At 39.1% G+C, this 72,089-nt stretch overlaps 3 protein-coding genes across 7 annotated transcripts in view; 2 read left to right on the top strand and 1 right to left on the bottom strand.

Moving 5' to 3' along the window:
- LOC110923109 overlaps positions 1–2,064 on the top strand; it is a 2,429-nt gene extending 365 nt beyond the window's left edge. Inside the window, exons 2-4 of one of the 5 annotated variants that reach the window (XM_035986857.1) lie at positions 819–931; positions 1,230–1,531; positions 1,626–2,064. In XM_035986857.1, the coding sequence (XP_035842750.1) occupies positions 853–931; positions 1,230–1,531; positions 1,626–1,637 (393 nt within the window). In that variant the 5' untranslated portion in view covers positions 819–852 and the 3' untranslated portion in view covers positions 1,638–2,064. Of the gene's footprint in view, positions 1–760; positions 932–1,229; positions 1,532–1,625 lie in introns of all 5 variants that reach the window. The other 4 variants (XM_022167283.2, XM_022167281.2, XM_022167284.2 and 1 more) reach the window with 4 other exon arrangements.
- Positions 2,065–16,389: 14,325 nt separating this feature from the next.
- On the bottom strand, positions 16,390–20,594 carry LOC110926070. The gene is made up of 5 exons (XM_022169830.2): positions 19,800–20,594; positions 18,550–18,699; positions 18,061–18,156; positions 17,835–17,987; positions 16,390–16,768 (listed from the first exon to the last, which is right to left on the bottom strand). The coding sequence occupies exons 1-5, from the start codon at positions 20,346–20,348 to the stop codon at positions 16,634–16,636; spliced, it is 1,083 nt and encodes a 360-aa protein (XP_022025522.1). The 5' UTR covers positions 20,349–20,594; the 3' UTR covers positions 16,390–16,633.
- A 6,281-nt stretch (positions 20,595–26,875) lies between these two features.
- Positions 26,876–27,922, top strand: LOC110924849. The gene has a single exon (XM_022168834.1). It carries the CDS (start codon positions 26,876–26,878, stop codon positions 27,920–27,922), a length of 1,047 nt encoding a protein of 348 aa, XP_022024526.1.
- Positions 27,923–72,089: the final 44,167 nt, after the last annotated feature.

The following is a 72,089-nucleotide window of genomic DNA, read 5'->3' as shown; positions in this document are numbered from 1 at the left end:
ACTGAATACAATTATGTGGCTGAATGGATGGCTTTCCATTGTCTAGGATTTAGGTTTTTTCACTTCTGAATTAATGGCTTCCATCATTTCAAATTTAGGATTTTTTTTATTCGATTTCGCATTTAGGTTTGTTGTGTTTGCAATTTTCTATCAAACGGGTTTTCTAAGTTTTTTCAGAAATTCTATTTAGTATTACGGAACTATAAATTAAAGAGGTAGTACCTTCATGTGTTATAGCTTCATGTCAGCATTGGCTGATTTAACACATACGGAGGGTGGGCATAGGCCTACATACGGTTCAAATGCCTAATGTAAAACTTATATATTGGAACTTTTTGACCCAATTATGAATGAAAAGGGGGCATTTAAGACTGTTGACAACAAATTATAATTTCTTTTTAAACTCTGGTCCAAGTCTCCAACTATCAACACATATGGGTTTCTATTTAGTTTTGTCAACTATCTGATTGCTCAAAATTCTTATACATATAATAAGCATCACACACAAATGTTAGTTTGTAATTGGAAACCAGGAGACCATGGCCCTATAGTTTTATTTGGGTATTTCCATTGGGTAAGGGGTTAACAAAAGTTATTCTTTCTTTTATGAACTAAGCCATCTGTGCAAATTGAGAATGCAAGGTAAAATCAACAACTACATTTTTTTTATCATCTAATAAGCAGTTGATTTGTTTATTTTTGGTTCAAAACATTGGTTGTGTAATGTATATATCGTTTTGTTATGTTAATTGACTATCAGTTTCCTTGAGTACAATGTGAATCTTTATGTTAATGATGATGGTCCTTACAAGAGCTAGGCCTGAAGAAGATTCCCGAGCACCTACAAATCCGATGGTGGCCGAGGGAAGCGCATCTGCTAGAGTACCGAGAAAGAACCGTAGACGCAAGTCTAAAGACATTACAACTATCGGTAAATATCATAAACCCTTGATTATTTAAATTTTGTAATGTTTGTTGATTATTTAAATAGCAAGTGTAAATACATTATATATATAGTTTCTTTGAATCTTTGACCCAATCTCGTTTTAACCTGAACCTTTCTAACCTGAACCAAATAACTCTTCTTATGATCTAACCCGACCCGTCTGTTTTGCTAGGTATGTAATACTATGATTTGACTTTTTTTGTTGACTTTTTACATGTACATAACTATAAATTTTGATTACAACTAATAAATATATGACATATTTATGAATAATTCTCTTTAGATTCACCTGCAGAACCATATGTAGATCAACATGTAGAACAATCTGCAGAAGAATATGCAAATCCCCCAAAGAGGCGTGGTCCAAGTATAAATCACAACGTTACAAGGTATTTACAGAATATGCCAGAGGGTTTCAAAATTACTTTGACACTAGATAAGGCCACAAAAGCCTTCGTTGGGACTTCAGCAACCGATTTTGCAACCGAGTTAGGAATAATTGTTCGCGATGTTTTGCCGATGAGATTTCACAAATGGGATTCGGTACCGGAAGATGTGAAAACTTTGATGTATGAGAAATTAGAAGTAAGTTGTGTATATCATTCTTTTAATCATTGAGAAGCTATTATGACCTTATGTTTTCATTTCTATTACTAACATATATATTCAATACAATCAGCATGGGAGGTAGGTGTTGGTCCTGTGTTAAGGAAAAAAGATAACTGGATGAAATCGTCAGTCGAATCATCTCAACGAGATTCAACTGAGAACGAAGATTTGAGAAATCAGGTTACTGAACTCAAGGAGGAATTGAAACAGAGTAACGAAAAATACGAAAGAGTGACAGAGTTCTTGAGTAGAAAATATCCAGATTTTGAGAGCACAATATCTACAAATGATGCTAGTGAAGATGATGGTTTGAATGCACTACACAATGAAAGTGACAACACTATCTAGGCAGTTAGTTAAGACGTTTATTACTTTTTTTTTCTCTAATACTCTTCTAAATTTTAGAATTGATGAACTGGTGTTATTTTCATTTTCATTGTCTATTGTTATGACATTAATGCTTGAGTTTATTGTGATTTTAAGAAAGCAAGAATCATTTTGACGAATAATATTAATGTTGTGTTAATGAGAATGGTTTAATATATAATACTATAAATTCGATTGGGGACTACTTTTTAGTCCTTAAATATATTTGTTGGGAATTGTAAATGCATGTTAGGGACTCAACTAAAATTGAATTTCCAACTATTTTTCAGTATGTAAAAAATCATATTGAAAGTGACACATAGTATTAGAGACTAAAAGATAGTCACCAGAAAAGATATTAGGGACTAACTTAAGCGAGTAATTTTCAGACCCTAAATAAACATATTGGAGACTAAAAGTATTTTTTTATTTTAAACTGATTATCAGTCCTTAAAAGTACATATTAAGTACTAAAATAACATTGTATGTGAGACTAATTTTTAGTACTTAATAGAAGCATATTAAGGACCGAAATCATGTGGTACTTGAGACTAATTTTTAGTCTCTAAAACATCTTATTGGATACTGATTTGACATGGAATCACAAACTTAACAAAACTTTATTAGGGACAATATAGACATGTTTATAGGACCGTTTTTCAGTCCTTAAAGTAATACACATGGGACTAAACTAACGTAGTATCCGAGACTAATTTTTCAGTCACTGAAGAAGGAATCGGGGACTGAAATGATGTGGTACCGGGAGGTAAGTTTAGGACTGAATTTTTATGTATCTGAGACTGACTATTAGTCCTATTTGGTGTCGTACAATAGGGACTGATTCTTAGTTGTTAAAACCAGTATCTAGTACTAGGTATCCGAGACTGGCTGGGGACTAGCAAATCAGTCCCTGATAACCACTAGGGACTGATTCTTACGCATCAAATACTGATTTTTCAGTCCAGAAAAGACATTTTTTTTGTAATGTATACGCCTTTCCTAAGGCATTTTACTCGGTTATACTAAACTCGAAAACACTCGTATTACACAAACGAGACGACTTCACAAAAACAGGCGTGAAACCCACAATTTGGTGAACGACTCTCAATCCACCTATTATTTTTACACGAAGTTTTCCATCAAGTTTGGAGTGAAATTCTCACCTTGACGGGAAATTTCCATTTCAAAATCTAGTGGACCCTCGTCAAAGTGTCGAATTTAAATTTTGACCCGACGAGTACCAACCACACTTAGGGTACGAAATCGTCAAGTTAGGGGTGAAACCCGCATCTTGTCGACTAGTTCCACTCCTTGATTTTCAAAAATCCCGCCAAGCCTCAAATTTTTGATTGATTTGGAACATGTAGTAACTGGAAGGGTGAATACCGTTAACCGAAATTTCGGCGAGAGTATTCCACCTATTAGGCCAAAACATGTTTCTCAAGTTCAAAAGAATTTTTCGACCACTTTGGTTTAGTCAAGGTTCCGTTTTGGAATAATCCAAGTTTTAATCAAACCTATGTTTTACTATTATAAATCTTATACAATGCAATCCTCTCTTTTCAAATTCAAATTATTTTCGAGATTATTCTTTTTACACACATGTGACAACTCGAGTTTCTGATTTTCACTTTCGCACTTGATGCGTGTTGACTTTGACTGTTTAGTTGTTTGTATTGTGAATTGGAAGTTGTACGTGTTGTGTTTTAATGAAACGATTGTCATTTGGCCTATATGTGATTACTTGCTGTGGTAGAAAATAATGTTAGGATTATTATTAAAACACTTAGTCTAGATCGGAACATGTCATACAGTTCGAAGGATTCGAAGGACCACGAAGGATGACCTTCGATTCGAAGACCTCGAAACATATCCTTCGAGCACGAAACATATCCTTCGAGCATGAAACATATCCTTCGACATTGTTCGGCCCGAAGGATCACGAAACATATCCTTCGATATGTTTCGGCCCAGTCTTTCCAATGGGCTTGGCCCATTACTGTGATACGTATATATGGGAATGCATGAAATCAGTAGTTATTTTTCTAAAAACCCTAGAGCATCTTTACTTGTGACGGCAACCACAACTTACGGAGACTTTGCTGATCAATTCTTTTGCTTACTATCCCGGTTAGTGTCCACAGTACATGATTTCTTGAATTGTTAACTGATTTGTAAGATGATTGTGTATGGGTATTAATCGGACTTGTATGCTAATCGATTATGTATGTTAATGGGATATGAATGTTATAATTGCCTAATCGTTTTGCAATATGTGTTTTTATGATCGGTTAGTATGGATGTTTTGAAAGATACTAGGGTTGTATGTTAATCGGTTGTGCATATTGGTAGGATTTGGATGTTCATCGGATTTGTATGCAAATTGGATCTGTTGTGATTAGGGTTAATGATAAGGCTTGTGGATTGGTTGTGATGTATACACTACGGATTGTTATTGTTCACTGTTCTTGAAAACGGAATCGTATAGGATAAAGTGTTATGCTTGTTAATCAAATTAGGGTTCTTGAGTGAAACCTTGTGATTATGCTTGTTTGATCCTGTTGACAATAACTGATTAGTGAAATTGTGTTAATGGATAAAACGTAACTGCCATGACCGAAAGATATCAATGGCCCGAACCATGGTAGTATGACCGAACCATAATCTGATCGAACCATAGTTGACCGAAGGATACTGGTTGACCGACAGATAGTTGGACCGAAGGATAGTTAGGACCGAAAGATGTCATGGTCCGAAACATGACATTCGGTCCGAAGGATCATTGTGACACTTGTTTTCGAAAGATGATAGTATGAGTCGAAGGATACTAGGGTTTTGAATAATGTTTGAACAGTGGAACATACGTTGATTTAATTGACATGCCATGCTTAGTGATGAACGTGCAATACTACGTGCCGTGCTGATATGCAAACTGACTGCAATGTGAACAATTAATTGCATGCGTATCATTTTGAACATGAACTGATTTGTTATACGTGCATACACTAGGACGTGATTAATTACTTGTGAGTGCATAACTTAGCATACCGAGCAAACCAAGGTGAGTTCACACAGCCAAGGCATGGGTTCCCAGGGTGGGAATGGGTTGGATGATTACTTGTGCATACTTTGATACTGTAACGAACGATTAAACTGTTGATGCTTACGAACTACTCAACTGCCTTCGCACCCACCCTGGTCGGTAAAGACTATGGTCGCGAACGAACTGATAAATTGCCTTCGCACACACCCTGGTCGGTAAAGACTATGGTCGCGAACTAACGAACATAATCTTCGCACACATGCCTGTGAGGCCGCGATGGAACTGATACGATACGAAACTTAATTGAACAAACGCACCGTTACCCAAACTAAACTATAAACTGTGAACTCGCTCAACTAGTTTGTTGATTATCTGCTGCATGCCTTGCAGGACCTTAGGTACTTATGGAGCTTGCACTGGAGGAGCGGGACGTTGTGGGCAGTGGGTTAAGAACGCTATGTTTAAACATTTCGAATAATTGAACTTATGGTTTACTTGGGTTATTTACTTATGCTTCCGCTACTGATACTATGATTGTTTTGAAACGTCAATTGTATTGAATGGGGTTTTACGAATTACTTTATTTATATTATGCTATGTTCAATATGATTGATGGCTTGATCCTGGTCAGTCACGCTCCCAAGCGGTGATACTCCGCAGGTGGATTTTGGGGGTGTGACAGATTGGTATCAGAGCCATTGGTTATAGAGAACTTGGTTTTAATATGGAAAAACGTTTTTATTAAAACCAGACTATAACCAGAACAGTGCTCTCAACGATCCACAACGACGCTTCGCTCCACGTGCAAGACTCAACTTCTTAGGTAATAAGGTTTATGTTTATTGCCTACATGCTAGAATTTGCTTAGAACTTTGCTCGTAGTATGCTTACATTACTTTGCTCACAACTTGTCATTGCATGAGAATACTTATGTGCTTACACTCTTCTGTCATCGCACTATTCGCGAACCTTTCTCACTTATGTTGCCTTTGATGTGAAGATCAATGGCCGCACGAATTACCATGACTCAAGCCCAGCTAGAGGCTCTCGTTGCTGCGGCAGTTGCAGCCGCCCAAGCAGGTAGTGTACCCTGCAGTATAAACACTAGGATCTTTAGATCCTACATTAATTCTCGTACTTAACTTTGCCCTATTCGTACACAATAGGTCAACCCGCTCAGCAACAACCTGGGTGCACCTTCAAGAATTTCATGGAATGTCGTCCCAGTTCGTTCAGTGGCACGGAGGGAGCAGTTGGACTCCTCCACTGGTTTGAAAAGCTCGAGTCGGTTTTTGAAATGTGTGAATGCCCTGAGGCTCGCAGGGTGAAGTTCGCCACTGGCACACTTGAAGGGATTGCGCTCACTTGGTGGAACGCACAAGTGCAGATCTTAGGGTTGGCAGCTGCTAACGCCACACCCTGGAATGAATTCAAAGAACTGATCAAGCGGGAATACTGCACTAGAGAAGACATTCACAAGTTGGAGGATGAGTTGTATAATTTGAAAATGGTTGGTTCGGAGATCGAAGCTTACACCAAGAGATCGAATGAGTTGGCTGTGTTATGTCCAACTATGGTGGACCCTCCTTACAAGCGTATCGAGTTGTATCTCAAAGGTTTGGTGCCAGAAATACAGAGCCACGTTACCTCGGCTAACCTCAACAATATCCAGGAAATACAGCGTCTCGCTCACCGCATCACCGATCAGGCAGTGGATCAGAATAAACTGCCGAAGCGTGTCGGCGCTACTGCTACAGCTGTTACTACAGTCACTCCCACTGCTGCTACTTCTGCCACACCCAGCGAGAATAAAAGAAAGTGGGACGGGGATTCCAGCAGGGGATCAGCGTCTGTTCAGTCCCAAACTCAGCAACGTCGCACCAACGATTACCAGAGTCCGAGTCAGCAGTCATCGGGCAGTCAGGGACATAGTGGCTATAAGGGAAATCACCCGTGGTGTAACAGGTGCAACAAACACCACAGTGGAAGATGTCGCAGGAGTCAATGTCAAAGATGCCACAAGATGGGCCATGAGGCCAAAGATTGTAGAAGCGCGCGACCAGTGAATCAGAACCAGCAACTTCCACCGCCAGCTCCACAGAATCAGCAGCAGCAGCCACAGCGTGGAAACCGGGGGTGTTTCCAGTGTGGGGCTGAAGGTCACTACAAACGCGATTGTCCCCAGTTGAACCAGAATCGCAATAACAACAACAACCAGGGCAACGGGAATAACAACAATCAGGGTAATGGTAACAACAACAACGGGGGAAACAACAACAACAACGGCAATGAAGCTCGTGGTCGTGCTTTTGTGTTGGGTCGAGGAGATGCAGTGAATGATCCCAATGTGGTTATGGGTAAGTTTCTTCTCGACGATATTTATGTTACTGTCTTATTTGATTCGGGTGCTGATACAAGCTATATGTCCTTGAAAATGGGTAAATTATTAAAACGTACACCAACACCCCTAGACACCAAACACGTCGTAGAACTAGCCAATGGTAAGAGTGTAGAAGCCACACAGGTAGTCAAGGGTTGTAGTATTGTTCTAGCGGGTCAGACTTTCACGATTGATCTCATACCCATAGTCTTGGGTAGCTTCGACGTCGTCATCGGCATGGATTGGTTATCTCAACATCACGCAGAGATCTTATGCAAGGAAAAAGTTATTCGTATTCCTCGCTCCAGTCAAGAACCTCTCGAAGTTCAGGGCGACAAGAGTGGTGCTGTGGTTGGCATCATCTCTTACCTGAAGGCGCAGAAATGTTTACGAAAGGGGCATACTGCCATTCTGGCTCTCGTTACTGATGCATCAGCAAAGGAAAAGAAGCTGGAGGATATCCCAGTTGTACGTGACTTCCCTCAGGTGTTTCCTGAAGATTTACCAGGCTTACCGCCTCATCGTCAAGTCGAGTTTCAGATCGAATTGGCACCTGGAGCAGCGCCAATAGCCCGCGCACCATATCGTTTAGCTCCAACCGAACTGGAAGAACTGTCGAAACAGCTGCAAGAGCTCTTGGAAAAGGGCTTTATTCGTCCAAGCTCTTCGCCTTGGGGAGCTCCAGTGTTATTTGTGAAGAAGAAAGACGGTACGTTCAGAATGTGTATAGACTACCGTGAACTCAACAAGGTGACGGTGAAGAACCGTTATCCTCTTCCGCGCATAGATGACCTATTCGACCAGTTGCAAGGGTCGTGTTACTATTCCAAGATCGATTTGAGGTCAGGGTATCATCAGCTGAGAGTCCGGGATGAGGACGTCTCCAAAACTGCTTTCAGAACTCGTTATGGTCACTACGAGTTTCTTGTCATGCCATTCGGGCTTACGAACGCGCCAGCAGTCTTCATGGATCTTATGAACAGGGTGTGCAAACCCTATCTCGACAAGTTTGTTATCGTCTTCATCGACGACATTTTGATCTACTCCAAGAGTCAGGAGGAGCACGAGCAGCACTTACGCCTTATCTTGGAACTTCTTCGAAAGGAGCAACTGTATGCAAAGTTTTCAAAATGCGACTTCTGGCTTCGTGAAGTCCACTTCTTAGGCCATGTGGTGAACAAGGATGGGATTCATGTCGATCCATCCAAGGTTGATTCGATCAGAAACTGGCCAGCACCACGTACACCAACAGAAATACGCCAATTCTTGGGTTTGGCGGGTTACTACAGGCGATTTATTAAAGACTTCTCCAAGATCGCGCAACCACTCACTATGCTTACACAGAAAGGTGTCGTTTACAGATGGGGTAATACTCAAGAGACCGCTTTTCAGTACTTAAAGGATAGGCTTTGCAGCGCACCTATTCTTTCATTGCCAGAGGGCACGGATGACTTCGTGGTTTATTGTGACGCATCAATACAGGGTCTGGGTTGCGTATTGATGCAGCGGGATAAAGTGATAGCCTACGCTTCTCGGCAACTCAAGGTTCATGAACGGAACTACACGACGCACGATTTAGAGCTGGGAGCTGTTGTTTTCGCGCTTAAGATATGGCGACACTACCTGTACGGTACCAGGTGCACGATTTACACCGATCACAGGAGTCTCGAGCATATTCTTAAGCAAAAGGATTTGAACATGCGTCAACGAAGATGGGTTGAACTTCTGAACGACTACGAATGCGCCATCAAGTATCATCCAGGCAAGGCCAATGTTGTGGCTGATGCCCTCAGTCGGAAAGACACTCTACCTAAGCGCGTGCGAGCGCTACAGCTTACCATTCAGTCCAGTCTTCCTGCACAGATACGAGCTGCTCAGTTAGAAGCACTGAAACCCGAAAACGTCAAGGCTGAAGCCTTGCGCGGTTCGAGGCAACAAATGGAACAAAAGGAAGACGGCGCCTACTATGTAACGGGGCGTATTTGGGTCCCACTTTATGGCGGCTTACGCGAACTTGTGATGGATGAAGCGCACAAGTCTCGCTACTCGGTACATCCAGGGTCGGATAAGATGTACCACGATATCAGAACAACTTATTGGTGGCCAAACATGAAAGCTCTTATCGCAACTTACGTCGGCAAGTGTTTAACTTGTGCAAGGGTTAAAATCGAGTACCAGAAACCATCAGGCCTACTTCAGCAACCAGAAATACCACAATGGAAATGGGAGCAAATTTCCATGGATTTTGTTACTGGCCTACCTAGATCCCAGCGTGGGAATGACACTATCTGGGTGGTCGTTGATCGGCTCACAAAGTCTGCTCACTTCTTGGCTATCAAAGAAAAGGATAAGTTTTCTACCCTAGCAGACATCTACATGAAAGAAGTTGTTTCGAGGCACGGAGTGCCCACTTCTATTATTTCGGATCGCGATGCACGATTCACGTCAGAGCTTTGGCAAGCGATGCACAAATCTTTCGGCTCACGATTAGACATGAGCACCGCATATCATCCTCAGACGGATGGGCAGTCTGAGCGAACTATCCAAACCCTTGAAGACATGCTTCGGGCATGTGTCATTGATTTCGGCAACGGCTGGGAAAAGCATCTCCCTTTGGTGGAGTTTTCGTACAATAACAGTTACCATACCAGCATTCAAGCCGCTCCATTTGAGGCATTGTACGGACGTAAATGCCGGTCACCTCTCTGTTGGGCAGAGGTGGGGGATAGTCAAATTACGGGTCCAGAGATTGTAGTGGACGCCACAGAAAAGATAGCACAGATACGACAACGCATGGCGGCAGCACGCGACCGTCAGAAAGCCTACGCGGACAAGCGTAGAAAGCCATTGGAATTTGAGGTCGGGGACCGGGTTTTATTGAAAGTTTCACCCTGGAAGGGTGTGGTACGTTTTGGTAAACGGGGCAAACTCAATCCGCGGTACGTCGGACCGTTCGAAATCTTAGAAAAGATTGGCAAAGTAGCCTACAGATTAAACCTACCTCCTGAACTCGGTGCAGTTCACAATGTATTTCACGTGTCCAATCTGAAGAAATGCCTATCAGATGAGACCCTTATAGTTCCTTTTAAGGAACTCACTATCGACGAGCGGTTGCAGTTCGTCGAGGAACCAGTTGAAATCACGGACCGGGATGTTAAGGTCCTCAAACACAAGAGAATCCCTCTTGTTCGAGTTCGTTGGAACTCCCAGCGTGGTCCAGAGTATACCTGGGAACGCGAAGATCAGATGCAAGAAAAGTATCCCCAGTTATTCGAAACCAATGCATCCACTTCTGAGGCTGAAGCTACTACTACTGAATTTCGGGACGAAATTCCAAATCAACGGGGGGATGATGTGACACCCCAGGAAAACCAGTGAACAACGTAACTTACCCAGCTTCCTCAGTGAGTGCGTACCAAATTTCGGGACGAAATTTCTTTTAAGTTGGGGATAATGTGACAACTCGAGTTTCTGATTTTCACTTTCGCACTTGATGCGTGTTGACTTTGACTGTTTAGTTGTTTGTATTGTGAATTGGAAGTTGTACGTGTTGTGTTTTAATGAAACGATTGTCATTTGGCCTATATGTGATTACTTGCTGTGGTAGAAAATAATGTTAGGATTATTATTAAAACACTTAGTCTAGATCGGAACATGTCATACAGTTCGAAGGATTCGAAGGACCACGAAGGATGACCTTCGATTCGAAGACCTCGAAACATATCCTTCGAGCACGAAACATATCCTTCGAGCATGAAACATATCCTTCGACATTGTTCGGCCCGAAGGATCACGAAACATATCCTTCGATATGTTTCGGCCCAGTCTTTCCAATGGGCTTGGCCCATTACTGTGATACGTATATATGGGAATGCATGAAATCAGTAGTTATTTTTCTAAAAACCCTAGAGCATCTTTACTTGTGACGGCAACCACAACTTACGGAGACTTTGCTGATCAATTCTTTTGCTTACTATCCCGGTTAGTGTCCACAGTACATGATTTCTTGAATTGTTAACTGATTTGTAAGATGATTGTGTATGGGTATTAATCGGACTTGTATGCTAATCGATTATGTATGTTAATGGGATATGAATGTTATAATTGCCTAATCGTTTTGCAATATGTGTTTTTATGATCGGTTAGTATGGATGTTTTGAAAGATACTAGGGTTGTATGTTAATCGGTTGTGCATATTGGTAGGATTTGGATGTTCATCGGATTTGTATGCAAATTGGATCTGTTGTGATTAGGGTTAATGATAAGGCTTGTGGATTGGTTGTGATGTATACACTACGGATTGTTATTGTTCACTGTTCTTGAAAACGGAATCGTATAGGATAAAGTGTTATGCTTGTTAATCAAATTAGGGTTCTTGAGTGAAACCTTGTGATTATGCTTGTTTGATCCTGTTGACAATAACTGATTAGTGAAATTGTGTTAATGGATAAAACGTAACTGCCATGACCGAAAGATATCAATGGCCCGAACCATGGTAGTATGACCGAACCATAATCTGATCGAACCATAGTTGACCGAAGGATACTGGTTGACCGACAGATAGTTGGACCGAAGGATAGTTAGGACCGAAAGATGTCATGGTCCGAAACATGACATTCGGTCCGAAGGATCATTGTGACACTTGTTTTCGAAAGATGATAGTATGAGTCGAAGGATACTAGGGTTTTGAATAATGTTTGAACAGTGGAACATACGTTGATTTAATTGACATGCCATGCTTAGTGATGAACGTGCAATACTACGTGCCGTGCTGATATGCAAACTGACTGCAATGTGAACAATTAATTGCATGCGTATCATTTTGAACATGAACTGATTTGTTATACGTGCATACACTAGGACGTGATTAATTACTTGTGAGTGCATAACTTAGCATACCGAGCAAACCAAGGTGAGTTCACACAGCCAAGGCATGGGTTCCCAGGGTGGGAATGGGTTGGATGATTACTTGTGCATACTTTGATACTGTAACGAACGATTAAACTGTTGATGCTTACGAACTACTCAACTGCCTTCGCACCCACCCTGGTCGGTAAAGACTATGGTCGCGAACGAACTGATAAATTGCCTTCGCACACACCCTGGTCGGTAAAGACTATGGTCGCGAACTAACGAACATAATCTTCGCACACATGCCTGTGAGGCCGCGATGGAACTGATACGATACGAAACTTAATTGAACAAACGCACCGTTACCCAAACTAAACTATAAACTGTGAACTCGCTCAACTAGTTTGTTGATTATCTGCTGCATGCCTTGCAGGACCTTAGGTACTTATGGAGCTTGCACTGGAGGAGCGGGACGTTGTGGGCAGTGGGTTAAGAACGCTATGTTTAAACATTTCGAATAATTGAACTTATGGTTTACTTGGGTTATTTACTTATGCTTCCGCTACTGATACTATGATTGTTTTGAAACGTCAATTGTATTGAATGGGGTTTTACGAATTACTTTATTTATATTATGCTATGTTCAATATGATTGATGGCTTGATCCTGGTCAGTCACGCTCCCAAGCGGTGATACTCCGCAGGTGGATTTTGGGGGTGTGACAACACACGTCACACTAAATCTTTTCATACATCTATACGTCATTCATATGCATGATTTCAACAACGCCACCAACTAGATTTACATTCCTTATAACCCTAAAATGGAGACATATCATCAAGATAGGAGTGATTTCCTTACCTTGATGATTAACTCCGCTCATTTCTTTCTTAAAACGACCTCACCAATGGGTTAAGGATGATTCCCTTACCTCGGTGATCGTTACCAAACCTTTATCTTGGAAACTTTATTATGCAAACACGATCAAGTTTTATACCTAAATCGTTTATCATTTGTCAAAATCCCTACTTATGCCAATTTCAAAATTTATGGTTTTATCAAACATATTTCTTACCTTGCAATCTATTTCACATAAATCGCATACACGAAATTCTTAATCATACCATAAACGTTTTGTTTCCCGATTATCAAAATTTTACGAAATGCTACCCATCAACTTAATCGGTCTAGTGAATCTCTTGCCCACATAATTCATACTCGACGTAATCACTACAGCACGTTCACGTTATATCATTATACCAAAGACTTACATTCATAATCGAAAATCAAACCAACCTTTCTCACATGCCTATAAGATTTTATGGATATTATAAGATGGTTTTATTATAACTCTTTTCAAAATCTATAAATCATTTTGCTAAAACACTTTCAACAATCAGTAAGTTCATTATGCTAAATTTCTTTTTAAGGATCAACGTTTTCATGAGAACCTTCAAATTTCAAATTTCTTGTTTTAATGCAGGATCCTTTAAAATGATGCAAAATGGTATCAAATACATTTTGAAAAGATTTTCAAGGTTAATTGAATTTACCAGTGAAAACTGACGTATTTTCAAAAGACTAAGCGCAAGTTATTTAGCAAGTACGGAATAGGCTGGAGCTGCTTGGTCTAGACATATTGGAATCTGCAACTCCACGAAAAAGACCTTATTAGTCTCAAATCGCATTTTATATTCGATCCGCCTGTGGATCTTCGAACGAACAACTTGTATAAATTTTATATTTTAAACTTCAAGCTTGTACTTTATTTAATTTACTTTATTCTCATCTTCCGCTGTGTATTGTGATTACTGATATCAATCGTCACGCATATACCCCAAGTCCGGGCCCACCAGGAAATCAGGGTGTGACACCTCGGTTCCACACCCTCTCACCCAGCCTTCACTCCACCAAAGGTCCCTACTCCACCACCACCGCCTATCCTCTCCTATTCACGTCGCACCCACACACATCCCACTTCCAATACTATCTATGTTACGCCCACAACTACTTACATTGTCCCACCTCTACCGCTCCCACTGCCTATTACCACCATCCCACCTCCTTTGCCTCCATCGCAACCCCATAAACACCCCATGGTTACTCGTTCCATGATAGCTGTTTCCAAACCCAAAGCTCTTCTCAGCCTTAATCTCACCTTTCTTTCTTCCCTGCCCAAATCCCACCTTCATGCCCAGATTGATCCCAAGTGGTCTCTTGCCATGAAAACTAAATACAATGCCTTGATGGAAAACCACACCTAGGATCTCGTACCACGTCCAAGTGATGCTCATATTATATGATGCATGTGGTTGTTTCGCCACAATTATGCAAATGGCATGCTTGAACGTTATAAGGCTCGTCTAGTGGTCAATAGTAAGTCTCGGTTGGTGGGAATTGATTGTGACGAAATGTTTAGCCATGCTATGAAACCAATCATTATGACCCTTCTCAGCCTTGCTTTATCTAGATCATGGCCTATACATCCATTGGACGTTAAAATGCATTCCTTCATGGGAACCTTAATGATCGTCTACGTGTTTCAGCCACCCGAGTTTGTTGATCAGAAAAACCCCACTCATGTTTGCGGTTTAAAGAAACATTTATACAGGCTTAAACAAGCACTCAGGGCATGGTATCATTGTTTTGCCATGTACATAATGAATTGTGGTTTTCTAAGTTCCACATTTGATCCGTCCTTGTTTGTCTACAAATGTGGCAATGACCTAGCTTTTCGTTTGTTATATGTTAATGATATAAGTCTCACGGCTTCAACATCTTTCTTTTGGTATATGTTTCGTGTGTTCAAAATTCAAAATGACTGATCTTGGCAGGTTACATATTTTTGGGCATCGGAGTCCAACATCAGCACGGTGGTTTATTTCTCACTCGTCGATCATATGCATCTGACATCTTATTTCATGCGAACACGCTAGATTGCAAACTGGCCCAAACACCCATGGATACGAATCCAAAACCTAGTGCTAACACTGGTGGGTTACTTCCAGATGGGTTCACTTATCGAAGTCTGTCAAGGCATATGCGGTACAAAAAGTATGCTTATTTATGCACGCTCCTCGTGAACCACACTTTAATTTCCTCAAACGCATTCTGAGGTACATTTAAGGAACTTTGGATTTTGGCATACATTTATCCCCCTCTAAATTTGTCACCCTTAATGCTTACTCTGACACGGATTTGGGGGGGGGGGGTCCGGATTCTAAGACACCTTGGTGTCTTGGTCCTCTAAAAGACAAGCAACCATCTTCAGATCAAGTGCTGAGGCTCAATACAGAGGTGTAGCTAACACTACAGCTGAATTGACAAGGTTAGGCAACCACCTTCACGAATTGTCTCTCTTGTTTTCAAAATAGCATTTCCATACACATTTATTACTCACTACATGCATATAAGTATATTATAACACCACACACATCAAACTGTTCAGGAAGTGAAGGAACTACTTTTTGGGCTTTGTTCATGGTGCGGACGAGAATGGATGAATGGTCGTGATTTATGGAGTGGAAAAGACATAACTCGGATCTTAGATCCTAGTACTGTAATATGATCCAAGGGCCAAAAAGTGGTTCATTTGGTTCCTAATTGTTATGAGGGTTCTCATTAGAGCGTCCTTGAGATTATTACTAACTTTTAACTCCCAGTATAAAACATTGTTTCAACAAGGAAGCGATCAGAAGAAGCATGGTCGTGATTAACAGAGTGGAAGAGACTTAGTCGTCTTAGAGCTCAACCATCCATCGAATGATCCAAGGGCCAAAATGTGGTTCGACTGGTAACTAAATATTTAGTGGTTCTCATTAGAACCTCCTCGAGACTATTATCAAATTTAACTCCATGTTATAATATTGTTTCAACAAAGAAATCGAAAGTACCCTAGAAAGCTTTGATTCCTAGGGTTAGGTTACACAGTTTGCTAATAAACCTAACCCGGCCCAAATCCTTATTCCATAGAAAAACTATACAGACCCGCTACCCTACCCGATTGACATGGGTAACAAAATACATGGAAATCTAATTTCATTTCAGGCGGTTCGTCTTTGAGAATGCAAGAGCATTAACTACTGGTTTTACCGCGACAATCAATCAACCATGGAGCGAGTTGATGACAAGGAACCAAACCTTGCATCACCAACTCAAGATATCAAAATGAGCTTTTCATTCAAAACACTAATATTTCAAGGCCAACAACAAGACGTTGATGAATATACGAGAGCTGGGAAGCCAAGTTATACAACAAAAACACAAATCAAGACAATGGTAGCGGCACTTGTAATAACTGTAGTTAAATCCAACAAATACCCGGTAAAATCATGTTAAGCAAGCACAATGGAAGAAAAATGTAAAACACAGAAACAAATCTTTTCATTTTTTTAGTTTTATGCACAAATAGATTCAGCTATGGTAGGATACCGCCAGCCTACTGTTGAGACTCAACCGCTGTTTTGCAGATGGGACACGTTTTCTTCTGCCCCAGCCACTGCTTTATACAATACATGTGATACAAATGCCCACACTCCAGCTTGCCAATTTCATCCTCTTCTTCATGTTCCTCCTGTCACGATTTCAAAATGTAAACTTAACAGGTCTGGTCGGGTCGGGTCGGGTCGGGTAAATCAACCATTTTATTTTTGCTGGAAAAAGGGTCAAACGACGTGTTGAAAACTGTCCAGAGTGTATTTTAGCTTCATAAATCATTTTGCTTAAATTAGAAATGAACAGGCAAAAAAGTGTGACCCGACATCTATTAGTTGTCAATCGCTTGCTACAAATCATAGTTTTAATCAACCAATTATCAGATTATCTGATTCTACTTTTCCTTATATAGCAATATAATCATTTTGAAAAAACTAAATGCACTGCCCTATGGCAAAAGAAAACATTTGACTGTTCGGTTTAAACTGTTTTTTTTTTTTTTCAAAATCATTGTTTTTATTAAAAAATTTAAAATGAAGATGGCTCATAATAGAAAATACATACATAACATGTTTCAAAATAAAATAAAAATGGTCAAATGGCCGAATAGGTTTGCATGGTTGGTTCCAAACTATCAAAACCGAACCATTAATCCATCGATATAAATCTCAAACTTGGTTTTAAAAAGCGAGAGACGCACAAAAGCGACGAGGTCTAAAAATGAGGCGCGAAGCGCAAAGCGCAAAAGCGTTGGGCTTTTCGTACCCGAGGCGCAAGAAGATTATATAAAGTTTTATATATATCCCATAGGTTTTTAGCATCCCTTATCCAAAATATAGTTATAACTAAGGTTTATATAAGATTTTACCTACATGTACAAGCCAAAAAACCTATTGTCCAACACTTTCATGCATAAAAACAACATAAAAACACCCAAAATACGAAAGGTGCGCGCCTCAGACCTCAAAAACCCAAAAAAATGTGCTTTTCTTGCGCTTTGCGGAAAAAGCGCGCCTCGCGCCTAGGCGCGCCTTTTAAAAGCCAGATCGCAAACCGGCCGACTTGCTTCGGTTTGGCGGTTTCAACGGTGTATGAACACCGATATATAGCCTTAATTTGTTATTACTAAAGGGTAATTTTGACATTGAGTGGTAAAGAGTCACGTGTGTGCGCGCCACGTATATTGTGTATTTTAGAAAGGAAACCTGACAAATGGTGCATTTCCATTGGATCTCTGTCGAGATGTGAGATGATGACTTGTTCATTGGTGGCTTGGTTTTCCTGACACAACGACGTATCTCGTCGTCTCTTAAACCGGTACTCACGTACCCAATTTTGTCACCAAGCTCCAGCAGTTCCTATTTCAAAACAGAAACAGAAAGTTAAATAATAACATATAAAAATGTTTAGGTGATATGATAATAAACGAACCTCATAAGACATACTATCGACATCAAGCCTCCAGTCTCTGTATCGATCATGATCTAATCTTCCCCCCATTAGTAAATTACCTTGGAGCATAACAATCTGCAGGAAATGTCGAAACAAAAAACTTAAAATGAATAAATATATACAAAAATACAAGGAATATTCCTAACTGTTATGATGGTTATCATTAGAATGTTCTCAAGACTATTACTAACTTTTAACTTCCGGTAACAACGCTGTTTGAACAACCTTGAAATCAGAAGTACGGTCGTGATTTACTGATTGGAAGAGACGTAGACGCCTGGTCTCTCAGATCTCAGCCATCCATTGAAATATGATCTAAAGGCCAAAAAGTGTTTCCTGAATACTTAATGGTTCTCGTTACTCGTTAGAAGTTAGAACCTCCTCGAGATTATTATCAACTTTTAACTCCTAGTAAGCACTTCAATGGTTTTAACCTATGAGCAAAAAGAAAGTAATTTGTGTGCTTACCTCGGCAAGGCCTTCAGGAGAACGGTGTCTAAGATGGCGATGATGTCGAGATCCAAATACATCTAATCGATGGTGTGGAATTCCAGAATCGGTATCGAAAAATGGAAGGTCCTCAGGATGCACCATTCTCCTTCCACCATATGAGACTCTCTGCATTAATAAGTTAAAAATTTCTTTAAATTCAAATAATATAAAAAGAAAAAAATTATAGCTAGAAAACCCAAGTTATAATAATGGAAAAATAGAGAGATCAGCAAATGTTATGAGTATACTAGCTATCCAATAAATTAACCAATTTTATTCTTTCTTATAAGGAATAACAAATGTAAAGGAGCGCTCTTTATTCCTATAAGGGGTGTTTGGATGTACCATCTGTTATGAGTATACCATACAATCCAGAAATTTAACCAACTTTATTTTATTCTTGTAAGGAATAACAATACAAAAAGGAGCACTCTTTATTCCTTCCTATAAGGGGTGTTTGGATGTATCATATGTTATTAGTATACTATGCTATACAGAGAAATTAACCAAGGTTCTTCTTATAAAAATAGCAAGAAGCACTCTTTATTCCTACAAGGGGTGTTTGGATTGGATGCACCATTTCAAAGATTATTACTATTATCTAAAAACTGCAAAATCATAATTATAATCTCTTCCTTCTCCAAATCCAATTATTGCTCAATTTTTTTAACACCCCGTTGTCAAGTTCCAATCTTTATATAAATTCCAAATCTTTACATTAAACTTCCAACAAAAATACCCACAAATTCTTGAAAACTAAAGCAAAAAAAGAATAAAAACAAACACACAAACACCCACTTGTCAAGTTGCAATCTTGATGTCAAACTTACACCAAAACATCCATAAGCTCAACAAAACTAACATAAAAAAAAAAAAAAAGATTAAAACAACCAAACATACCTACAAATTAAAGAAAACCAAGTAAAAAAACAATAAAAACCAACACACAAACACCCACTTGTCAAGTTACAAACTTTATGTAAAATTCCAAATTCTTACACCAAAACATCCATAAACTCAACAAAAATAACATAAAAAGGAAGATTAAAACAACCAAACATACCCACAAATTCAAGAAAACTAAGCAAAAAGAAACAATAAAAACAAACACCCACTTGTCAAGTTACAAACTTTATGCAAATTCCAAATCTTTCCACCAAAACACCCACAAATCCAACAAAACCAACATAAAGAAAACACCAGAAACAACCAAACAAGAAACATACCTCCCTGACATTAACCTTATCAATATCAACCTTCCCTCTAGCAGAAACCACAACAGGCCTCCTTGATACCACACAATCCACATTAGCAGCATCTGTAGACAACCCAATTCCAGGCCCACACCACACATCCGGCCCAACCAAACAAGAAGAAGAAGAAGAAGATGATGAACCCACCATCACCGGATTACTATTATTATTATTATTACCACTGGCAGAAATCTCTAACCCACCAATATCATCACTTGCAGAAGCAGAATTCTTGTTCTTTTTCATCTTCTTTTTCCTCACTTTCTTCCCCTCCCAGTTTGCAGATGTTCTTATCATCGCCGGAACCGACACCTGTGCCGGAGCAGTGCACCCCAGGCCTCTAAATCTTGTGGCTGTAAATAACTTTTTCTTGGTGTTTGTATTATCTGGGGTTGGGGGGTCTTCTGTGGTGGGGGAGAATGTGGAGAGGATGGATGAGATTGTGGATTTGGGTCTTGTCGGTTGGATTGGATCTGGGTGTGTTTTGGGTTTTCTGTATCTGGGTTGGTGATCTTGGGACATTTTTTGTTGAAGAAGCCTGGTTATTGATGGTGTTCTTGTTTGTTTGGATAGTGTGTGTTGTGTGGGTGATGGGGAGGAGAGAGAGAGAGAGAGGGGACTTGGAATTTGGAAAGAGAGGTTGAAGATTTGATTTTTTAAAGATTTTGCAGAAAAAGAGTGGTAGGGATTAGGGAATATAGGAGGTGAGTTTTTTCATGAGAGGAGTGAGAAATGAGAATGGTGGTTGCAACATCAAGCATCCAAAACAATTATTTTAATAATTGTGTTGGTATATTTATAATTTTTTATAAACAATTATTTTAATAATTGTTAGTATATTTATCATTTTATATGATTATAAATCTAACAAAAATGGTTTTATAATTAGAAGTTACTAGTATTTTGCATCTCGCGTGTTGCGGTGGCGATTGGAGACGTGTAGTAAGAGAATACATGATTCGTAAAATGCAATGTGTAAAAGACAATTACAGAAAAGTGTAAAACACAATGCGTAAAAGACAATTTGTGACAACCGATAATTTTCAGGTTAACACCATTAACACAACTCCGTTATCTTAAACATTATCTCAAACATCTGTTTATTACATTACACTTGAGTGGGGTTAATTAAGTGTGTCAGTTAGTACGCGAACATCCACATATCGGTAAATCGGTGAATTAACTGAATTATCGAACCGCGGACGTGCATGTCTCCGAACATTGATGATTAAGTGAAATAATAATTCTGAAAAAGTTAAATGAATATATTGGGTGAATTTATATGCTTTTCGGTATCTACGTGTATTGTGTGTATTTTACGTGAATTGCGTGCTTATACGTGTAAGTTGTTCGGTTTCGTGTTTTACTATTTGGTAACGATTGTTAGAAAAAAAAGAAAAACTTGGGGAATCTTATTTAATAATGTATGCTAGTGGAAAACGGGCCTTAGTTGGACAAAAAGTCTGAGATGGAAACCCATGAATCCTCCTTAGTTGTTTAAAAAAATAATAATAACAAACCCAACCCAAACCCTCCCCCTTGCGTCAAAAGCATAACCACGACCCCAACTCCCTTCAGTCGACTTTTTTCAACTTCCCACTCTCAAACCCTGGTTCAATCCTTGATCCAGTCTCTCAGATATTGGAGTCTCCGTGCAATCCGTGTTTTTAACGCAACTAGTACGTAGTCTACCTCCAATTTCATGTTTTTAAGCTTCAATTTGAAGTTCATCACAAAACCCTAGCTTTTCAAAAAGAGTCAAGTAAATTAAATATGAGTTGTTTAATGTTTGTTGGTGATTGATTATGACATTAGGGTTTTATATGCATGTATTAGAACAATCAATTTTGAATCTTGATGATTTGTGTGAACTTTCCAAAGAGGAAACTTTAATAATTTGGATTTCTGTATATGAATGTGTTTGATGATTTGCTCATGCTAGTAGATGTATATAATGATGTTAGGAACCAATTTTGTGATGAAACCCTAAGGTGCATGATAGTTCACAACTTATTAAAAAAATGAAACTTTGTTGAATTTGAAGATTTGATATTGCAAGAACTCATAGGAACGTTACTGCAGAATTTTCCGAATTTATTTTAGTCATAACCTGAACATACTTATGCTAAATAGGGTCATTCATGAGTCTAGGATCATCTACTGGATGTGTATATGGTCTACAAATTTTTTCCTAATTTTCATGAACCTTAACTATGTTTTTGTAAGTTTTTAATGACAGGGTGTCAATCTAAGTTTTCTGATCAAAAAATAGGGTCTATAACGAGGACTATAATTTTGGGAGTTAGGACATGAAATGTTTACAATAGGTAATCCTAAGAGTTGTTGAGACACTCCAATTAGCCTTGTGTCAATTACGTCAATAGGTAATCCTAAAAGTTTCAAAATTTGACAATATTAGTCCCTCTCGTCCAAATATTAGACATAAAGTGAGAGTATGGACACGTGTCATAGTATAACTCGACACGAATTTACGAGGTGTTACATCCTCACCCATTAAAAGAAATCTCGACCTCGAGATTTTATTCAAAAAGATTGGGGTACTTTTGTCGCATAATGGACTCAACCTCCCATGTATACTCGGGGCCACGATAGGCATCCCATTTGACCTTTACAATAGGTATCAACTTCCTTCAGAGCTTCTTAGCCTGTCGATCCTCGATCGAAATCGGTTTCTCAACAAACCTTAGGTTTTCATCAATTTACACATCGTGATGTGACATTTCTAGCGACTCATCGGCTAGACATTTCTTTAAGTTACAGATGTGGAACACATCATGAATTCCACTAAGTTCCTCAGGTAGTTTAAGCTTGTAAGCTACTGATCCGACACATTCTATTATCTCGAATGGTTCGATATATCTCGGGCTCAACTTGCCCTTCTTTTCAAACGCATCATACCTTTCCAGGGTGATACCTTCAGTAAGACCTTGTCCCCTACTTGGAACTTAAAAGGTTTGCGCCTCTTATCTGCATAACTTTTCTTCCTATCTTGGGCAGCTTTGAGACGATCACGGATTTGTACAATCTTATCCGTGGTCTCTAGGACAATCTCTGGTCCAGATAGTTGGGCTTCCCCAACTTCAGCCCAACAAACGGGGGTTTAACATTTTCTCCCATACAAGGCCTCAAAAGGAGCAGCCTTGATACTTGTATGAAAATTGTTACGAGAGTTCTATTAGGGGGAGATGGTCATCCCAACTACCACCCAAGTCAATCACACATGCCCTAAGCATGTCTTCCATTGTTTGGATAGGACGCTCACTCTGTCCATCAGTCTGAGGATGGTAAGCCGTACTGAAATTCAATCTCGTGCCTAATGATTGTTGGAAACTCTTCAAGAAGTGAGATGTATATCTAGTATCTCTATCGGATACAATAGATACTTGCACGCCATGCAGGGACACTATCTCGTCCATGTATAATTTGGCCAATTTATCAGAGGTATACGACTTTCCTTATAAGGTATATAAAATGGGATTCCCTCAGACATGAATTTGCTCGGTGTTGGTTCAATTCGTTACGATACAAGTACTCGTTATAATAACCAAAGAGAAAACCTACAAAAATAAAGCCGTTATATGCTCAAAAGGACATGAACAAATATTTTACATCAATCAAAAACCATAAAAATGAATTCTTATACTAGTTCTGATGATATTTATATTGATACTGATGTTGTTTGGTTGGAATCGGTTCAATTCATTTCGTCATGGTACCGGTACTGTACCCGCACTCGTATAACTTATGATTCCAAAATAATATTCGATTTGGAATACAATTTCGTTTTCAACAAAATTTATATCCAAATTAAAAAAAAATGAGTATTTAGTGTTTTTCTTTACGTTAACTAACACAAGTTGTTAGAATAAAATGAAGAATAAAATCAAATTAAATAATGATTAAATTGGTTAAACTAGATGTGTGCAAATTTTTTTCCAAACAAACAATAAATACCGCTATATATGTGTGAAATTGCTGATTGTTTACAGGAGAATTCAAATGAGAACAATTTTTTTTATAAGATTAAAAAAGAATAAATTTCAATCAATAAGAATCCATTATTTTACTTCATTTAATTTTTGTATTTATTATTTGTGTAAGGATATATTGGTAAACTTAGATAGATCATTAATTGTTAATCTTCCTTTTTAATAGCTAACTACATTAAATTTGTAACTTATTTACAAAAAATATATTTTTTCAAAGAAAAAAAGTTGATTTAAAGCGTAGGATAAATTACGAGGCGGGTATGATAAATTACGAGCTGTGTAGGATAAATTTCAATATGTGTAGGACAAATTTCAAAACGTGGAGGATAAATTTTGATGTGTGTAGGAAAACATTTTAGTGTGAGGGATGTTAGTTTTTATGAATAATTAATTAGTCAAAGATAATATTAAATGAGATGAGAAAAAACTATTTCATGTTTTACAATTGTACCATTTGTTCTTTTTCTTTCAATTTAATTTTCTTCTCAAATGAACCCCTACATAACCAACTTCACAACCAAGATTTAACCTGCTAACGACATATAATTTATTTTTTTCGTTAACATCACTTATCATAGAAAAGCGTGCTATAAGCACGTCTAGTTCAACTAGTAATGCGAATTGTTTTTGGCGGATGTTGCTAGCTTGTTCGGTTAGCTCATTGAGTTTGTTGTTAATTCTACGATCCGACTCTATAACCTCTTGATGAAGCTCGGCAAGCCTTTGCAACAAATCGAAGTCATCCCTCGAAGTCAACATGCTAACAAAACAACATATTAGCAATATGCTGCTCGAATTAAAGGGAATGAAATGTTCGTTAATACGGTGTAATTTTTATAAAAAAAATTAACATATGAAAAAGTTTTAGTCGTTTGAAAATCAAGGGGAAGTGGATTTATGAGTCAACAATATTGGATTTTCATATTTTACTCATTTTTTAAAATTTTTTCTAGGCCCAAAGCGGATAGCAAAATTGGGGCCCTTTTTGTAAACGAAAAAAATTGGTATTAATCTTATTATTCATATATCATCTTTGTATACACATATTTATATATCATAAACCTCAATGTTAACAATCTCAAAGCCAAAATTACCAACATATTATATATCTTCTTAGAATTTGAGGCCCTAGGAAAATGGAGGCCTAAAGCTTTTGTTTTATTTCACTCCCCCTTGAGCCGACCCTGCATTTCCCCACTTGTTTCCCTTGTTTTTATTTATGTGATTTCTACAATTGAGAATCACTTAATTTCAACCATTAATCTTGCAAATCAAGGGTCAAACTTGTCTACAATTCTTACAATTATTTCCTCTTATATAATAACCTTTATCATGAAAACATATAATTATCTTTAAACTCCTCTATAACTCACTATCAACGCCCAAGTACATGACTTTTAAAAATCTAAAGAGTGCCCAAGCACATGACTTTTAAAAATCCAAAGAGAAAAAAAAGTACATAACGTTTTAACGCATGCTTTCATTTTCTAAAGCTGAAAAGAAAAATAAACAAACACATTGTTATTAAAGTTTACAACCTATAAACGTGCTTTCGAAACTCATGGACGATAAGGAGAATGAAACAACCTAGCTTCCCTCCATCGACATCTTCCACAAACAAGTTTTTGACACCAAATACAAGAACTTCCCTATCGAAGATTAGATTGGTTAGGTCTTGGCCAAGGTTAGAGCCGGTTTTGTTCGGGCAATTCATAGGTCAGATCGATTAAGACCGATTGTTTTTTAAATAGAAGGCACAAGTGCACATTTCATTGAGTTTTGGTCATGATACACTTAATCCTATTTCTAGGTTGATATTTCTTCAGTGTACATAGCATGATTGTGACAATGATATATATTTTGGGTTGGGATCAGTGCTTTGCTTTGCAAGTATTTATATATGTTTGATTCACCGGTTTGTATTGAAACTTTATGCATCAAAATTTCACAAAAGAGGTGACCTTTAACTTTTTAATAAAATAATCTATAGGTACAAATATCATGAAATAAAAAGTAGTCAAAAGGTTGAAAAGTTTGGTTGGTCTCGATTAATGTCGTGTTTGGATCAAACGGAGGCAAAAACCAAAAAGCCATAAATGCATAAACCGAAAACCAGATCGACTGCTATCGATTTGAGCCGGACATACTCATATCGGGTTGTAGCGTTGATTCGGTTGCTTCAAAACCCAAATGATCAAACTTAAACACATTAAATTTATGTGTTCAACTCATTATACGGATCGATTCAACAAAAAAAAAGTAATATGTTGATCTGACTAGTTTGATACGCAACTGGGTGCCTCAAAACCCAAATGATCAAACTTATAATAACATTAAATTCTAGCTTCATTTGGTAACGTAAAAGATCTACTTTAAAAAGACACAAAAATATTCACGGAAATAGTTACAAACAAACAAAAACTAAAGAGAAAATCGTACCACTATTTAGACCCTTTCTTGTTAATTACAATATTTTTTGTTGTTTTTCATAGAATGACATTTTCTAGGAACAAACAATTAAATATTAAAAGTTAATAAATATTAATAAAGCTAAATCAATGATCCAGAAACCATCTATCTATATCTAGTATAAGTTGTATGTTGTGGGATAGCGTCCCCATATCACCTCACTCGTACCCATCGCCAAGCACTAAAAATTGGCCATGAAAGACGGGCGTCAAAGATGGAAGCGCCCTAATAGAATACGTGAATAAATGTTATCACTTATTATTTATTGTACACATGATATTAACAGATGTTAGTTAGAAGTTAGTTAGTTGTTAGTGTATCTGTCTTTATATACTTGATTAGGGTTTGTAATAATGAATTCAATTCAATCAATTTTCCCCAATTCTCTCTGTCAAAATCACATGGTATCAGAGCGGGTTTTTTCCCTCTGATCTTCGCTTCCGCATCATCGCCTTCTTCATCATCTCATCTTCTTCAATTGATCTGCTTAATCTTTCGATTTCTTTCTTCAAAACGAAATTCTTCAATCAATTGATTCTTCAATCGATTTCATAATCTCGCTTTCTGAATATGTCGAATTCAACCAGTGAATCGCTAAATTCTACTGCAATACCAATTGATTCTTCCAATCCTTTATATCTTCATCCGTCAGATCATCCTGGTATGATTCTTATTTCAAAATCTTTTGACGGAACTGGATTTGCCGCTTGGAAACGGGGAATGACGATTGCTTTATCGGCAAAGAACAAATTGATTTTTGTTAAAGAAAATTTAGGTCAACCTTCTGATGTTTCTCAATCTGCTCTTTGGGAACGATGCAATAGTATGGTTATCTCGTGGATCTTGAATACTTTGTCACGAGAAATTGCTGAAAGCGTTCTTTACACAGAATCAGCACATCAACTTTGGGAAGAACTGAATGATCGATATGGTCAGGCAAATGGTGCAAAGTTATATCAGTTACAAAAGAATCTTTGTGAAATTCATCAAGGTAATACTGATATTGCAACTTATTTTGCTAAAGTCAAAACTAATTGGGACGAGTTGAGTTCGTTAAACCTAGTTCCCTCATGTACTTGTGGTGCATCACGAATTATTGCAAAAAGAGATGAAGATCAACGCTTAATTCAATTTCTTATGGGATTGAATCCAGCATATGATGTTATTAGAGGAAGCATTCTCATGATGCAACCTCTACCATCAATAAATCAAGCTTATGCCATTCTTACTCAAGAAGAAACACAAAGAGGGATATCTACCACAGGACACTTCTCATCTGAATCTGCATCTATGAATGCAAGTGTTCATTCTCAAAGTGGTCAATATTCAAAGTTTGATAACAAGAAAAATTTGGTATGTTCAAATTGTAAGAAAATTGGTCACTCTACAAACAAGTGCTATCGAATTGTAGGTTTTCCTAAGGACTTTAAGTTCACCAAGACAAGACGTGGCACTACAAATATGGCATTTGATGATGGAACTGATACACAAAACCAATCCTCACAATCTGCTCCTGTTATTACCACAGAACAATATAATGAACTGTTGCAGCTATTACAGAAATCTCAGTTGACCAAAGATTCTAATGACACTCAATCTATCAAATTGATTTTTTAGTTAAACTAGGGTTAAGACTCGTCCGTGATGCGGCGCGGGTACATCGTAAACATTGAATGGATTATTCCAAACGTTATATGATTCATTAACCATATGAAAACACACATTTCGACGTATCCAGTTGAACTCAGTGTAACCTGTATAAGCATTGTGATTGTATCAAAATATCGAACAATCATAACGTATTATATGTGACCCAACTCATACATAGAAAACGTAATGGGTATGAAGGAAAATACGCACGTGTAATCGAAAGGGATTAATTAGAGCTTTCAGAAAAAAATGGGAGAAAAAGAAACCATAATTTGACTCATCTCGGTTCGAAAAAAACTTTACGAAACATACATAAAATAAACACGAAAACATATTATATTTGACCTCAATCATTCCCAAAAAAGTTTACATCGAAACGTAGAACAACTTGAATTTATACCAAAACGTACATAAAAATATGCACGTAAAAATGGTTTCTTTAAACGAAAACGTATTATGTTTGACCAGACTTGTCTATAAAAAGTTTACGTCGTAATGTAGAACAAATCATATTTATACATACCCGTACATAAAATATGCACGTAAAAAATAGTTTTTAAGTAAAGGAAGTATAGGGCTAATCGAAACAAAATATTAGTAAAAAATTTAATAGGTTAGAAACGTTCGTAAAACCGTGCCAAGTAGCACCAATGCCACAACGACATCGACTCTCAACATCGTAAAAATAAAATAGATAAAATGGTAAAAATTCCACTGAACGAAAAGGAGACTAAAATCGTTGAACCACGAACACCCGTTACAGTGTCTTAATGCGAAGAAATTAACCAGAAATGTAGAACGTACAAAACTATAACTTATATTGGACCGTGTGCGACCCTAAATAGTCAGTTAAGGCAGTTCATCTTCGTGTACAAAGGCGGAATCAATGTAAACAAAGTCACAACAGCTTTTCCTTTCAATTTCCTTCTCTATTAATGCTTTCTGAGTAAATTTTGACAGCGTTTCGACACCTAGCACATGACCTAATTTCGCTCCAAACGTTACAAATGAGATCACATCATTGGTATTTATACTAAGACTGATTTCGCTCCAAACGGTAGGAGCGAAACCCCATGTGATCACTTTACGAGCGAAATCACCTGGTAAGCTTTGGAGCGAAATTACCTGATAACATCAGGAGCGAAATCATAACTAACAATAAGAGCGAGATTAACATGAAAGACCTGATTTCGCTTCAAATGACACAAGTGTCATTTGGAGCGAAATTACACTCTAAAACCTAATCCTAGATTTCCGTGCTCCAATCTAACCTATCTAGACCTAAGACTCGATAAAGACGTAGATAATAGACATTCAGTGCACCAACAGACTCCCCCTTGGATGTTGACGAAGTCTTCGGCGTCGAGTCTTCAGTCTTGGTCTTTTTTCCAACTCTGTCTCCTCATTGTAACAACTCACTCTTCACAGGTTCAGAATCTTGATCTAGATCTATCTTCAATCTCCCCTTTGACTGTAGATCCAGAACTCTAGACTCCCCCTTTCACAGACTCCCCCTCTCGATATGTTGGGATCTAGGATCTTTATCTGGTTCAAACTTTGACTTTATGAGCCATAGGGATGATAGAATCTACAACCTGTTACTCAACCAATAACATTACAAACTATTGATTTTAACAATAAATCACAAAATTAATCAGCTTTAGAAATCCACTCAAGTATTCAGGTCCACGTTAATGACCCTGATTACTCAATTAATCTACCAAGTCCAACTTAATGACCTTGGTTGATTTCAGACAAAACAAACTGATTTGGCTCAACATTTTCAAACATTTTCTAAAAATAACAAGTATCAAGTTAATGAACTTGTTTTGACTTTTCAACAATCCAAACTTTATCAAGATAAGCTCTCCTCATTCTCCAGTCCAGAACTTTTCCTGCATCTGCTTCAGCTTTCGAGAATCCAACGATCAACTTTCCACTTTGGTTTGTCGAAAAATAAAGCAGAAATAAAATCTTTTTGGATTTTAATAAAGTTTCTAAACTAGAAAATGAAATACAGCAACTTAAATTGCAGAATGTAAACAAAGTAAACTATTTACAAACTTATTTTTGATGAGCGTGTCAGGGAATCATATCAGTTATCAGACAAGATACAAATACCGTTAAGCTTTAATTCATACTCAGAATTAAACAATTCACGTAGATTGTCGATATACTGATCCACTTTAAATTCTCACACAAATTTCAATTAATTCAGGATATGATTTAGATGTCTTAGAAACTTAACTCATTCATGTGTCCCACCTCTTGAATATACTCCCGTATCCAGAATCCCAGTTATTCAGTCTTACAGGTGAGTATACCACAGATGATATCTGTCAGGGGTTAAATGCGAGGGCCGTGAGAGCTCAGGTCGATACTTCCGTATACGCAGAGAGATGACGGCTTCGACTTTTCGGTGTGTCCCCTTTAGAGGATCTTTTGTTTCAACAGCACTGATTATCAATTTTATTGTTTAATCAAGTTGCTGAGGGCGATGCTATGTTTCAAGCATTTGTAGAAAGTATTATTCGGGGACTAGGTCAGAACTTCCATTCAGCAGAAGTCCCAGAATAATACCCAGATATCACTGAGTATAAAGACCTAGTATCTCAGAATAAGGGACCTTTCAAACGAGATTTCAGGGGTTACCTAAATATCCAAGTAGTGTTCCCCACGAAATAAGTTTCGTTTTGAAGTTTTAGGTTTATATCTCGAATAAATCTACTAAATGTGCGAAAACCTATCGACACATCATCAGTGAGACTGTTTAACACTTTAATTATTTACAAATCTTTAGCATACTGTAACTGTCAAACTGATGTACTATCATTTTCCCTTTTTACACAAACTCTTTTTCAAATTTTCTATTGTTTTTGAATTTTGAAAATTTTATCATGTTTTTGTATTTTTGAATTTTTTTTACTGTTTTTGTATTTTCTGAAAATATATCTACTCCCCCTAAATACGAAAACAGGTAAAAAATCGACAAACCATTGCAGATTGTTTCTCATCTTTATCTGCAACAGTACCTTCATCAACGCCAATAATGCCATCCGACACCGAAAGAAGCTTCATACCGTTCAGTTTTAAAAGATATTTAAAACGTGATTTGTCAAAAGCTTTGGTATGTAAATCAGCTTTTTGTTCGTCAATGTGGATTTTCTCAATTCGTATCAACTTTTTCTCGAAACAATCGCGAATAAAGTGATGACGAATTTCTATATGTTTAGTTTTAGCGTGAAGTACTGGATTCTTTGTTATATTAATTGCGGCCTCATTATCAACAAAAAGAGGTGTGTTAAGAAACTGCAAATCGTAGTCGCGCATCTGTTGCTGTATCCACAGGATCTGAGAGCAACAACTGCTAGCAGACACGTACTCCGCTTCACATGTAGATAGCGCCACAGACGTTTGTTTCTTACACTGCCAGGTAACTAAGAGAGGTCCAAAGAACTGGCATCCTGCAGTTGTTGATTTTGCATTAACTTTGCAGCATCCGCAATCCGAATCGGAATACCCTTCGAGCGTAACGTCACCTTTTCTAGGATACCACAACCCCAATGAAGGAGTTCCTTTCAGGTAGCGTAATATCCTCTTCACAATAATCATGTGCGAAGCTCTCGGGTTAGATTGATATCTTGCTGCGAGGCACGTTGGTTACATGATATCAGGACGTGAAGCAGTTAAGTACATCAATGAACCTATCATGGATCGATAAAACGTCTCATCATCCCTGTCTCCGGTGAGATCTGGGTGAATCCCATGATTTGTTGCAAGAGGAGTAGCAGCTGAAGTAGAACTTGACATTCTAAATTTCTCTAGAATATCATGCACGTACTTCGTCTGGTGAATGAAGATTCCCTCGGGTAGTTGTTCAACTTGTAGCCCCAAAAAGAATTTCATTTCCCCCATTGATGACATTTCGAATTTTTGCTTCATCACTGATTCAAAGTCTTTGCACAGACTCTCATTTGTTGACCCAAAAATTATATCATCCACATAAATCTGTACTATCAGAAGATGTCCGTCGACCTCTTTAGTGAAGAGAGTGGCATCCACTTTTCCACAAATGAAGCTGTTGGCTAGTAGGTGTTGAGACAAAGTCTCGTACCAGGCTCTCGGGGCCTGATGTAAACCATACAACGCTTTATCCAATAAGTAGACCTTGTTCTTGTGGATTGGATCGGTAAAGCCCGGCGGCTGACCGACATAAACCTCCTCTTTAACCTTCCCATAAAGAAACGCCGATTTTACATCTAGCTGTTATACTTTGAAGTTCTTCCAAGATGCGAATGCCAGGAAAATTCTGATTGCTTCTAGTTGTGCCACAGGAGCATAGACTTCTGTAAAATCAATCCCCTCCTGTTGACTAAAACCCTGGACAACGAGTCGAGCCTTGTTTCGTACAACAACTCCTCGATCATCTCTCTTACACTTAAATACCCATTTTGTATTGATTTTCCTGTGACCATCCGGCAAATCCACTAGCTTCCACACTCCCAACTTTTCAAACTGACTTAACTCTTCTTGCATCGCAATGACCCAAGAGTCTTCAGTAAGCGCCTCTTTGTAAGTTCTTGGTTCGATCTGCGAAATAAAACAACTCAATGAAAATTTAGTTTGTAAAGGTTGTAGGATCGGTTTCGACCTGAATGAGTCGTTCGGAAGAGCTCTCGTACGTTTCAGAGGCGGAAACTAAGAAACGCACTAGAAAACAGCTTGAACTACACTTTAAACCTCTTGTATATTCATTTAACAGTGATTACAATGAGAGGAAATACCGGCAGCACTTCGGTATCACTTTGTCTGACCGTTACAAATGATGACAGCTTGAATCCTATTTATAGTACACAATCTATCGGTTTGAAACCGTTTCAAACGGTTAACAATTTCAAACGGACATCTACTGTTTTAAACGGCCGCCACTCAAAACGGCCTACTTCAAACGGACAATCTACTTTAGAACTGTTGGGCCTTCAAGTAATTGGGCTTTCAAACGGACAAGTTATTTCAAACGATCATGACATCTAATTGGACGATTCAAACGGTTGACTCTCATTGGACCCTTCAAACGGTTGGTCAATCATCACTTCATATTTCATGCACAATCTTCTTGACTTCACGTGAACATTGTTGACTATTCATGAGATGATGATGCAAGAAATGATGTCACAAGGATGATGTCATTATCAAGAATGATGACATCATTCTTGTTCCGTATCGCAACGAACCCGAGACTCGACATTAGACGAAGACGACAGATGACTGCACCAACAGACTCCCCCTCAGATGTTGACGAGTCTTAAGTGTTGAGTCATCAACGACTTCAGTCTTTATCAGTCTCTGGACTTCACTCTCAGTCTTTTCTTGCAGGACTTCAGACTCCCCCTTACGATATGCTGGCATTTCTTCAGATCATCAGCATCATCAGCTTTAGGATCGTTGTCTGGCTTTCCGTCTAACAGCTTTTCATCTTATCCTGCAAAAACTCTACCTCAAAGTAAAATTTCTCTCACATACATATTTCAAACATAAACACTCGCACTAATTCAGACTTTCCTTCAAAACAAAGACAGATTTTCCAATCTGATGAACCACTATAAGGTTAGATTATGAAAACATTTAATTCCAAACATACACTCCCCCTCAAATATTACTCATCATGTTTAGCACTCGGAATTTTGAAAAATAGCTCTTCAATACCAGTTGTCGAAAATCTTTTTGAGTTTTTCAAAAGTTGATGCTAAAACACACTGAAAATCTTTTTGGATTTTGAAATAAAGAAAATGTAATGCAGTAAAGAAATATTTAAAAAACAATATTTTTGTCAGTTCGTGTAAGAGGATCATATCAGTTTTGTGACAAATCACTAACACCATTAAGCTTTAAACATACTTAGTTCTAAACTATTTACCTAGATTGTCAGTATATTGGTCCACTTTAAATTTTCACACAAATTTCAATCGATTCGAGATACGATATTAGTGTTTTAGAAACTTAAACTTAATTGTGTATCACTCCACTTGAATATACTCATGTATCCAGATCCCAATATTCAGTCTTACAGGTGAGTATACCACAGATGATATCTGTAAAGGGGTTATGTGCGAGGGCCGTGAGAGCTCAGGTCGATACTTCCGTATACGCAGAGAGATGACGGCTTCGACTTTAGGTGGGTCCCCTTTAGAGGATCTTTTAGTTACAACAGCAGCGACTATCAATTTTATTGTTTCATCAGCTTGCTGAGGGCGATGCTATGTTTCAAGCATTTTGCGAAAAGCATTATCCGGGGACTAGGTCAGTACTTCCATACAGCAGAAGTCCCGGGATAATACCCAGATATCACTGAGTATAAAGACCTAGTATCTCAGAATACGGGACCTTTCAAACAAGATTTCGGGGGTTACCCATATATTCAAGAATAGTTACCCACGAATCAAGCAAGTTTGAATTAGGTTTATATCTCGTTTCAATTTACTAAATGTGCAAAAACCTACTGACACATCCGCACTAAGATTGTTTATCACATTTAAACTTTCCAATTCTTTAGCATGTTGTGATAGTCCACTGATGTACTATCATTTTCTCTTTTTCACAACAAAACTCATTTTTGATTTTATCATGTTTTTGGCTTTTTCAAATTTTCTAATGTTTTTGTATTTTCTGAAATTTTCTACTCCCCCTAAAATGCAAACACATTAACGAAAATTGAAAACAAACTGTACAGAAACATGACAACCGATATCAAATCGCCTCAATTCGCCATTCGCTTGGCATAAACAATCAGAACTCCCCCTATCAACAAACTATTTTCCCATTTAGATTTCAAAACACTTAAGTTTGTTTTAATCAAAATGGTTTTTCCGGAAAATAAAGTTTGATTGATTTTATCACTTGTAGATTTATCAAACAAATGTTCGGGGATGTGGTTCATCATCTTGTCTTCCAACCAGATGTAGGAAAATACAAGTATAAATTAATGTCCTTGATTTACCATTTGCAGTTCAGAAACCTCTGTACCACTTGTAAGAAATACACAAACAAACCTCTTTACTGTTTGTATGATTGACGTTACCGAATAAAATTCAAGAAAGATGCCGATTCATGCTCCACGCTTACCAACCTGGGAGCTCCGGCAAGTCCTGCAAAACCTCAAACACAGATTAAGAAGGATGCCGATTCATGATCCACGATTACCAACTTGGGATCTCCGGCAAGTCAGGCTTTTCTATTTGAACAGATTTACCCAAGCCTGACGGTCCTTGGGTGATTTCGAATTCTTGTTCAACAATGGTGGAAAGTTTGTATCATCCATTGTTAAACCTGAATTTTCAGTTTTTACCTCAACAACTGGCTCTTCTGGCTTTACCGTACCAGAATCATTGCCTGAATGTGGCTTGTCTGACTTTATTGAGTCAGATTTAACGCCGACATGTGGCTCCTTTGTTTCCGAAGAAACAGATTCATCGCCAGAAAATGTTACCTTCTTCTTGTCCTTTTTTGTCCTCAGATTTGTATCTGATGAATTCGACTTGCTTGACTTTGCAGTTGAGGGAGTTGATTCATCCGAACTCTTATTCGATCTGTCTGGTGAACCTGAGGACAAAATCTTCTCCATATATTCTCTGGCCTTCTTCCTCTTCTTTCGCAGTTTGTCTTTTTGCCCCTGAGAAAGCTTCACTTTTGTTTCTTGAACTTTAGGTTTTTGAACCTTCTGTTCTTTGACTTTCTGTTCTGAAACTTTCAGTTCCTTGGGCTTTTCTTTGACTTTGACTGACTTCATCACCCTTTTCTGAGATACAGCCCTCGATCTCTCATTTGATCTCATTGGGCAATCTCTGGCAATGTGACCTTTGATTTGACAATTATAGCATCTTCTCGTCTCATATCTCCAACTCTGGCAGTTAACAGCAATGTGTCCTTGATAGCCGCATCTGTAACACACTCTGTTATCGTACCAATCACCATTTTCATACCAAACGCTCAGATCAAAGCACTGTTTGGCTTGGTGATACTCTTTCCTCATGTTTGCTGGATTTGGCTTTTGAGCACTGTGGTCCGACCTGCACCACTTATTGCCAACAATTTTTGAGTTTTGATTTTTCAATTTTTGTGATTTTTGATTGTGATTGGATGATTGATCTGATGAGCTTTTATTTGCATTTTTAAAATTTTTCAAATTTTTATCTTTTTGTTTCTGTTCCACTTTCTTCTTCAAAGGTTTTTGCTTAGAGCATTCACCTTTTTCAGTTGATTGTAGAACAGTTTTCTGAAATTTTTCTTTTAGTTTCAAAAACAATTTTTGTTTTTCAACTTTTTCATTTTCATCATCAGATTTCTCATCACAATCTTCAACTTTGACATTGTCAAAGTTTGTGACATCGTCACTTATTGGAACTGAATTGATAGGTTTTGGACAGGGAAAATTCAAACTGTCTGAGGAAGTCACAAAACCTTTCAATTTCTTCTCAAGTTCATCAATCTTGTTTCTTGAATTCTCAGCTTCATTTTCAAGCTGAGATATTTTTACAAGATGAGACTTGATTGATTTTTCATTTTCATTCTTCATGTTTTCAAGAACAGACTTTTCATGTTCCAAAACTTTTATCTGTTCTTGAAATTTCGTTTCATTTGCTTTCAAGTTTTTGTTCTCAAGCTTTATCCAGAAATCTTCATTTTCTGAAGATTTCTTTTTGCTTTCAAAGTCTTTTTCTTTTTCTTTCAAAACCTTGTTTTCTAATATTAAACTGTTTAAGTCATTTAACAGTTTAACATTCTCAGATTTCAACTTCTCACAATTTCCCTGTAAATTTAGAATCTGTTTTTCATCAATTTGTTTCTCATTGTTCAACTTCCTGACTTCAGATGTCAAACTTTCCGCATCTTTCAAGAGTTTGTCATTCTCAGTCTTGAAGTTGTCACATTTTGAGCAACCTGTTTCATTCTTCACAGATTCCTCAGCCTTTAAAGTTCCTTCTTCCGATGAATGATCAAAGATAGGTGCGTTTTCTGCAATCCCTTTCTTTAACTCTGATTCAGGATTCACAGATACAGGTTTTTCAGATTCTACTTTCTCAATCTTGACCGATGGAAGTTGTTCAATCTTCTCAGCTCTGATCTTTTCTTTAACAATGACTGCCTTTTGAATCTTTCTTTTTGCATCTTGTCTTTCTTTCAATTTTTCAATTTTATCGGCATAAAATAACTTTCCACTATGTTGATCAGATGGAAGTTGTTGTTTAAGATATTCAAGCTTCCGGATTTTCTCTTCATAATTGTCACTTTCTTCATCAGACGAATGATCAAAAATCGGAACTTTTTCAACAACTTCTTTTGCTGAGACTGTTTCTTCTTCTTGCTTTGTCGGAAAATACTGTTGAGATTCATGATACACATATGCCAACAATTCCTCAAACTCCATGTTTTGATCTTCAAAGTTTCTCAAATTCACTTGCACTCTACTATTTGACCAAATTGATCACCCCTCAACAACACATGCACCACTTTGAATGAACACACAATGGCCGACAACACTGTTTGTAATACAAGAATTATTGGACCAAAGACATAGACCAATCACATGTAAATTCTTATTTTAACAAAGCCCACTAACACACTTTAATTTCCTTTTATGATTAGGCCGAACATGATTGTTCACATGGGCTGCTATTGTTAAAACATATTGTCCGAACATCTTTAGTGAATCATGATTACTTAAAAATTCTTGATTGGGCCGACTATCTTTAGTGGACTGACAACTCACAAGTATTAATCTCTGATTGGGCCTTTAACTATGATTTGCCGACAATTGTTATTAATATCACATGGAGTGGTGCTGACACAATATATGTCCTCGGTATCAATATTAATTCTCAAAACTCTGATTGGGCCGTAGGAATTAAAGTCACATGGGTTGAACCTTTTACTTAATTAAGTGACAACTTTTATATCATCATTGGACCAACAAATGATTCATTTCAACGACAAACTGATCACTTGATTGAGCCGATACAAGTTTATCTTTTAGACTTTCAATACTATCACATGCAATCTTGACAAATCACATAAATCGATGAACCTTTTCAAACGGTTCACACACTTCGAAGTATTTTTCAAACGGTGTATCGGTTTCAAACGGTGCACTTCAAACGGAAAACATGTTTTCAAACGGAAGTGATCAATTTCAAACAACAGATCAGACGCTAGGACAATTTCAAACGGAATAGGCTATGACGTCATAATATGTCGAACAATTTCAAACGGAAACCATATTTCTATCAAATTTTAGTTCGATTTTCAGTCTGAAACTTTTAAGGCTTTGTTAAATGTCAAATCCGAACACAATGTGAAATTTTGAGCCGATTTTAACCGTAAAATTTATCGGTTTTGAACAGAAGGTGTAGAAAATCAGATTTTCAAGCTGAATATGGCAAGAACTCCTCGTCCTGAGCTCTGATACCACTTGTAGGATCGGTTTCGACCTGAATGAGTCGTTCGGAAGAGCTCTCGTACGTTTCAGAGGCGGAAACTAAGAAACGCACTAGAAAACAGCTTGAACTACACTTTAAACCTCTTGTATATTCATTTAACAGTGATTACAATGAGAGGAAATGCCGGCAGCACTTCGGTATCACTTTGTCTGACCGTTACAAATGATGACAGCTTGAATCCTATTTATAGTACACAATCTATCCGTTTGAAACCGTTTCAAACGGTTAACAATTTCAAACGGACATCTACTGTTTTAAACGGCCACCACTCAAACGGCCTACTTCAAACGACCAATCTACTTTAGAACTGTTGGGCCTTCAAGTAATTGGGCTTTCAAACGGACAAGTTATTTCAAACGATCATGACATCTAATTGGACGATTCAAACGGTTGACTCTCATTGGACCCTTCAAACGGTTGGTCAATCATCACTTCATATTTCATGCACAATCTTCTTGACTTCACTTGAACATTGTTGACTATTCATGAGATGATGATGCAAGAAATGATGTCACAAGGATGATGTCATCATCAAGAATGATGACATCATTCTTGTTCCGTACCGCAACGAACCCGAGACTCGACATTAGACGAAGACGACAGATGACTGCACCAACAAAGGTGCTACTGTAGAGTAAAAACATGTAAGCCCTTGGTCAATTTGACGTCTCGTGCGAACGCCCGATTGCAACTCTCCAATGATCAACTCCTCTAGATGGTATGAAAGAGTTCGCGGCATTACTTCGCTTGGAACATCCACGTCGCCTTCCAGATTAGTAACATTTTGATCTGCACCTTGTTCACTAATTTGGTTTGTTTGACTTGAATCCTGAATCTGCTCCCCCTCAAAATCTGTATCACTGTGATCAAATATCGGCATATTCTCAGATTCCTGATTATCATTCTGATCCGACTGATTATCTTGAGCAACTTCATTTTGTTGAACATCATCATGTTCACCAGCATTGCTAGGACCTGCTTCATCATCATTTGAAGTTTCCCGTGGTCGCCTAGAATACTCTGCTGGGAACCTTTGCTGCGACTCGTACTCTCGCAAAATATCCAACTCATCAAAGAAATCTTCTTCTTCCTCTAATTCTTCTCTCATGTCAAACGAATCCCATAACTTGTCATAATGATAACGCCCTGAATCTCCTGGATTCTGCGGCGGCATAGTATAACCTTGACATTCAACATTTGCAGCTTCAATAATCCGCTTCTCACATGGAACGAAGACACGTCGTATAGGACTTGCATAACCAACAAATATTCCCTCAATGCTCTTCGGACCAAACTTTCCTTGAGGCTCTATAACAGTACAAGGTGACCCGAACAGTTCTAGATACTTCAGATTCGGTTTGTGGTTATTTATCTGCTCAAAGCATGTTTTGTCGAACCTTTTGACAGTGAGAACTCTGTTGAGCGTATAGCATGCGGCAGAAACAGCTTCAGCCCAAAAATTTATCGGTAACTTTGAATCTGCGAGCATTGTTCTAGCCGTCTCGATTAGTGTCCGGTTTTTGTGTTCTGCGACTCCATTCTGCTGAGGAGTGTACGGAGCACTAAACTCATGCAATATACCTCTTTCATCACAAAATTCTTCCATCTTGCTGTTCTTGAATTTAGTACCATTATCACTTCGAATTCTTTTCATACGCCTTTGGTACAGATTCTCAATCTTCTTGAACAACGCCATCAAACTGTCAAACGTTTCATCTTTCGACTTCAAGAAAGAAACCCATGAATATCTGGAATAATCATCAGTAACGACCAAACAGTAGTAGTCTCCTGTGATACTTTTGATATTCACAGGACCAAATAAATCCATGTGAAGTCTTTCCAGAGGTCTTGAAACTGAATTGACTTGCTTTGTAGGGTGTGACTTTTTCTTCTGCTTGCCTTTGACACAGCTAATGCACTCCCCTTCCAGATGAAAACCTTTGACGTGTACTCATGTAACCAAATCATTGTGCACCAAGTGATTCATTTTCCTTAGATGTATATGCTCCATCTTGCGGTGCCACAATCTCGATTCTTTCTCAGTTGCTCTGGACACAAAACAATGAGCCTGACCCGTGGTTGTAGTAGCTACGCTCATGTCCAACACGTACAAATCATTAACTCTTGGTGCCCTCATGATAATCCATTCCTCAGGGATAACAAATCCTGGCTTCAAGATCAAACATTCTTTATCAGTGAAGTGAGTGGTATACATCCTGTCACAGATCTGGGAGATACTCAGTAGATTATTCTCCAGCTCAGCAATGTAATTAACTCTTTCAAACGTCACAATCCCATTGGATAACGTTCCTTCACCAATAATCCTACCACCTTAATTACTCGCGAATCCTACGTAACCTCCATTTATATTCCTCACATCATACAACAATGCAGTTTTCCCTGTCATATGTCGAGAGGCTCCACTATCCATAATCCATCTCGAAACGAGTTTTGGAAGATCCTGCACACAACACAAATTGATTTAAAAACTTCAATAAGGATGCCGATTCGTGCTTCGCGATCAAGGAAGCTCCGGCAATTCAAACTGCTTAGTCAAACATTGTGTCCACCCAAGCCTCATCAGTCTTGGGTGTAACCTTGGTACTTTTGACTCTCGGAATTTGAATTTTAAAGTTTTCAGCCTTAAGAGGTGGAAAATTTGCATCATACTCAATCGGAATTGAATACTCAACCTTTTTCTCCTCAGAAGTTGAAATTTTTGTCTTTGTTTTAGGTTTCCAAACTTGTTGAGATAATGCTACCCGTTTGTAAAACTTGTCATTTTTAGTTACCACTTTCTTTACGGGTTCATTTTTTACTTTGGTGTTGTCATTTTTCAAACTCTTTTTCTCAACACCCAATGGAGCTTTACCCTTAGAATCAACTTTCCTTTTATGAAACTTCACAACTTCAGTCTTAGGCTTCAAGTTGGTACAATTGCGAGCAATATGTCCAACCTGATTGCATCTAAAGCATGTTCGGGTGTCAGCTACCCGACTTGTGCCTTCAGACCGAGACTGTGAGACTTTCTTCTCAAATAACTCTTCCTTTGATTTCAAAAAAATCTTTTTCTCTTCATCAGACAGTGAACTTGAACTGTTCACAAACACCTTCTTTTCAACAAACTTTTTGTTTTGAACATTTCTCTTTTGATAACTCTTACCACCCTGATAACCACCCGACCAATTGTTTCGGTTGTTGTTATAAAAACGTGGTGGAATAACAGGTTTCTTATAGTAAGCTTTATCTTTCTCAAAATTCATTTGTCTCTTTGTTTGACTCAAACTGTTCACTTCTGACAACTCAACTTCAACCAACTTGTAAACATTTGTTAACTTTTGCTCATTAACATTCTCAATGGGAAACTCAAAATCCGAAAACAACTTATCTGAACCCAACATCTTGTACATGACAAGATTTGGTTCTTCATGTAAGTTGTTCTTGGACTTTTGTTTCAGAATGTATTTGTCCAAGAAACATCCATCATCTTCAGCTGAATCAGATATCAAAACACTTTCAGTTGTGCTTTTGACAATTTCTGTCTGAACCCTATCATCAGATGATGAAGAAGAAAATGTAACATCAATTGAATTAGGAAGTTTCACTTCATTCTCTTCTCCAATTTCAACCAACCCAGATTGCTTTTTCGAATAATTGTCAAGAACAGGTGGTGGAACTTGATGAAAACCCACCCCGGTTCCATCAGAGTAAACATCTTCGCCTGCTTTGTTTTTCCCGATGGGTTTGGGAACAATATGTTGCAAAACAAAGCTTGCGGAGTTATAACTCTTAAGTTTCAACTGGATTCGCTCGTTTTCAATTTCAGCTTCTTGAACTTTAAGCTTTAATTTTGCGATTTCATCCAGTTGTTGGTTGATTAATTCTTCTTTTAATCGAAGCATTGTTTTTAGTTGAACATTTTCTTTATATGTTTTACCGTTTCGGTCATCATTATCTTTCATTGTGCTTTTAAGTTTCTCAAACTTTTCAGTGATCTGACGGTTTTCAAGAACTAACCTTTCATTTTCTTGCCTAACCTTTTCATGGTCAATTTTATCATTTTCAATTTTGTTAGTTAATTCTTTTAACCGTTCAGTTGAAGCTTTAACCCTTTTATCACGATCAAGGATTTGATCTTCAACGATTCTGACTCTCGCAGTCAAATCTTCAACCTTCTTACTGTTGTGATAAGTGACTGTGTTACAAACTTTGCATTCCTTGATGCAATTTTTGCAAACAACATCACCATTGACTTTTTTACCTGACTCAGTCGTTGACATGTTTGAACTGACCTAGCCTTTAGACTTAGAGACGGATTTAGAATCTACCTCAAGCGCCTTAGCTGCCAGCACTTTGTCAGCCATTTTTCCAAAATTTTCAGCATTCAACTCCTGCGTCGTGTCAATGATCCCAGTGTCAATCTTCTTTGACTTCTCTTCTTTTATCTCTTTCTTCTCTTTCTCCTTCTCTTCTTTTTCTTTCTCATCTCCACTTCCCCACCATTTTTTCTGCCAATACTCATCTTCGTCTTTAAACTCTTTGATTATAGTTTCCACATCAAGAGTTTTATGGTCAACAGCGATGTTTCCATATGGGTCAAGATAACATTCCCTATCTGGATCCCATCTCTTAGCTCTTACTGCTTCATTAAAAATACCAGCTAATCTGACCAATCTGTTCGAGGCCAACAACCTTCTGTAAATGTACTTTTGTTCTTTGGTTCTATTGTCTTTCCAAGGAATAGGTTCTGTCTTTGCCATGAATGCATATCCAACCGCATCCTCCTCGGGTAACAACTCACAACCAGTCGTAGCCTTCCTCGTCGTGAATTACTGCAAGAGCTCTAGACTTCTCTTTGTTCTCCTCCAGCTGCTTCAATCTTGGCGGCTCTGATTTATTCTGATGATAAATCGCCTTCTTGTAGTACTTCTCTGAATGGGTTCTCACATTCATTAGCATACGCATTTCTACATTCACGCTTAAAGTGACCTTTCTGTTTGCATTTGAAGCACGTCACTTTACTCTTGTCAAAGCCCAATTTGGTAGAAGGTCCACCAATTGACTTCCTCCCTGTGATCTCCATGAAACGCTGTGCTCGACGAACTGCAATGGCCATACACCATCTTATGTCGATAAGTTCCATCTCCTCAGGATCTATCTGATCATAATCTTCTTTCGTCAAGTTGGTGTTGCCAATCTTCCCTGCTACAAGACCTTCATATGATTCTAACACCGACGCCAAGAAAACCATCTGTTGTTTAGTGACGTGGTCGAAATCCGGTGTTTGTAAATGTTTAATTTGGTGTTTTTACACAAGTTTTAGTTTCGAATTGCCTACTCTTGATTAGATATGTGTTTTACAGGTTTAACAGAGTTTAAAGAGCTTTTCGGGAGCTTTAGGAGTCACCGGAGCGAAAACGGAACCACCGGGATGTGAAACGGGTCAACCGGGCTCAAGAAATGGACGAAACAGAAAACCCAACATCTGGGCACCGTCGCCGACGCCCATATGGTCCGTCGCCGACGGTTTGCACAAATCTCCGTCGTCTGGTTTGTCCGTAGACAGCAAGATAAACCGTCGGAGCCAACGCAATAATTAAGGACCGTCGCCGACGGGGCATCAGGCCGTCGGCGACGGCTCGTCGATGTTGTTGCGCGATTGTTTTCATTTTGGGTCAAAATATCGAGTCAAAGAGGGTGTGGGGACATGATTCGGGAGTTACACTTTAGTTTGATTTTGAAACTTCATCTTGGAGCCATCTACCATCAATTCTTCACCTACCATTCCATCTACCATTCTCTCTACAACCCGAATCAAGAACAATTCATCATCATCTTCTTGATTCGAAAGCCTAGCTCCACAAATTCCCCAATCCATCAATTCACTCATCCATTCACCATCACCAATCATCCAAATCCCTAACCTTCATCCGTCAATTCATCTTCAAGCTTCACAATGATCCAATTCATGCTTCCAACATCCGGTGATCAAGTTTCTTCGATCATGCTTGGCTAATTTCTTGGAGGTTTCACCTCGGTGTAGAATTTTGTAAGGTTTAGGGTTTATTATGTTTTGTTAATTGTTTTGTGACAACTTGAATTGCGTTTGAATCTTAGACAATTGTCCTACGTTGGTATTGAATTTGCAAACTGTCGAGTGAATGATTAAATTTGACTTTGTGAAATGAGTACACGTATTTATGCCTTGTCTTTTGGTAGGATTTGCTAGTCCAAAGTAACGAAGTGTATCATGGTCCGTTGTTTACGACGTTGATAGCGATTGACACCTAAGCTTTGTGATTGTGATCCGTTAATGAACTATTTCAAGTGAAACTAATTAAAATACATAGTAACCCTAAGTCTTGCAATTGTTGAAACCGGGTGTGAACCTTGTTTTCTCATTATTGTTCAAACAATCATTTTCAATTCTTGCATTTAGTAATCTCGAGTAGTTAATTTAATTAATCATTTTAGTAATTCTAATTCACATCTTCCAATCAAACAAAAACACAAAAATATATCTTAGCAATCTTCATAATTGTGACAACTTCATAATTCAATCAAATCCGTACACAAACCACGTACTCTTCGTGGTTCGACCCCTCACTACCACTAGCTATTTGTTAAGGGTAATTAGGGTATATAAATATTATCTTTGACCGGAGCGCGACACTCCGATCAAATTTTGGCGCCGTTGCCGGGGAGTGCGTGCGCTTTGTGTTTGGATATTGTTTGAATTTACGTGATTAACTGTTTAATTTGTTTAGCTTTCTTTTTGTACTTGTCTTTTTCTTTGTTACGCGGGGTGTGTTACTTGTGCAGGTTACAGGTAGTGCATGCGTACCCGAAACTCCGGGAGGACTTCACCTTTAGTCTACGAACCGGAAATCGAAAGACTCGCAAGAAGGAACCTAGCAAGCCGGTTAGAAGCAACTCTTGCTTCTAATCAAACCAACCAAACACCACCACTCACACCAACCATTGAAACCGATTCAATGGCGAACCACAATTCCAATCAAAACCTCAATTCCAACCAAAATCTCAATCCAAACCAATTTCAATCTCGAGGAACCTTTTACCCCGCCCAAAATGTCCAACCTATACCTCAAGAACAACCGGGTGGTAATACCAACGCTAGACCACCCACTCCACCTTTCCGAAACCAAAATCCCAATAACACCCAACGAACACCTCAACAACAAACCCTTCACCGACAAGCGTCGTTACCTATCAACCTTGATGATCGGAATGTCAATTCCGACCGTAGAGGTAATTGTGATCGCGGCAATCCCGCGGATGAAAACCCATTTTTCAATATTGACGATTTGAGGAATGCAATCCCCGATGATGAACCTTACAGTGTTCCCGGTTATCACTCACCGGAACATGTAAGCATTCATACGGAAAACTCGGATGATGGGGGTTACTATGATGATCGAATGAACGATGATGAAGATTGGGGATACATCAATAGGGGTAACGTCTACAACGCAAGAGGGTATGAAGATGAAGAGTTCGGCTATCAAAATGCCAACTACGTTGGGGATGAAGAGTATGGCTACGGAAATAGAAGGAATGACGGTTACGGGAATAACCGCCAACCACGAAACAACAACCAACAGAATCGAAATGAAGGGTATTACAATAACAATAATAATGAAAACCCCAATCGGATTCCTCGTTTCGTGGGAGGTGGAAATCAAAGAGGTAATCAAGGTGGGAATCAAGTAAGGGGTGAGAGAAGGGATGAGAGGCGAGATGAAAGAAGAGACGATAGAAGAGATGATAGGGGTGGTGATCGAAGAGGTAACCGAAGGCCGGGAGATCAAGAGGTCAATGGTCCTTATCGTCGTCAACAACCTCCACGGGGGGGTAAATGACCGTTTCAGACCGATCGTCACCGAGAACGATTTGCCTATTGTTTGTGAGCGAAGGATGTTTGATTGTAAACCACATTACATCAACATACTTCCTCATTTCAATGGGAGGTCTAACGATGAGCCTTACACACATCTTGCGGAATTTTCTTCGGTTTGCAATACTATTGGGGGACATAACTTTGCTCTAGAAGAAGTCAAACTTCGCTTATTCCAATTTTCACTAAAGGATAAAGCGAAGCAGTGGTTTCTTACACTCCTGGCAAATAGTATTCGCACTTGGGGAGAAATGCAACAAGCGTTCCTCGATGAATACTACTCAATGGCGAAGACCGATGATGCTCGTGATGAAATTAGGTCTTTTCGCCAATTATCGGGTGAACCATTACATGAGGCCTTTACAAGATTTAGAGAAATGATGCGAAGGTGCCCTCATCATCAAATCGAAAAGTGGGAGTTAGTTAAATGCTTTGTGCGGGGTCTAGATGACAATACATGGAATCGACTTGAATCCACAAGCAACGGGACCCTTCTAAGCAACCATGAAGATGATGATTGGGAGTTTTTTGCAACGAATGAGCAAGCGCTCGAAAGAGAAAGAATCGGCCGACCGAGCCAAGAAGCATCCTGTTTCCCGGTCACTTCCCGATCTTGATTCTAAAGATCGGATTTCTACATTAGAGCGGGAAATGGCTCGAATGAAGAAGAAAGAAGTAAACGCGGTTCAATTTGAAGTATGTGAAGATTGTGGTGATATTGGGCATAGAGCGGAACAATGTCCAACGGGGTCGAGTGACTACCCCGAAGAAGTTAATCAAGTGTATGGGGACCGAAAGCAATATGACATGAACTCCAACACTTACCATCCGGGCTTGAGAAATCACCCTAATTTCCGGTATGGTAATTCTTCGAATCAAATGAACCCGAATTTTCAATCGGGTAATCAAGGTGGTCAAGATGGATCCTCGTATAATAATCGCCAAGGTGGTAACCAAGGGGGTTACCAAAGGAATTACAATCAAGGGGGTAACCAAGGATATCAAAGTCGTGAAAGCAACTATCAACGGGGTTACAACCAAAGTGGAAATGGGGGTGGTGCATCAAACTCCCAAGGTGATGAGTCGATAAGTTCGAAGTTTGATGCTATCATGAATGCCGTAAGTAATCTTACCAACTCACAACAAGCTCTTACTAACTCACAACAAGCTCTTACCAATTCATACCAAGAGTTCAAAGCCGAAGTGAAGAAAGAGTTTGAAGTGAAGGATAAATCTCAAAAGGCATTAGAGAAGCAAGTAGGGCAACTCGCTCAAGAGATGGCTCAAATGCGTGGAAGTGGAGGAGGACTCCCAAGTGATACCATGATGAACCCCAAGCACCAAGGGTCAAGCTCGAGGAACACACGTGAGGTACCAATTAATCAAATTTCTTTGCGTAGTGGTCGAGTCATAGATAGTGGTGTTGAGCCACCATCACCCAAGTTTGTTGAAGGGGTGGTGGAAGATGCGAGTGATGATGAAGGTAAAAACGGGCAAACGGGTCAAAAGAAAAATGATCTAAAAATTAATACTAACACCCCCGTTGAGACCGTTCCTGTCCCAAAGGCTAAGGAAAAGGGCGTGGAGGTTAATACCGCCCCTTATCCCGAAGCTTTGTTGGGACCATCTAAGAAAGTGGTAAATAAGAGAGGTCCACATCAAGAAGAGATGTGGGAAATTTTTAAACAAGTTAAAATTAACTTACCACTCTTAGATGCCATTAAGCAAATACCTTCATATGCTAAATACTTGAAGGATTTATGTACCCAAAAGAGGACTCACAAGTTTCCTAAGAAACTTGATTTAACTGAAAATATGAGTTCAATTCTTTCGGGTGCACTTCCACCAAAACTTCAAGATCCGGGGGCGCCCATTATTTCTATACAAGTGGGTGAATTCAAAATGACAAGGGCACTTTTGGATCTTGGGGCAAGTGTGAGTATCTTGCCGGGTAGTTTATATGACCAATACGATTTTGGTCCACTTCAAGTGTCTAACACCACCGTGGTGCTAGCCGATTTAACTCCTAAACTACCTCGTGGGATAGTCACGGATGTAATAGTCAAGGTCGAGGACTTTTACTATCCGGTGGACTTTCTTGTGTTAGATTATGTTTCTTTGGACCGAACCAAGCAACCAACGGTGATCCTTGGTCGACCATTTTTGGCAACATCGAATGCCCAAATTAATTGCAAATCGGGCACGGTCGACATGACTTTTGGTAACCGTCGGTTGCGGTTAAATGTATTTTCAAGATTAACGGATCCTCTAGTTGGCGATGAATGTTACATGGCGGACATTGTTGATGAGTGTATACCTCTATGTGACACTAGTGTCGAAGAGGAAAACAAAATAGAGGAGTGTTTTATGTTTGACAGGTTGCAAGGAGAAACAAATCGGAGCATGGATGAAGAAATGAAGGAATTGGAGGTTTTAGCGGCAAGGGAAGGAAGACCTACTTGGACACATAAAGTGGAGAGTCTTCCGGAAAACATCGACACAAAGTTAAAGCCATCATTGGAAGAGCCTCCGGTGTTAGAGTTGAAGGTGCTACCCAAGCATCTTAAATATGCTTATGTGGGTGAAGGTAGCACGCTCCCGGTAATTATTGCATCCAATTTAACCGGGGAGCAAGAAGAAAAGTTGATGAAGATATTGGTCATCCATAGAGCCGCTATCGGATGGACCATTGCAGATTTGAAGGGAATTAGTCCCTCGGTGGTGATGCACAAGATCATCACGGAAGATGGTATGAGTCCTTCCCGTGACACCCAAAGAAGATTAAATCCAAATATGCGAGAGGTGGTCAAGAAGGAAGTGTTGAAGTGGCTAGATGCGGGTATTATATACCCTATTTCGGATAGCCAATGGGTGAGCCCGACACAAACAGTTCCAAAAAAGGCGGGTATTCAAGTCGTCACAAATGACGCAGGTGAAGAGGTCGCCACTCGGCCGGTAACCGGGTGGCGTATTTGTATTGATTATAGGAAGTTAAATGCTGCAACTTCCAAAGATCATTTCCCTTTACCTTTTATTGACCAAATAGTTGAGAAATTGGCCGGACAAAAATTTTATTGTTTTCTGGATGGCTATTCCGGATACAATCAAATTGCTATACATCCGGAAGACCAAGCAAAGACTACCTTCACTTGTCCATACGGTACTTTCGCATTTAGGCGAATGCCGTTTGGACTTTGTAATGCCCCCGCCACTTTCAAAGGTGTATGATGAGTATCTTTTCGGATATGGTGGGGGAGTCTTTGGAAATCTTCATGGATGATTTCTCAATATTCGGATCATCATTTGATACATGCCTTGACCAACTCGAAAAAGTTTTGAAAAGATGTGTTGAAAAGAATCTTGTTTTGAGTTGGGAAAAGAGCCATTTCATGGTTCAAGAGGGGATTGTGTTGGGGCATGTAGTGTCGAGTCGTGGGATAGAGGTTGACCGTGCAAAAGTGCAAGTCATCTCTACTTTACCTTATCCCATGAATGTTAAGGGTATTCGATCATTTTTGGGTCACGCGGGATTTTATAGGAGATTTATAAAGGCTTTAGTGATTTAACCAAACCTCTTTGTAAATTATTGCTAAAGGAACAACCGTTTGAATTTAACCAAGAATGTCAAAATGCTTTTAATGTGTTAAAACAAAAGTTGGTTGAGGCCCCAATCTTGCAATCACCAAATTGGTTATTACCATTCGAAATTATGTGTGATGCAAGTGATTATGCGGTGGGGGCCGTGTTGGGTCAAAGGGTAGATAAGAAACCGGTTGCCATTTACTACGCAAGTAAGACTCTCTCGGATGCACAATTGAATTACACAACTACCGAGAAAGAGCTACTTGCGGTAGTATATGCGTTGGACAAGTTTCGTGCTTATATATGGGGTACTAAGGTCATTGTTTATTCTGACCATTCTGCAGTTAGGTATCTCATGGACAAGAAGGATGCGAAGCCGAGACTAATCCGATGGGTTCTTTTGTTACAAGAGTTTGACTTGGAGATCCGAGACAAGAAAGGAAGCGAAAATGTGGTTGCGGACCATTTGTCTCGGTTGAGTGTGGAGGATTCTTCCCGTGAAGAAATCAATGAGAATTTTCCCGATGAGCAAATTTTAAAAGTTGGAATATTACCATGGTATGCTAATATTGTCAACTATTTGGTTACAGGTGACTTGCCGGCTCATTGGGATAGAAGGAAGAGGTTGCACTTCCTATCTCAAATCAAGTACTACACGTTGGAAGAACCGGATTTATTCAAGTTTTGTCCGGATCAAGTCGTTCGAAGATGCATACCCGACGAGGAGATTGCTAGTGTTTTGATGCACTTGCATTCATTTGCTTGTGGGGGCCATTTTAGTGGTCATAAAACCGGGCACAAAGTGCTCAATAGCGGCCTTTATTGGCCGACTATTTTCAAAGATGCTTTTAATTTCGCTAAAAATTGCATAGAGTGTCAAAAGTTAGGGAGTATATCAAAAAGGGATGAAATGCCCATGCAACCGATCCTCATTGTAGATATTTTTGATGTATGGGGGATCGATTTCATGGGCCCATTCCCTAATTCGCATGGCAATTTATATATTTTGGTGGCGGTCGATTATGTATCCAAATGGGTCGAAGCGATTGCCACCAAGACAAATGACCATACCGTTGTTTGCAGTTTTGTTCAAACAAATATAATCTCTAGATTTGGGGTTCCCCGGATGATCATTAGTGATGGGGGATCTCACTTCAAGAATTTTAATTTTGGCAAACTATTGAAACGGTATGGTGTTGACCATCGAATTGCTACTCCCTACCACCCACAAACAAGCGGTCAAGTTGAGGTTTCCAATAGGCAAATAAAAGAAATTTTGCAAAAGACCGTTCGACCCGACCGAAAGGATTGGTCAACGAAGTTGAATGATGCTTTATGGGCTTATAGAACGGCTCATAAAACACCTATTGGGACCACTCCTTATCGGTTAGTTTATGGGCGGAATTGTCACTTGCCGGTTGAGCTTGTGCATCGTGCGTGGTGGGCTATTAAAGAAGTTAACATGAAATACGATGATGCAGGTAAAAAGCGGAAATTAAAGCTTTGCGAGTTGGAGGAGCTTAGGGAAGAAGCGTATGAGTGTGCCTCGAAATACAAGGATGACATGAAGAGGGCACATGATGCGAAGTTGAAGCCAAAGGAGTTTGAAGTGGGTCAAAAGGTTTGGCTCTACAATTCAAGGCTTAAATACTTTCCCGGAAAGCTCAAGAGTAAGTGGATGGGCCCGTATGTGATTACACGGGTCGGAAGGCTTGGAGATGTTACAATCAAGGACCCAAAGGACGGGTCGAAGCAAACGGTTAATGGGCATCGCCTTAAACCATTTCTTGATGGTAACAATGAGAAAAAGGATGAGAATGTGGAGTTGGTAAACTTCGTGGTAAGTGTGCCAACTTATGAGGTCAAGTGAAGGAATCAGTAACGAGTTTTGTAAAGTTATGTACATTTGGTTTCATTGTTTGAGTGTTTTAGTGTGAATTGTTTTCGTTTCCTACTAACCTTTGTAATTGTGTGAAGTTCGGACATCATAAACGGGTCTTGAAGACAAAGGTATGTTTATAGACTTATTTGTGTGTATTAGGGACAATACATGACTTTTCGGGGGGTGGTAGGGCCGTTAACGGTTTTCGCATTTCAAAAATTTTAACTTATAAAAATTCACAAAAAGAGTTTTAATAATTTTTAGGATTTTTTAGTGTACATAGGCCCTTTATTAAAAAGTCATAATTTTCCTCCTAGTTTTTATAAAAAAAAATAATAAATAAATATTAAAATTAAAATTAAAAATTGAAAAATATAAACACCGTCGCCGACGGTGGGTTTGGGCGTCGCCCACGGCCTCTCAAAATGTCCGTAGATGACATTTCACCGTAGACAGCCACTTAAGCCGTCGATACCAAGTCACAAACCATCCACCGTCACCGACGGTGGGCCTGTCCGTCGCCGACGGTCCGTAAATAATCAGCCGACGCTGATTCGTTTTTTGTGGCTCACAATTGCATCCAAACCTTTCTTTGGGCATAAAACTTGACCCGAAACATCTTTTAACCAGACCTTTGACCCGAAATCAACCTAATATCACTGCCAATTCAGATCCATACGTTTTTCTCTTTCTTTCTCTTGCATTCTAACTTCATCTTCCCCAAATTTCTCTCAAGAACCCTAATCTTTCTACTTCTCATAACTTCCTCAAATCTCCATCAAATCACTTGATTCTTGAGTCTATTTTGAGTGATTTTCAGAGAGGAACAAAACCCCCATAACAAATTTCATCAATTCTTGCTCGTTTGCAAGATTTCTGGACGTGTGTTTTAGGGTTTTGAAGAATGTTCATCCAAGTTTTTTGTTTTACACTTTTCTTTAGTTCTTCTTGTCAATCTTCACCAAAGGTATGAACTTTCATTTAATTTATGCATGATTTTCATATGTGTTGTTGATTTCTTCCGAAATTTTAAACTTATTGTTTAAGAGTGGGTTGTTTAGCACAATGTAGAATGTGTGAGCATAAATTTCAGGGTGTTTGCTTGATTTGGGTGGGATTTGAGCATGCTTGGTTTTAGTGATGTGATTACACTAAAATTTTGGCATGATTGAACATAGTAGTGATGTTGAACATTGTTGAACCATGATTTTCTGTTGAAAAATCTTAGGATTAAACATGTTAGTCAATATAGATGATAAAATGAGCGACTTTGGAAGTTTAAAATGGCGGTTTTACATCTAAAATTTGATTGAAGTTCAACATTGCATACCATGTTCAAAGTTTGAGATTGTTGAAGGTTTGGAATGTACTAATTGTTGTTTTTGTCTTGTGATTGTAGCCATGTTTCGAGGAAGCAAGAAAGCAAAGACTTCCGGTCAAGGTTCATCTTTGGGAGCCGGCTCGGGCTCCGGGGTATATCAAAGACGTTGGGAACAACTTAGCAACGTAGAAGAGGGTGATGGGCAACTTGAAAGACAAGATTGGAATTGGGAAGAGGCTAAGAACAGTGGGTCGGCCTCGGCATGGAAGGAAGAGAAAACAAAGGCCCTTTCTCGATACAATAATAAGAGGTTGGAAGCTAAGATGTGGAAGATGAAAATGGTTACGGGCATTTCAAAACCCGTACCCGACAGGGCGGTTTGTGAACGTACGGTAGATGTTGAAGAGTTTAGGAAGATTGGTATAGTGCAAAGATTTGAGAAACTTGGCTGGGAAAGGGTGATTGACTGGTGTGATGACATCACCACTCGTGTATACTTGGGGGCAGTTTGTGAATGGCTATCCACCCTTCGTTTTGAGAATTCTGATAGGCCGGCTCATAGGTGGAAGTTGGTTGGTAACATTGGAAAAAGTCAAATGGTCATGTCTTTCGAACATATGAATGCTATAGCGAGGTTTGACTCGCTTGGGGTCGATGCGTATGACTATTATGGGTATGATCAGTTTTTGGACAACAAGAAGAACGATGCTGACCCAACAAGGCTTTTAGAGGACACCCTACCGGGTTCTGGGGTGCGGGTGATGCAAGTGTTGGTGCATAATGTCTAAAGCCTGCGTCTTTGTGAAGTTAGATTAACGTATATGGTCTAGATAGGTTATTTTGTAATAGCTCAGGGGTTAAAAGTGTAATTGTATGAAAGTTATGTTGCTGGACCGCTTTTGTGACAGTTGTCCACAAAAGCGACCCAAGCTGGATCGCTCATGTGGACATGTCACATGAGCGGTTCCAGACATCTATATATACCCCTGTGCTCCTTTCATTTGTAACGTTGTCTTGTGCTGTACGTCGAACTGCTGACCGTTTGGCAATCGTTATCAAGTGAAGTAAAAGTGATTAAAGTGTAGATCTCTCTGTTTTCTACTCCTTTCTATCAGTTTTATCATCGTATCATGCTGAAAATGTGTTTCCGCCACATTTTCAGTAAGCACTAGCTCTGATTGACTCATTCGTGTGGTCAAAACTGATCCTACAATTGGTATCAGAGCCAGTTGCGAGTTAGTTGCTAGATACGAAGTGGTTTTCACGGACTTTTGTAGATCTGGACTGATTTAGCGGTGGAAATAGACTGAGATTTGGACAGTAGGTGTGAAACACAGTAATAACAAACCCTTGAGAGTTTCGGATCAAAATATGGCCTAAAAGTGACATAAAAACACTCGTGAAGTTTGGACCGCTCTGACGTCATCTGTGACTCGCTTTTATGAACCGCTCATAAGTACTTTTTTAGCTGGTTCGCTCATAATTTTTGTTCTGGATCGCTCCAAATGGCCGTTTTAGGTGTTGGATCGCTTTTATGAACCGCTCATTTGGCAATCTTCTGAACCGCTCTTGTATCACCTGTGGATCGCTCGAAATACAGTCTTCTGAACCGCTTATACGTCATCTGTGGATCGCTCATTGGACAGTTTCTAGGATCGCTTTTTGAGCAAATTTTCTGGATCGCTCTTTGTGCAACATATCTGGATCGCTCTTAGTGCATTCTTTGGATCGCTTATTCAGACTGTTTGAAAGATTTTTCCGATAAAGCTGAAAATGGAAAGTCAGGATTTCTACAACATGTTTTCGGGTGTGGGTGCGACTCAAAGCCAAGCAAGTATCATGCAAAATGTCAGTTTAGAAAACGAACTTGGAACGATGCAGAAGCCTCCAAAATTGATGAGTTTGGATGAATATTCAGGATGGTCTGAGAGGTTCAAAAATTGGGTGCAGGCAAATCACTTAGAGAGTTGGATCAAGATCGAAAGAGAGTATGTTCCTCCAGTAGACGGGTTGAATATAAAAAAGACAATTGCCAGTCTGACAGAGGCAGAGCAGGTCGAATTCAAAGCCGAGAAAAAGATGATCAGCATCTTACAACAAGCCATAAAAGAAGATATTTTAGTGTTACTACAGCACAAAAATAACTCACAGTCAATATGGCAAGCATTAGAGAAAAAATTCAAAGGCAGCGCGTCAATGATTAAAAGTAAAACGGCATTGCTAAAGAAAGAGTTTGATATCTTCGCAGGGATTAAGGGTGAGTCAACAAAGCAGCTTATCGAAAGGTACTGTCACCTGGTGTTAGAGATGAGAAGGTTGGACATAGAGAAGACAAATGAAGAGTGGATAGACAAATTGTGCGATGCACTTCCCTATGAGGAATGGGGAACGTACGTGATGATGTTGAAAAACAGTTCGGATTTCGTGAATTACAGCTTGAGTGAGTTCATAGAGAAAATTGAAGCTCATGAGTTGGAATTGGTGAAAGTCAAGAAGATGAATGCAACGAATATGCCACAGGATGTATCTTTGTATTACAAGAGTAGTCCTGTAGTATCGAATGTTCAAAGTCCGAAAATTCAAACTGGTTTTAGTGCAGACAACACTTCATCTGTTGCTCCAAATGTCTATCAGTCAAGTCAATCGACTCCATTTGCCAACTACGAGCCGAATGTCAAAGTCTCAGATCAAAATTCTCCTCAAAGCTCTACTGGATCAAATCAACAAACAGTTGTGTCAGGAGTACAATGTAACATTGCAATTAACATCAAGAATGGAAATGAAATCTCCGAAAATGCAGCCAAGCAGCACATCGCGTTATTGGGTTCAGTTCTGGAAGCATATGAAGGGTTGGTCGCTGGTAGGATCGGAAATCCCGATATGACTAAAGAGGATTACGATCAGATCGATCCGGAGGAATTGGAATTGATAGATATTAAGTGGTGTATGGCAAGTTTAGTTCGAAGAGCTCAACGATTTATGGAAATCACTGGTAGAAACAGTTTGTCGGGTCCGGATCAGAAATTAGGGTTCGATAAGACCAAGGTTACCTGTTTTAAATGCAAAGAGAAAGGTCATTTCAAGCGTGAATGTCCGAATCGTGAGGTGAAAAATCATCAGAATCCGTTTACCACTGACTATTATAGACAAGCTATATATCATCGCCCGAACCAACAGTCTACAGTTCAGAGACCTCAGATCGAGAACAAACCTGAGAAGGCGTTGATCATAAACCAAGATGATGAGAAGGTTGCGTCTGGTTTTAGTTGGGACAAGTATATTCCAGGAAAAGACGATCAAGCAATGATGGCTGAAGTTGTAGAGATTACAGAGACGGGTGCTGAGTCAGAAGTTTTCGAGAAAGTAGTTGCTGAGAATGTTGTTGAAGAAGTTACTGAAATTGTTGAGTCTGGCTCTGAGGTGGTTGATAAAGCAGTTACTGAAGCCGTTAAGTCTGTTCCTGAGATCGTGGTTGAAGAGGTTATTGAAGTTGTTGATCAGGAAATTCCGGAGATCGTTAAAGATGTTTCTATGGAAGATTCTGCAAAAACTGAGGAATTTGTATCTGATGTTCTTAGTTTTCAATCTCGACGGGAGGAATTTGTCTATACTATGAAATCAATTTTACCTTCTAACGTCTTTGATTCTTTTGCAGATTATTTTGAAGATCCAAGAACCGGAACGTGTCCGAGATTCGTAGCAGAGAAAGAAGAAGTCGAGGAGATTATTGATGTGTCGAAGGAAATGACTGAAGAAACTCTAAAGGAGATTGCGGATAAAGCACTGATGAGCAAATTAAAAGAGGTAGATTCAGACATTCAGAAGTCAGTTGAAAAAGTGTCAGGTCTAGGAGAGGAATCTGGAGTCTTAGAAGTCAACATGGTCAAGTCGTCTGAGTTGGAGTCAAATCCTGTTGGTAAAATTGTTTGTGAGAATGAGATTATAGTAGAAAAAGTTTCAGTCTCTGATACACCGTGCCAACATTGTTCACAACCATGCACGGAGTGTCTTGAGAAAGACACCATGTATCAGGAACTAATACGACATGCAGATCTGATGAAGTTTGACTTAGGGCAATTAAAAGAGGCATACGACACATTGTCTAGGTCAGTAAAAATGATCCAAAAAGAAAGTCTTGAAAACGATAAAGCAACCAAGCTGGCACAATCAACCTTATTTGACAAACAAAGAGAAGTAAACTTTCATTTAGACACAATCGCATCTTTAAGAAAAGAGCTTGAGTTGATTAAAATTGAAAATGATAGAATTGATCAGAAACTGATGAGTTATGTGGCGTCATCATATGTGTTAGAGCAAATAGTACCACAACAACCACATGCGTCACCTTCCTTTAACAGTGTTCCACCCCCAATGTGGAATCATTATACACAAAAATATCCAGATGGGGTGGAAGCTGCATTAAACATCAAACTGAAAACACTTGAGAATGATTTACCTGATAACATTGATATCACGTTTACTGCGTCTGACACTGACAACGAATCCCAGGTAATCAAAAATGTTATTGATCAGGTGTTGGACGATGATAGTGAGAAATCTGAGAAGGCAAAATCAGTGGAGTCCGGTAGTGATTCTGAGGAGGACGAAAACTTTTTAGATCGTTATTTGACGAAAACGGATAAAAGTGTGGATGATGATTCAATCATGGTGGCTTACACTATGGTTGGATCTGACAAACTTTACTCCAATATCGAGTTTCCGCTTCAGAATGTTAAATTTGAGAATGTTCAGAAAGTGTTTAAGCTGATTGAGCTGAGCGTAAATGAGCTAAAGAAAAATGATTTCTTTTCAAAACTAAATGAGTCAGTTGGTTCGTCACGTTCTACTAGTCCAGAAAAGGTAGAGAGGGTGGGTAAAAACCAACACAAGAAAAATCAGTTAAAGAATACAGGCCTTGGTTTTGAGAAGAAAATGACTAAGAAGTTGGTAAAGCCAAAAGACAAAATTGATGATGTATTTGTCTGTGGTCCGAGCACTGAGACTGAAAAAGAGTATATTTTTAGTCAAAAGGCTGTGGACGATTTCAATGCAGCGCAAAAGTTGAAAGCAGAAACTGTTGTTAGCACATTTGTCGAGTATGACAAACGTGTATGCTATCGCTGCAATGAAGTCGGCCACATGGCGAAGCAGTGTAAGAAAGTGATCGAAAAACCAGTTGTGGTAAAAGCTGTTAAGAAACAAGTGGTTGAGAAACCGAAGGTTGAAAAACCTAAGGATAAAAACAAATATGTGCCAAAACAGACCATTCAAAAACTTCGACCAAAATCACCGGTTGTTGCAAAAGATAAACAAGTGATGGTTTCGCCGATCCGAATTCTCCAACGAGGTGAAAAGTTGAAGTCGGAGGATAAGCCAGAATCGATTTTCGAAATTGGCGAGTCTTCTAAGTCCCCCAAGACTTCGAAATTTTACCTTAAAGCAAAAACTTTTGAAAAACAATCATGGATTGCGAAATCTAAACCATCTGGTGAGATTAAAAAGATGGAAAATGTGTTGAAAAATGAGTCACAGACTGTGAAAGATGATGTTGCTGTTTTTGAGTCTGAAATTGATCAGTTTTTGTCGGAATTTCCCAAACTTCATAGCAATGTGAAACAAGATAAAAAGGAAATTGAGCCAAATGTCACATTTAACTTTCCTAAAACGAGTGAGAAATGCAATGTAGTTTTTGGTACAGTGTCGGAAGTTAAAAAATCGTGGGCATCATTGTTTAACTGATGTGTTTGGGTATTGATTGTAGGAGCTTCCCAAGTCTGTGCTCACAAGGTGGATAATGGACAGCGGAGCGTCGCGACACATGACGGGATCCTTAGCACTGTTGTATGATGTTAAAGCGATTAATGGAAGTTACGTTGGATTTGCCGGTAATCAAGGTGGAAGGATTGTTGGTCAGGGAATGCTCACGAACGGCATCATTTCGTTTGACAAAGTGAATTATATTGTTGAACTGACGAACAATTTGTTAAGTATTTCGTAAATCTGCGACAAAGACTTTAGCGTACACTTTACAAAAACAGAATGTTTAGTTTTAAAACCAGGGTTTAAAGTCCCTGATGAGTTGGTTCTGTTGCGCGCCCCTAGGGTTAATGATCTTTACATTTTAGACATGAGCGCTGCAACACCAACAACTCCTCAAAAACAATGCTTTGTGACAAAATCTAAAGCAACTGAAAAAGAGTTAATTATGTGGCACAGAAAGATGGGTCATATACACATTCGTAAAATGAACTTTCTTGTGCACAACGATTTGGTAGAAGGTGTGAATGTTAAAAATTTTCATTTATCTGACGATTGTGTTGCATGTAAGAAAGGTAAACAGGTAAGGAAGTCTCATCCACTAAAGATGATCAACACAATCCGGTTACCTCTTAAGAGATTGCATATGGATCTCTTCGGGCCGGTCAACGTCAAAAGCATCAGTGGAGATTCTTACTGTTTGGTGGTTACGGATGATTATACAAGATTTTCGTGGGTCGTTTGTTTGGAAAAGAAGGATGAAACGTTTGAGGCTTTAATGGTTTTGTTCAAAAAGATGGAAACGGTGTACAAGCTGCCGATCAGAAGAATTCGAAGCGATAATGGAACTGAGTTCAAAAACAACAAAATGTACGAGTTCTGCAATGAAAAGGGGATACTTCACGAATTCAGTGCGCCATATACTCCACAACAAAATGGCGTGGCTGAGCGAAAGAATAGAACCCTAATTGAGACTGCACGTACTATGTTGGCCGATTCAAAGCTTCCAATTTTCTTCTGGAGTGAAGCAGTGTCAGCAGCTTGCTATACTCTGAATAGAGTTCTGACTGTGAAGAAATATAAAAAGACTTGTTTTGAGTTGTTGCATCGCTATAAGCCAAATCTTGAGTTCTTGGAACCTTTTGGCTCTCCGTGTACGTTCATCGATGCTGATGGTAAATTCGGAGCGAAAGCAAATGAAGGATTTTTCGTAGGATATGCCAGCCCATTAAAGAGGGTATTTGTACCGTGTCTGGGGAAGGTGATTCAGGTCCATCATGTGGATTGTCAGAAGCATACGCCGTCACAACAACTTCCCGGACAAAGATTCCTATTTGATTACGACAAACTCTGGGAATCGTTTCATCTGCCGTCCGAGCCGAGTGAGGAGGAAATTGCTCTTATGTACCTGTATCAACAAAGTCAGTTGCACGAGCCAGAATCTAGACCGCTAGATGTTCCTACGCCCACCGTGGGCACTCACGATGATGAAGCTGGACCAAGTGGAACAGTTCATATACCGCCAGAGGAACCTGAGGAACCAGCTCCATCATTTGACGTTTCTGACGACTCAGAGGAGGAACCCGCTCCTACTTTTGACGAGGAACCAAATGAGATATCAGAGGAGGCTGTTGAACAAATTGTTGATCTCGACATTTCAAATCTGGAATCGGAAGTTGTGGTGCCTGATACTGTTATGCCACGGACACTGTCTTATCATCCTTCAGAACAAATTATCGGCGATTTACAGAGTGGTGTCAAAACAAGACATCAGATAGATCAAGCTTTTTCATGTTTTTATTCTGATATAGCTGATATGCAGAAAGAAGTCTCATACAAATGTTTTATTTCGCAGATTGAACCCAGAACTTACAAAGAAGCATTGACCGAGGACAACTGGGTGAATGCTATGCAGGAAGAACTGCAACAATTTGAGAAACTGGGCGTCTGGAGACTGGTCGATCTGCCGAAAAATCAGAAGCTGATAAAGTCAAAGTGGGTGTTTAAATGTAAACGTGATGATAGAGGAGTCGTGGTGAGGAACAAAGCACGTCTCGTGGTCCAGGGCTTCAGCCAGTAGGAGGGAATAGACTATGAAGAAGTTTATGCGCCGGTAGCAAGGCTTGAAGCAATCCGCATTTTTCTAGCCTTTGCTTCATGGAAAGATTTCAAAGTCTATCAACTCGACGTTAAATCGGCATTTCTGTATGGCAAGATTCGAGAAGAAGTTTACGTGGGGCAACCACCGGGGTTTGCAGATCCGCTAAACAAAGACAAGGTGTATTTGCTGGATAAAGCTTTATACAGTCTTCACCAGGCCCCGAGAGCCTGGTATGAGACGCTATCGACCTACTTGCTGGACAACGGGTTCACAAGAGGAACAGTAGATAGCACCTTGTTCACAAAAGAAGTAGCTGGCCACTTGCTGATTGTGCAGATCTATGTCGATGATATTATTTTTGGTTCCACCAACGACGAGCTATGCAAAGAGTTTGAAGTTGTGATGAAGAAGAAATTTGAGATGAGTTCTATGGGGGAGATGAAGTTCTTCCTTGGGTTACAAGTTGAACAACTACCCGACGGAATCTTCATTCATCAATCGAAATATGTAAAGGACGTGTTGGATAAGTTTGACATGAGAGAATGCAGTCCTGCATCAACCCCTCTCGCGCAAAATCATGGTATCTGTCCGGATGAACAAGGTGTAAAGATGGATGAAACATTATACAGATCGATCATCGGCTCGTTGATGTATCTTACAGCTTCCCGGCCCGACATCATGTATCCGACATGTTTGTGCGCTCGATATCAGTCAAACCCGAAGCAATCACACCTGACGATCGTCAAACGCATTTTACGGTATTTGAAGGGTTGCCCAAGCATCGGCTTGTGGTACCCTCGCTTGGGTGATTTTACATTATCTGGCTTCGCAGATTCAGACTTTGGTAGTTGTAAGCAGAACGCTAAGTCCACCACTGCTGGGTGCCAGTTCTTCGGAACTCGGCTCGTTACCTGGCAGTGCAAGAAGCAAACTGCAGTCGCGCTCTCAACTTGCGAGGCTGAGTACGTCTCAGCCTCTAGCTGTTGTTCTCAGATTCTCTGGATTCAACAGCAGATGCGCGATTTCGGTCTGCAATTCTTGGATACACAAATATTTGTGGACAATGAAGCGGCCATCAATATTACGAAAAATCCGGTTCACCACTCAAAAACGAAACACATAGAAATCCGTCACCATTTTATTCGAGATTGTTACGAAAAGAAACTAATACGGATTGAACATGTGAGCACCGATGATCAGAAAGCTGATTTTTACACAAAACCGTTTGATAAAAAGAGATTTTATTATCTTTTAAGGTTAAATGGGTTAAAAAATCTGCAATCTGGGAGGGTCATCGAGTGTGAAGCCGAATTAGGCGGCGATCTGACTTGAACCGTATCGTGTTGTCAACTTTTGTTTGTACAGTTGTATTTCCTGCTTTTCGTTTAAAAAACAAAAACACAAAAATATGTTTTAGTTTTAGGGGGAGATATTCGCAGAAAAATACAAAAACATGATAAAATCATAAAAATCCAAAAACATTAAAAAATGCAAAAAGAGCTGTGTAGTATAGGGGAAATGATAGTACATCAGCTAGACAGGCACAGTACGCTAGTGATATGTAATGAAAAATGCAATTAAGCAGTCTCGCTAAAGATGTGCCGGTAGGTTCTTGCAGATTTAGTAGATCGGTTTGGGATATAAACTAAATTTAACTTGCGTTTTCGTGGGGAACACCTCCAGGATATATAGGTAACCCCTAAAATCCTGTTTGAAAGGTCCCGTATTCTGAGATACTAGGTCTTTATACTCGGTGATATCTGGGGTATTATCCCGGGACTTCTGCTGTATGGAAATACTGACCTAGTCCCCGGATAATACTTTATGCAAAAAGCTTTGAAACATAAGCTTCACCCTCAGCATGCTGATGAAACAATAAAATTGATAGTCGCTGCTGTTGAAATGCAAAAGATCCTCTAAAGGGGACCCACCGAAAAGTCGAGCCGTCATCTCTCTGCTAAACGGAAGTTCTGACCTGAGCTCTCACGGTTTCGCATTCACCCCTAACAGATATCAGTTGTGGTATATTCACCTGTAAGACTGAATACTGGGATCCGGATACGGGAGTATATACTGAGGTGGGAACACATGTTGACGTTTAAGTCTCTAAAACACTATTAACGTATCCCGAACAGTTTGAAAATTCTGTGAGAATTTAAAGTGGATCAATATACCGACAATCAACGCGAATTGTTTAAATGTTTAAAATGAAATAAGCTTAACGGTGCTTGTGTTCTGTCGGCAGCTGATATGATCCCTTAACATGCTCGAAAAAATAGTGTGTGTATATATTTCTGTTTGTACAGCTTTAAACCCAAAAAGATTTTTTTTTTCTCATTTTAGTTTCGACAACTGATACTGGGGATTGGAAGTTCAAAGCCTGTGTGCAGTTCATGTCGGTATTTGATGAGGTTTGGGTAAGCTGTGATTGCAAACAAAGATCTGGGATGACGTTTGAAAGATAAAATGTGCAAATGTTTTAAACGTAGAAAAGTTCATTAATTTGAACTGATTTTGTAACAAAAAGACAGAGTACTTCATAAATCTGATTATCCAGGGCCATTAGCTTGGACTTGGAAGATCAATCAGTTGTTCCAAGGTCATTAACTTGGACTTGGTCAACTGGGTGCCAGCATGTGAAATCGAACAAGTTGAAAAATGATTAAAAAATTGAATTTTTTTTGAAAAATTAAGGGTGGATCGCTTTTATGACATCTATGGACCGCTCTTGTGCAAAGTAACAGTGTGAACCGCTCATAGGGCATGACGAATAAGCGGTTCAGACACTCATATATAAGGGATATGGTCCGCTTATTCTGTCATTACCCTAAACCGCTCATACGTCAATTGTCTCTGGGGCGATTCCACCTGTTTATCGTGTTCATCAAGATTTCGTGCTGTTTTAACCTTATTTTCACTTGTTCGTGTTAGATTATTACCTTTTACATCATGGGCAAGGTAAGCCATCTTTTAATTTCAGTTCTTAATGTGATAAATCATGTCAGTCGGCTTGTTTGTGTGAATGATTCATGTTTTAAGCCATTTTGTGTAAAACGTTTGTTGATTCAGTATAGTATGATGATATTAGGTGTTATATTACATGTTAATTAATGAGATTTGTACATTAGATGAGGGTTGTCGGAACTGAATGTGTTTAGATTCAGATCTAGAGTGTTTAAAACATAACTGTAGAAATTAAAAGACACCTCTAGAGTCGGATTTATGTGTAGAATCTGTTTGTAGCATCAATTTTAGGATTTAGAAATGTTTTACAAATTTTGAGTTTAGGGTCGCTTTTACGGTAAGGTTGTTCTGAACCGCTCTTAAAACATATTTTGAATCGCTCATGTGTCCTATCTTGAATCGCTCATAAGTCACACTCTAGGACCGCTTTTGTGTATTTGGTTGAATCGCTCTTTTGTACATTCCAGGACCGCTTTTAAGACATATTAGGTTTGTATCGCTTATGTGACCAGGGGCGGATCGCTTTTTGTGTAAATATTATCTAGGATCGCTTTTTAGTCAAAAGATATGGATCGTCTTTAGGGTTGTACAGCTTATGAACCGCTTTTATGGTTGAAATGAGTTTGGATCGCTTATCTGGGATCGCTTTTTGGTCAGTTTCAAAAGTTCAAAATTTTCTAAGTATTGATTTTTGTTGTTGATATGCAGGCTTCTACGAATGTGTTGTTCGATCCAGTCCACAACAGTTGTGTGGATTTAGATGTGGAGAAATATCCTCTGTTATCTGAATTCAGCAGTATTCTGAGTTACATGGATCGTATACCAGTAAAGAAAGCGATGACAGAACAGAGGCCATTGTATCGATCACATATCAGCAGATTCTGGAACAGTGCAAAGTATGACGAGGAAAACAAAGTGATTTCAGCAGAAGTGGAAGTGAATGGAAAGATAGAGACTATACTAGTGACCGAGGCGTTGGTTCGAGAAGTTATGAATTTCCCTGATGAGGCCAACTATCCAACTAGATTTCCTGAACGAATGGTGAAGGGTTGCATGCTACGTTTGGGATACAGAAGCACGTTGAATACTGGGAATTACTTAAAGTCAAAATTTCAGAAATCATTCAAGTTCTTGATTCACTGTATTTTGATTTCCCTGAGTCACACAAAGGGAAGTTATGATCAGATGAGGGATTATCAAATGAATATGTTAACTGCTTTAGTATTGAACAAGAAATACAACTTCTCGCACATCATTTTTCATTATATGGTGGAGAATCTAGCGTCAGATGTTAGAGTCTGGAGATATCCACGCTTTGTTCAAATGATGATTGACCGTGCTTATCCTGGTATTAACAGACACATTAAAGATGATCTTCTTGTTCAAGTACACATGTCTAATATCTCATTGAAGAACTTGATCAAGTACCATCCTCATCATCCAGAGCCGGAGTTGGTGATTGAAAACTTCGGATTACTTAAAGATGCAAGTTATGTGGATCCTGATCCAGAAAATCATCAAAACTGGAGAAATGTAGAGGAAATGAAAGAAACATTGTATGCTGCAGAGTTGAAGATAATTCAGGGTTTCAAACCAACAAAGAATGAGTGGTATGTGAAGGAGTCTGGGCGCAGACGTAGACTTGTATCTCCGGTAGCTGAAGGTGAAGGTTCTTCATCAAAGCCAAGAAAGAAACAAAAGAAGAAGGCTGAAACTATGTTAATAGATGAGTCTGAAGAAGAAGTTCCTGAGGTGAACATTGAAGAGGAACAAGAGGCGGCTAGTGTAGCTCATATTGAAATTGAGACTAATTTGTTCACAACAGAAGCAGATTTTGTTGATAGACCAGTTACTTCTGAGGTTCAAAAGGAGAAAGAGAAAGTGATAGATGATGTTGAAGGCGACGATGTTGATAAAGACACTACTATTTCTTCTAGTGGGGCTGTGTTTGAGATAGTTGATGCAAAAGAACGTGAAAAGCGAATGAGAGAGGAGGTAGAAAAAGAGAAGTTACTCAGAAAGAGGAGGAGAGAAGAGAAAGAAGATGCACCTTATGAACCGTCTCCAGAACATATTTCTGCATCTCAATCTACTCCTAAGAGTAAAAAGAAAGCTGGAGGTAGAAAGAAGGCTACTCCAAAGATAAAAGTATTAAAGCGCCCTCAAAAGATCATGCAAACACAATCTACACCTCCACGTCAACAAACACTTCCACGTCAACAAACACCTCCACATCAACCAACACCTCCACAATCTCCAATACATCAATCACCACCTAGACAACCAACACCACAACAATCACCAAAACAACCTACTCCTCCATCACATTCAACTCCACCCAGACAACCTATTCCACAACGACAATCATCTCCTCTGTTTCCACCATCACCACCTCCATATCAAACATTTTATTCTTCACAAAATCTTTTTGGCACACCTCCTCTTGCTCAAGCACATCATGGTTCTTCAAGTAGAGGTCTTGCAATACCGCATGATAATCTGCTAGATGTTGATTTTGATTTTGCAAACAATTCTCAAGTCTTGAAGTTGGAAAAGAGAATTGATGAGGTGATAGCAGAAAACAAAAAGTTGGCGGATGAATCTAAAAGAATTGCTGAAAGAGAAAAGTCTCTTGCTGGTAAGGTGCAGAGATTAGAAGGTGAAAACAAAGTGTTGGAATTAAAGATTGAAGTTGATTAGACAGAAATTGATGTTTTGAAAGTTCGAGTGTCTGAGTTAGAAGAGGAGAAGAGTCGTAGGGAAAGTGAAAACGAGTACTATAAGCTGAAGAACAAAGAACTTATGGCTGCTAAAGCACTACATGAACATAAGTTCTACATGCTGAATAGGGTTGTGGAAAGTATGTTGGAGACGTCTGTGGAACAAAAGTATGAAGAATTGAAGTTAGAGGATCTTCGTGCTGAACGTAAAGCAGAAGTAGAAAGGCAAATGAAAGAAAAAGGTAAAGCTGTTGAAGGAAGTTCTGTAATGTCTATTGTGCCTTCAATGGTGGTAGATAATCCAGTGCCTATATCCTCAGTTCCTGGTATAATTGAAGAAGAAATTCAATCACTAAAGTTAATTGGTGGCGAAGAAGAAGAGGATGATGAAGATGATGATGAGGAAGAGTTTGTTTATTCTGCAAGCAGTCACAGTTCGAAAGGTGATGATGATGATGACGCTGCAGGAGGTTCTGGTGTGAGAGTTACTGAAGCTTCAAAAGAAAAAGTCGTTGAAGATCTGCTAAACGATACAGTTAATGAAGAAAGTGGTGAAGCTGGGGGAAAGGGGGAGTCGAGCAAGAGTCAGATTGTAGAGCATCACGAACCCCTGTTCTTATGTCTAGACGTGTATAGGGAGATGTTAAATGATGTAAATCCCGAGAATCCAATTGATCTTGAAGCTGATCTGGAATATTTTGATATCAATAAACAGAAAGATTACAAGTATAACTATGTTGAGGATGCAGATCAGTACGATAGGGTTGAAGTAGAGGATTGTTCTGATAATGAGGATGTCCCTGAAGATACAAGAAAACTTCCGACGTTAATGGAGTTTTTCGCAGCTGAAAACAGAGATGAGTTACGTCAGAAAGTGACTGAAGCAGTGAATGAAAATGTGTTCGAGTGCTTGAGAAAAGAAGCTGAACAAGAAAGTCAATCAAATGTTGAGAAAGAAGATCATTCAAAATGGTTTAAAGACAGTCATGAGAGAAAGTTCAAGAGGCCTTTGAAGTTTTTCCAACGTGATAGATCTATTTCTCTTGGTGATATCATCAGTTGGGGTTTTCTTCCTCAGGTCAACGCCTATGCAGTTAGAAGAGAATATGGTGTCCAATACTTTAAACGTTCATATGACATTATGTCATTACCATGGTGGGATGTCGATGAGTTATCTCAGGTGAGAACGTTGGAGTATCAGGTGAGACAGAATGATAAAGCAATGTGGGGATATATCAAGTATGAGACTCTCAGAGGTTATCTGAAATGGAAACCTCATCATCCAAGACAGGTTGAAAGAGTAGATCCTGAAACTGGTGTACGGGAAACTATTCTGAATGTAAAGCCTCCAAGAACCATGACGACGATTCCTATGCCAGAAATGGAACAAGATTTTTACAAAGGGTTCATTGATTGGGTGTATAGCTGTCTTACAACTGAAGCTATCATTACATACAGAGCTGGTAGTGAGCTGAGATATATTCGTGTCTATGATCCGATGTGGCTGGTGAATTGTTCGGCAAAAGACATCGAATGCTTGTTTATTCACAAGATTCGTTATAAAGCAGAAGACAAAGATCAAGCTCAACAGTTCCAGCGTGTGGTATCACTGTGCTTTCAAAAAGGAATCAATTCCGAAAGCAAGAGGAAATCGTCTTAGTGGGCATTGGATGAAAAGATGAAGAAGAAAGCTAAACGTGAACGTGAACGTGAATATCGTAGGATGGAAGAGAAAAGAGGAAAGTTTTTGAAGAAACAACAGGAAGAAGAGAAGGCAGAGAAACGAAAGCGTGAAAAGATGAGAGTTGCATTGAGCAGGAAGCCTAAAGGGCGTGAAGAAAATTACAAAGCTGCTATCTGAAGACCAATTTTCAAGACAAAGACTGCGGCTTCATCCAAGGGGGAGTTTGTTGGTGCATAATGTCTAAAGCCTGCGTCTTTGTGAAGTTAGATTAACGTATATGGTCTAGATAGGTTATTTTGTAATAGCTCAGGGGTTAAAAGTGTAATTGTATGAAAGTTATGTTGCTGGACCGCTTTTGTGACAGTTGTCCACAAAAGCGACCCAAGCTGGATCGCTCATGTGGACATGTCACATGAGCGGTTCCAGACATCTATATATACCCCTGTGCTCCTTTCATTTGTAACGTTGTCTTGTGCTGTACGTCGAACTGCTGACCGTTTGGCAATCGTTATCAAGTGAAGTAAAAGTGATTAAAGTGTAGATCTCTCTGTTTTCTACTCCTTTCTATCAGTTTTATCATCGTATCATGCTGAAAATGTGTTTCCGCCACATTTTCAGTAAGCACTAGCTCTGATTGACTCATTCGTGTGGTCAAAACTGATCCTACAGCAAGGGCCGATTTGTCTCTGATGGGAAAGATACTTCAAGGTATCTCATTGGAGAACATTATGGTACGGTTCGGAGACCGTGGAACGGTGAAGGCACCCGACTGTCGGGTTGTGCATGCATTGTTATATGGGACGCCCAAGCTCTCGTGGCGTCAAATTGTTATATGATTAACACATGGGATACACGGGAATTGTTTAAACGCAAAATGATTCCTTATCCAAGGTTGATTAGCGCCATGATTCTCCAACAAAATGCATTACCTCAAGACTCACTGTGGGTGTCCAAGCCCATTGATCAATTCAACTTCGCTTCTATGAGGCGACATTGGAGAATAACCATGAAAGCTTTTGGGCATTTGCACACGGTTGAAGATGAGCAAGGGGATAGTTATCGGTTCAATGACAAAGAGGGTGATGAAGAAGGTGATTAAGAAGGGGGCGATGAGGAGATGCCCGATGTTGAGGAGGACATTGATCCTTCCGGTCCACGGGGACCGAGGCGTAGGTACAGGAAGAAGCATAGGGAAATCTCTGCCAATGTGGCAGATTTTGTGAATCAAAGGCAAATACCGTCGTATCGGTTGTGGAACCGTGGGGATCAAGCAATCTACGACAATGTGTCGGCGGGTATTGGTGAAGCAAGAGAGTACCATGCTAGTAGAAAGGAATGGGAAGAGGCGCAAGGGGCGTACTCGCAACAACAATGGGGTTTTCAATCGTCTTTTCGCGAGAGGGTGGAAAAGCAGTTGGAGGAACAGCAGCTGCAATATGCGTTGCAACAATCACAAATGGAACGCATGATACAGCTGCAAGAAGAGGAAAGGGCCAGCAGACAAGCATGGGAGGAAGAGGATGCTAGGCGCCGAAATGCACAAGCAGAGTTGGACCAACGCCGACGGAGGGCGATGGCTTTCTCCAACCAGATGGCGCTTAATAATTTCAAGGTGCTCCATGACCAAGAACGCCATCAACGAGATTATCAAGCCGGTCTCCCATATGCTGAACACTCGGGGTGGACCGATTACCCTAACCTTCCTCACCCGTAAGGGCCGTCCGATCCAACCCCTCATTGGCCCGAAGCAGTCGGTTCGAGTTTCGTTCCGATGCCGTACCAACCGCCACCTCAACAAGAGTCAAGCCCGCTGGATAACTATAGGGATATGTTTGAGGCCCTTACTGGTTATCCGTACCAGCCGAACCCGCCAGTGAACCCTAATGAGAGATATCAGCGGTAGAGGCGAGGTACGTTTTATGTTGTTGTTGTTGTATATTTTGTTCCTTTATTTCTTGTCGTTTTTATTTGATTTATGTCTAGTTAAATGAACTCTGTGGGTGTGTTCCCTATATAACCCTCACGAGACCTACTCGTCCTCCCGAGCTATCGGGAGGTTTAAAAGGGCTTGTTGCATACGCTAAATGCAACCGTGATTCCTACGAAAGTGAGTTAGGATTGTTATTGTTGTAAAATCTTTTCCACAAAAAAAAAATCGAAGTGAAATAATGCATGGCTTGGTAATGTGTTCATAAAAAGGGTAGAACTACGTAACTAACAAATTTTGGTGGTTGTGAGAAGCATGCTTCTACACAAGGATTAGAATTTGTATGTACAACACGTTCGCGGGACAACCATTTTTATGAAGAGACGAAGGATATGAACATCAACCGATAAAAACCAGGTGCATGTGTTTCTTTTTACTTTGATTGTTAGTTAGGAATAAGTGGATTGTATATTGTATTTTTAGTTCCGGGGTGAAAAATTTGGGGGAATTAGTCGTGTCACATCCCTTGTGTGTTTTTAAAACTCTAGTTCTTACACATTGAGGACAATGTTCACCTCAAGTGTGGGGATGGGGGAGTAGTAAAAGTTTTCGATTTTGACCCGTTCATTTAAACACTACACATTGAGGACAATGTTTACCTCAAGTGTGGGGATGGGGGAAAAATTTCAAAAAATTTTCAAAAATTCTTGTTTCAAAAGCGATCGTAAAAACACAAGTAACTAAGTCAACGAGGGATGTCACAAACCATTTGGTCTTTTGTCATGGTCAAGTTCAAGCAAATAGCATGACGGGTATTTAGTGGGTGGTTATTTGGGAATAATCCGCCTAAGAAACTAGTAGTTTATGCATGTCACATAACATACCCTTCTAGATATGTGAGAATTTGAGCCACTTTTATATCATAGATTACATGTTTGTATTTCTTTGTTTGAGTGGACCACTAGTCATATATTGTAGAACTTGCAACTTTTGATACGTTTGAGACTATAGACCGAATACAAGCACGAGAATGATTAAGGCATTAGGTAAACCTTTTCTCTTAAAACCATTTATCTATCCTTACCCAAATAAATCCCTTAGTCGCCCAATTTGAGCCTAAACCTTTCGTTTGACCACCTATAGCCCATAACCATAAGCCTTCTCTTTTTAAACCCGTGTGATGAAAATTCGATTTTAGGAATTTAAGTTTGTATAGTTGCTTTGATAAAAAAAATCCATCAAAAATCAGAAAATGTTATGAAAAAGAGTAAAAAAAGGCATTGAGAAAAATACAAAAAGATGTGTTAGTAGTCGTTGAATAAAAGGCGAAAGTTGTTGCCTCATAGTTGATAGTTATATCTAGTTTTGTTTCGTTTAGTGGTTTGTAATAAAAATCGAATTTTTCATCACCTTAGCCATGTTAAAAGTATCCTAATTCCTGCCCTTAGCCTAGCCCCGTTACAACCCTTACAAGACCTTCTGACTTGTGCTTAGTGTTCGTGATCAATAATGGAGAATGATTGAGTTGCAAGCTTATACGGGTATATGTTCTAATCGGTTTGAGTGCATATTCTTTGAAGTGCTAATACATTATAAATATTAGCCAAATTATAAGCCGAGTGGAGAGAACATTGTGAGGGATGTGCATAAACTGTTGGTTTCACGGGCGGGTTAATCTTGGGTAACCATTGGTAACTAAAATCACGTTACCATTAAATACGTTGAATATTGTAAAGAGTTTGAACTTTAGTATGACATTAGACCTTGACTTTTGTCTCGGGAATGGGA

This window comes from Helianthus annuus, chromosome 17 (genome assembly GCF_002127325.2).
Source record: "Helianthus annuus cultivar XRQ/B chromosome 17, HanXRQr2.0-SUNRISE, whole genome shotgun sequence".
NCBI lineage: Eukaryota > Viridiplantae > Streptophyta > Magnoliopsida > Asterales > Asteraceae > Helianthus > Helianthus annuus.
Note: the sequence above shows the minus strand (reverse complement) of the source record. Positions and strands in the feature narration are given on the sequence as shown.

Excerpts from the sequence above, each read along its gene's own strand:
- LOC110924849 (XM_022168834.1), top strand. The coding sequence starts at position 26,876 with ATGTCGAATTCAACCAGTGAATCGCTAAATTCTACTGCAATACCAATT.
- LOC110926070 (XM_022169830.2), bottom strand. The coding sequence starts at position 20,348 with ATGTCCCAAGATCACCAACCCAGATACAGAAAACCCAAAACACACCCA. Across the intron at positions 17,988-18,060 it reads TCGATAGTATGTCTTATGAG|GAACTGCTGGAGCTTGGTGA; the intron begins GTTCGTTTATTA and ends GTTTTGAAATAG. Across the intron at positions 16,769-17,834 it reads GGAAATGCACCATTTGTCAG|GAGGAACATGAAGAAGAGGA; the intron begins GTTTCCTTTCTA and ends AAATCGTGACAG.